This window comes from Mytilus galloprovincialis, chromosome 2 (genome assembly GCF_965363235.1).
Source record: "Mytilus galloprovincialis chromosome 2, xbMytGall1.hap1.1, whole genome shotgun sequence".
Taxonomy (NCBI): Eukaryota; Metazoa; Mollusca; class Bivalvia; order Mytilida; family Mytilidae; genus Mytilus; species Mytilus galloprovincialis.
The window spans coordinates 51691140-51752087 of NC_134839.1; the positions used below are offsets into that span (position 1 = coordinate 51691140).

General features: G+C 32.3%; 1 long non-coding RNA gene across 1 annotated transcript; it reads left to right on the forward strand.

Moving 5' to 3' along the window:
* Positions 1-33495: 33495 nt before the first annotated feature.
* LOC143062287 (uncharacterized) lies at positions 33496-55996 on the forward strand. Its single transcript, XR_012974662.1, has 6 exons — positions 33496-33552; positions 37663-37716; positions 40388-40448; positions 48137-48299; positions 55165-55476; positions 55930-55996. It is a non-coding gene; the product is annotated as an uncharacterized LOC143062287 (long non-coding RNA).
* Positions 55997-60948: the final 4952 nt, after the last annotated feature.

A 60948-nucleotide genomic window follows, 5' to 3' on the forward strand; every position in this document is an offset into this window, starting at 1 on the left:
CGATTAAAAAGCAAAGAGTTCAGAAAGGAATTGCACCATTTATTTTTGTACCTTAATGTAAATAGTTTTTTTTTATTTGATATTTTACACTTTATGTTTGTAAAATCTTTGCCTGTCTGAATGGTCAAGTTTTTATGTTATTATTTAACAGAGTTTCCAATGTTGATGTTTTAATGTGTTTGTTCAATTGTACATATTAATCACTGGATTTTTAACCGGATTTTTGTGACAAAAATGTCGGTTATTGATTTGGGGATGTACGGCGGGCGGGCGGTCGGGCGGGCGGGCGGCAATCAAATGTTGTCCGTGCATTAACTCATGAACCGTTCAACCAAAGCTTTTAAAATTTTAATATGTTGTTACTGACAACTAAATGAAGGTCAAGTTCAATAATGGCGATTTTGACTTTTACCGTTCAGGAGTTATGGTTCTTGAAAGATTGAAAAATGGAGTTTCCAGTCGTTTTCGTGCATTTACGCATGAACTGTTCTACCTAAGCTTCCCAAATTTTAATATGTTGTTACTGATGACAAAATGGAGGTCAAGTTCAATAATGGCGATTTTAACTTTTACCGTTCAGGAGTTATGGTTCTTGAAAGATTGAAAAATGGAGTTTCCAGTCGTGTCCGTGCATTTACGCATGAACTGTTCTACCTAAGCTTCCCAAATTTTAATATGTTGTTACTGATGACAAAATGGAGGTCAAGTTCAATAATGACGATTTTGACTTTAACCGTTCAGGAGTTATGGTTCTTGAAAGATTGAAAAATGGTGTTTCCAGTCGTGTCCATGCATTTACGCATGAACTGTTTTACCAAAGCTTCCCAAATTTTAATATGTTGTTACTGATGACAAAATAGAAGTCAAGTTCAATAATGACGATTTTGACTTTTACCGTTCAGGAGTTATGGTTCTTGAAAGATTGAAAAATGGTGTTTCCAGTCGTGTCCGTGCATTTTCTCATGAACCATTCAACCAAAGCTTTTGAAATTTTTACATGTTGTTACTGATGGCAAATTAGAGGTCAAGTTCAATAATGATGATTTTGACTTTTACCGTTCAGGAGTTGTGGTTCTTGAAAGATTGTGAAATGGCGTTTCCATTCACGTTGTTGCATTTACTCATGAACCATTCAATCTAAGCTTTTCAAATTTTAAGATGTTGATACTGATGACAAAATGGAGGTCAAATTTGATATTGACGATTTTCACTTTCACCATTCATCAGTAATGGTTCTTGTGATATTGCCAGGACACAAATAAATATTAATAAATCCGGTTTGCTGTCGTTGTGACAGCCTCTTGTTTGGTTTACTCCAGGTTTGCCCACTTTTAATTCTACCAGTTATCTGTTAGTTAAGAAAACAAAAAACAAAAGGTTTAATTAGTATACAATTGTATAGTCTGTTCCAACTTAGGTATATAGTTTGTGAGTGTTTTCTAGATATTCAGGTTGTTTTTTTTTTTAATAGAAAAATAATTTTAAAAAATCAAATATTTGTTCTTAGTAATTTAATATCAATTCAATCAATTAATTCAACATACATATACAGCAAATAACTAAAAAATGATATTCAGTTATAAAAGTGTCTTTGTGTTCATTAGTTTCTGAATGATTTTCATGATAGAAATATATATATACACTGAGTTCTCTTTTATTGCAAACTTTATTTAATAAATTAAGGAAATCCATTAAGCACAAAAAAAGTAATAAGGGCAATATAGAATGAAATTCAAAACAGTGTGGCTGTGGCCATTGATTGACACATTAAATTCATCCATTGACTGGGACAATTTACGTGAACGTTTGTCTGTAACGACCACTGTTCACGACGTACCTACGATAGACATTTAAACTGTGGGGTCACCAAAGGTTTCTTAACGCCTTTAATTATAAAATAATTCGAAAAAATAATCAGGAATAACTTTTATATTTTGATTTATATAATTGATATAAATCAAAACATCGTGTTATTTCTGATTATTTTTTTTCGAATTACTTTATTAAGGTGTTGAGAACCTTTGGTGACCCCATAGTTTAAGTGTCTTTAAAAAGTACATAGTGAGCAGTGATCGTTACATACAAACGTTCACCTAAATTGTCCCAGTCAATGGATGAATTTAATGTGTCAATCAATGGCCACAGCCACACTGTTTTGAATTTCATTCTATGTAAAATGATGAGAAATACAATCTTTTATATATACATCAAAAGTAACAAAACATTTAATATATTTACAGTCACAATTAACAATAATTCACTTCATTGTTCAGTTCAAATGGAGAAGATGGAATATTGCGTCAGAGTAATCTACCACGTTGATGGGTCCTTGTTGGTATCTGTATATGAGTCTGGTGTCTATTACTCTGTATGGTCGTCTTTAAGGTGGGCGGGTTCCTCCTGCTGCATATTGGATAATGTTGCATTCTGTTAGTGCCTCTGTCCTCTTCAGTAGCTCAATGATCTAATAGATGTTTGGGTGGGCGTGTTTGAGTCGCTTCTTATGTTTGTTGTGCCATCCTTCCATGTGATTTGTGCATGGTGCGGGGTCCTTCTGTGTAATAGTGGTTCCATAGAAATCGGTAGTTTCAACCCAAAACTCTGTCACGTAATCTGTAAATGAAGTTGTAGCGGGTATGTTTTCAGTTTCTCCAATGTCTTCTAAAGTGTTTAGCCAAACATCGTCAACAAGGTGGGGCGGAACAAGAGGTACCAGTAGTACTGTGGCTCGTTGTATCAGTTAAGTAATGTCTTCATTTTCTTTATAATAGGACTGTAGTCCATATTTCTGTGCCTTTCGCCATATACACTGGGTGAAGTGAAAGAAGCAGCCTTTCACGGTTACCCCTGGACATACTGTCTGTGTTGCGTTGTTGGTTACCGTCTCGTAGTCAATAGATAGTGTTTCTGCTTGAAGTTGTAACTGGTGTTGTTGATCAATGGCTACTGAACAGTTGCATTTATATTCTAGTTGTTAAATTTAATTGGATAATTTTATATTTTACTAAATTTTGAAAAGTGTATTGTATTGAAATTAAAAAAAAATAAGTTGAATAAATCCCATTTGTTTTTAATAAAATACATTATCCTTCCAAAAAATATATATAAAATATAGAAAATTTGTGCACATTTTCCTTGATTTAGTAGCAGAATATAATATTCTTTTTTAATTTTACAGGTAAAATAAAAGGTAAAAAATACGACTATAATTCAGAAATAAACTATAATTGTTAAAACAACAATTCCCTCTCTGTTTACATATACATGTAATTAAAAGTGGGCAAACCAGGATGACACCATTTTTGTTTTATTTAATTTGTTTTGACAAGTTACCTGACGCTCTAGAGGAACGATTTTATGAAAATATTGGCCCTACTAAGTTCAGTCCCTCTATGTAAATACGTGTACTAGAATGTAAAATATCATATTACTAAAACATATGTATTTGTATCTTTTGTGTCTCTGGTTAGATCAGTGCCAACGTACCTCCGATGATTTCAAACCACATATTTACGATTAAAATACATATGTTGAAATGTACCAATATTACGCAATTCTAGGTAAAAAAAAAACATTGTTTTCCTTTTTTCAACCTATTAAATTAAATGATAACTAAAGGAAAGAAGAAAAAAGTACTCAGATAAAATTAGCCATATGAAATGGACTTATTATTAAAATCTATGTGATATCAAGGTAAACGATTATTTAAATAGCAATTTTCTTTAGTTTTAACAAGGATTTATATAGTACTATACAAATCCTTGGTTTGAATATTAATAAATTATTGTTCATTTTATATTCAATGCTTTATGTCTGTGCTGTCTTTGTCAATCTGAATGTCTAAGTTTTTTATATGCGTATATGTTATTATTTTACAGACTTAGTTTGCTAGGTGATTTTGTCATGTCTAGTTTGTTTTTAAGGGGGTTCGCGGGTCTAAATCATTTATATAGGATTTCTCTATATTTTTCTATAAATGAACTTTATCTTATAGTTAATAGAAAAAATAAGAAAAAATGGGGTCACCGTTCATTTGCGCTCACAATCTGCCTTCAAAAGAAGCATACATCTTTGTAAAAGTGTTTTTTTTTCTGTTGAACTAATAGGAGAAATAAAGGTAATATCGAAATAAAAAAAGAAATTTTATTACAGAAATCGCTCAAATTTTACAATTATTTAGTTTAAGTACAGCATATATCGAAATTACTTGAAAAATATATGTCATGGATGAATTAAAAGAGATATTTCATTTGTAAAGCCAAAAAATGGCATTTTTCCATCAAAGGGGGATAATTTGGAAATTTTTCAATTATGTTTACATTTTAAAAGTCATCTAGGGCCAACACGAATTAATTGTTTTGAATGTTTTTTGTACCATATGATAAAGTAACAACTTCAAAAGGTAATAAATAAAATTTGTATAGAAAAACAAATGTTTAATTTTTTTCTGAAATTTTTATACCCTCGAGCCTCCTTAATAGCTATTATTGAATGTCTTTCCAACTTCAAATATGTTTGAGAAGTTACCTGGCGTTTTAAAGAAACGAGTTCGGACAATATTGCACAATTAAGTTTAGTGCATTCATGTAAATACGCTTATTCTATTATTTGATTTTTTACTACTTAAGTTTTTGTTTGTTATTGAATGGTCTTTGAAACTTATAATTACGCTTTGTATTCTATGTAAATAGCTTTTTAATTAGATGTTTAATCTATAATGAAATATCATATTACTATGTCTTTGTAACTTTTGTTAGATCATGGTCAACGTTCCTCTAATGTTTTTTTTATAAGACATGGTTACGATAAAAGAAAATCCGAACTGTACAAATATTACGCATTTTGATATAAAACAATGAGTTAACGATTATCATTTGAAGTTGATATGTCATAATGGTCACAAGACATCGCTTTAAGTATTTAAATTATTTTTGTTATCAAAATTTTAAAACTAAATGATAACTCAAAGGAAAGAAAAAGGAATTACTCATAAAAAGTTAGCCATATGACATGCATGGATTTGACTTAAGGTCAAGGAACAGTAAATTGGCTATGTCACAGATTTTTCTAAAATGTTGCACACAACCTTGGTTCGTTAAACTAATTGAAATGCACTTATCTCTTTTATTATCTGAAATCTTACTGATTGAATTCTTTCAAATTAGGTGAACATTACATGATATCAAATAATCATATGGTCCTCGACTCTTTGTTTGTTTGTCTAATGATTAAACTGTTCATTAGCTGGTAGTAAAAAACGTCAAAAATATATGTTTAACATTAGGCATCGCGATGACGTTACGATTATTTCGACGTTTTGTGTTGTTTTTTTGTTTACATTAAACACCACTTTGAATGATATGTACCGTAAAAACGATGTCGGTGCCCCATCATTATTAAATTATAAAAAATGTAAATGTATGTATCAACAACATATAGATTTTTAAAATCTATGTAGTAGAAATCTGAAATTTTGTGATTTTAAGACGAACCAGAGTTGTATGTTGAATTTTACCAACATCTGTAACATGGCCATTTTTCTGAAACTTGACTTTAAGTGTCATCAGGGTTAGAGATAATTTGAATAATATTCTTTTATGAAAAATATTAACAAATTTATTTTTTTCAGAATTTGGTGTGAGCAAGTTATCTCCTATCACTCGATCGATTACAATGGAAAATAGCTTGGGGTGTTCAAACATCTAAGTTCTTTTAATGTTCAACATATATGATCTTTCAAAATATTTCTAGTAATGAAAACGTATCTAACGCTTAAAAAAACAAAGAGTTCAGAAAAGAATTGCACAAATAAGTTTTGTTCTTTTTTTGTAAATACGACAGGTGTCTAGATTTGAAAAAGTATCTGACGATTAAAAAATAAAGAGTTCTGAAAGGATTTGCACCATTTTAAAGTTTTGTCCCTCTATGTAAATAGTTTTTTTCTATTTGATATTTTACACTTTTTGTTTGTACAATCTTTGCCAATCTGTAGGGCTAAGTTTTTTTAATTGAATATATTAGTATTTTACAGACTTAGTTTCCAAAGTTGATGTTTTCATATACAAGTCTAATATAAATAATGATCTGTGAAATGTATTTCCAATTTTCAATAGTTTTAGAAATTTCCCGATGCTTGAAAAGAAACGAGTTCGATAAATTATTGCATACTTGAGGTTTGTCCCTTCGTGTAAAAACTTGTTCATTTGACATTTAAAACTTTATTTTAGTATTTTCTTTGCCACTTATAGCAACGCTTTATATTCTATATTACCAATACTTTTTAATGAAACGTTTATTTTATTGTATCGTACATGTCGCACATTCCTGTGTACTTTTATCTTTTGAGTCTTTGGTTTGAGCATTGGCAACGTATTTCAACACATTTGAAATCTGCATCTGGTGCAGGAAAATTGATACCGTTAATGTTATTGAAACAATATTTTTAATATAAAAACAGAAAATGTTGATCTGAACAAATATTACGATGTCCAGCTAGAACGATGGGTCAACAATTACTTTGCGACGTTGATGTGTCAAGACGAACTGAATGTAGCATATGTTTTCTTCCCTTAAATTTTAAAATTAAATGATAACTTTTAGTAAAAGAACAAGACAGGTCTCACAGAAAATTAGCAATATGCACGTGACATTGATTTATTTTAAGCGTTATGCAAGTTTGAAGATAACTAAATAGTATGTTTCTGATAGAAAAGAAAATAACGTGATTTAGGTTTCTCTTATTATATGATTTAATTAATTTTCTTAGTTACTATTTTTATGTTTATCAAATGTTTTTGGTATTGTACCATAGCAAATTACTTTGTATTGTTCTCTATTGTGTCTTTGGTTAGATTGTGGTCAACGTACCTTTCATCATTTGAAAATGCATGTTTAAGATAAACACTGAACCATGCAAATACTAGGCATTTCAAGGTAAAACAACGAGCCAACGATTATTGTTTGAAATTGATATGTCAAGAAAAGTTGCATATTATTTTACATGTAGAGGCGGTTTTTTTCTTTTTTTAAAAGACTAAAAAATTTAAATTACTCAAAGTTAAATAGATAGGAAATTCTCAGATAAAATTAAACATATTACGACGATTTAACATAAATATCATCAAGTTTATCATCAATTATTTGAATATCAATTGTCTCACAGTTTGAATAATTTCAAAATATTTTCTTGTGTTAGTCTTTTTGCAAGTTGTCATCATTGAAATGTCCTAATTAAGTTTGGATTGTTTTGAGGAGTTAATTGACGCTTTATAGAGAAGATTTTGGAAAATTAGTTCATAACTAGGTCTTGTCCCTTGGTGTAAATATGTTTATTTTTTATTTTTTTATTTATTTTTCACACAGTTTTAATTTGTGTTGTCGTTGCTCCTAATATTAACGAGTTATATTATTTGTGTTAATGTATCTTGAGTGTTTTGATTGATCATGCTCCATGTATTTCCGATCATTTGAAATTGCCTTTTTAAGATAAAAAAAAATGTTCAATTTTATGCAATTTTAGGTAACAATGAGTCATGGTTTAGTTTTTTTTTTAATTAAATGGCAAAACGCATGTATAATAAGTTTGTGATTTTCAAATTATTGTCTTGATAATTAGTCTAAATATAAGAACAACGAGAGGATTAGATAAAGTTTTGCCGTGTGATATGTATTTTAACAGTCATCAATTTAAAAGCTTAAATTTCTATTTCCTATATTCTGATTGTTTACAAACTATTCATTTATACAAATTTTCAATAGCTAGCTTTTTCTCCATCTTTCGACAATGTTTTGGACGTTCAATGTCTTGTTTTATCATAATCTTTCCAAGTGTAAATAATTTTTTAAAGCTTATGTCGGTTTGACGAATATATGTCGGTTAAATACCTGCGAATATAAATACGCTTCATAAACTTGCAGTGAGATGAGAGGTTTTTTTTTTTTGCTCCGTGTTGAAGGCCTCACTGTGACTTTTAAATGAAGATCAGCAATTAAAGCGCTGTTCCGTTGCTTTTGTATATTCCTTTTTGTTGCTGTGCATGTACTTTTTTTTTTCATGGAAGGATACCCCATATCCTTTGTGTTTTTATTATGTTTTAATTTGAACTCTTTTGTTTTGTATTGTGTTTGCTATAATTATTTACGCTTTAAATTCTAATTTTGCATATTTTTTTTATAAAATATTTATTGTATTGTATTATAGCTCTTATATATGCTGTGATTCTTTGGTTTTATCATGGTCAAAGTTTTAGTTTTAAATAATTATTTGCGATGACTAAAAAACATAATGTATTAATTGGAGCACCAATAAAAAGAAAAAATAGATAGTTTATCTAAAATTATTTTTAGAATATTTTACCGAACGATTTGGCGATCTTTTTTTCCATAGCTAAAAAAATGCACATTCTTATTGTGATATCTATATTCCACTCGTATCACATTTAATGGGAGTATATTATAATCAAGTGATAAAACAACCGTTGAAAAGCAGGGTACGGTTTGACCCCAATTTTATGCGGCCCATTGTATTTGAGTTATCTTTTAAATATGCAGTACTAGTATATCATTTGCGCCAAAAGTAAATGCTGCGTTTGTGCTGATTAACATGCTGATAGAACATGTAGAATGTAATGAAAACGTTCTAAAAAGTCAATATTGAAATGAAGCCAAATTGATAAATTGAACCTAAATAATGTTTATAACATCTGTGCACTAAATCTGCTGCATGTGTAATTATTGATACTTATTCATATTAATAAGACCACATATTCTATCATCTTTTTAAAGAGAAATGTTGAAATTTAAACTTTTACTCTGTGAAAACTTGCTGATTTAATTTTAATTATGTTTTTGTTAAATAGCAAAGTGACACATTTTCAAATAATCTCTTGTTAACATGTAAAAAAATAAAATCACGAGTACAGATTTTTTTGGTCATAATTTTGGGATAACGTTTTTTCGAAATTGTAAACATGCATTGCAAATTTTAACTGTTTAAAAATACAAAAGAATGGATGCTGGTTTTTTCTTGAAATTCAGCTTGTATCACGTGGTATAATTTTAAATTAACATTATGCATTTACCTCGACCATTGGATATGAAAATAATGATTTTCAAGAAAAACTTTTTACAAAAAAGTTGGTGCAAAATTTTGAGATTTTTAATAAAATATCAGTTTCAATGTAGGTAATTCAGATTTGTAATGCCATATAAATTTTTCTTTAATAATGTTACTTTTAATGGGTTTTTTTCTTGCACTTATAACTGTAACTTACATAGTATTTAGAAACTAAATAAAAACTCATTAAAATATCAGAGTTATATTTTGTTTTACACCAGACACGCGTTCTGTCTGTATTTGACTCATTGGTGGCGTTCGAATCAGAACAGCTAGACGGCCATATATCGAATACGAAGTTGTTATGGATTTATACTGAAAAAAATCGAATAATTTGTACAGCAGAGATTGTTACAAAAACGTTAAACACAAATATCGGACTTTTAGTCAAAGCAAATTAAAAAAGAGGAAGTCCATTAAAAAAACTAATAAAATCAAAAACGGTTAATCAATGGAACAAGTGAAACACAACATGCCATATTTCTGACTTGGTACATGCATTTTCAAAAGAAAATGGTGTGTTTAACCTTTTTGTTGTACCTAGCGAAACCTCTCATGTGTCTATGACAGCTACTTGTAGTTAAGTTATATTTACAAAAGTAGCTGAGCACAATAAATACGAATGGAGAAAAAAATCGACAAAACTTATGCCTGTGGGCAGAAACAAAACTTACTGGTTCTCAAATTTTAGGAGCAGATAGAGTTTAACCCCCAAAAAACTACCGTATCATAAATATTGCATGTTAATACTTATATGCTGACTACTGACTTGGTACAAAACTAGCAGCGGCTTTTATCCAGTAACTGTAAAATTTCCATGCACAGGTTTTTTTTTGGGGGGATGTATGTTTTCTAGATATTACAAACAATATTTTTGACAGAAAGTAACAAAGTAGCAAACAATGATAATGTCATGTATCAAGTCAGGAACATGGCAGTTGTTATCTAATAGTTCGATTTTATAGATGTTGCATTGTCGTTTGTTTTTGTTGCACTTCAGTGTTTCTGTTGTATCGTTGTTTTCCTCTTATAGTTGACGTGTTTCCCTCGGTTTTAGTTCGTAACGCGGATTTGTTTTCTCTCAATCGATTTATGACTTTTTGAACAGCGGTATACTACTGTTGCCTTTATCATCTCCCATCATATTAAAATAAGAAGTGGAAAGAAGGCGAAATTACAAACAGATAAACAAAAACAATTAAACAGACACAACAAAAACACGAAATCTACCAAATAATGTGGTTCATCTCAAGTTTTCCGACAGGCTAAGCAAAAAGTGGCCTCATTTTGCTCATAGTAAGCACTATATATATGTATCTTTGATAATACTCATTTGGTAATGTAACAATCCAAGAAAAGACGACAGGATTGTGTTAAGCATAATTGGAAATATCCGTTTCCATTGGTGAACATATAATATGATATATTTCATATCATTTAACCAGCTGGTGATTGCGTCCATACAACTTGACCTATTAAAATCTTGGGTTAAAAGCTTCATTTTTACTATTAATTCTCTATGAAGGAAATCATGATCAGATTCGCATGTTCCCTCATTTGAATCAACTTCAAGATTCATGATCCATGTGCAGGCGCTTTTGGAGTGTGCTTGTAATATACCAATTAGTAATTCATTAGTTATTTAATAGGTTATATCTACTACACAATATTAAATGAGCCATTCAAACTTCTTATTGGTGACAAAACACGACACATTAACTTTCATGATTATTATGGTGAACTATGTTCTTCCGCAAACTTAGATTGTAAAATAGCAAAACTCATATTCATTTAAAAGACTTTTTTATCTACATAAGACATCATGTGTTTCTCATAAAAATCAAATTGGGTTGACCCATCCTTTTTATTATATTTATTGTTAAGCATGTTTAAACTACATTTTAGAAAATTATTTATTATTTTATCCATTTGAATTAAAACCCTCATCTACCTTAATCCTTTCTTGTAGACAAATAAAAGAAAATGCAATTGAACCTAGTAATTTATGTGTTTATATTTTACAATTTCACACAAATAACATATAAGTAAACATAAATATTTTCTTATATCTATCTATTCATCATTAACGAATAAATAGCTAACGGGTAAGGCAGGTAAGCTTTTATTTGTTTAAAAAAAGTAAATTATTAAGGTATATTTCCTTTTTCCTGGTAACATGGCATGGTTTGCAATGTCAATTGAACACATCTATACTTATATCATAATGAAAGAGTGTATACACAATCCCATGTACACGTGCAAAAAATATCATATGCATATACACATTTGTATGTGTTGTCACGTTCAGTACATTCAACCCAATTTCATTTTAAAACAAAAAGATTCATACATCTTGCACAATTTACTGCTCTTTTACTAGTTTTTCTGGCATGAATAGTTAAATAATTACACATAACTTAAGGAAAATATTAGGCCTTGAAAATAAAGCTATTAAGCCAGTAAAAATACGGTTTTGGTAACATTGTATGCAATCTGTACCAAAAACACTAAAGTTTTACTTTCAAGTTTGCTATGAGTTTCATGTTCTGTTTGGTATCTTGGTATAACATCCTAATAGTCTTTTTTATGTTTCTGATTTGAACTTAATCAATACTGAAACATATTTACCAGCAAATTAATAAATACATCTACCTACGACCGATTGACCTTATGTTTTTGTGTAATTCTTTTGTGTGTACCTTTCTGGTTATATGTCGCCAGTTTTAGTCCGATTTAAAATTGTCTATTCCAACGTGATGTTTTCCGCTTTTTCTGCTGAAGGTATATCGGGTAACTTACATTTAATCCATCAAAAACGATAAGTTTAAATTATTCGCTTATACAAGGACGAAAAACTGAAAGATAAATGTTTAATGACAGGGTTGATTTATATGTTATACATGATGTCAAAAATACCCTCAGATTTCTAATATGATGATTATGGAGTTCTCTCTCTCTCTCTCTTTCTCCCTCTATAAGAACGAACGTTATGGTTAACTAATAAACAACATTGATAGTGAATTTGATTTTATGAGAATGATTACTAGGAAAAGTACATAATAGCTAAACTTAAAATCAGACAATAACTATATGCCTTAAGATTTTCACCTTTGTTTTCTCGAAAACAGTCTTTCATTAAACTAATGGATGGATATTTTCTCTGTAATTTAAAGATCATAAAATCGCCTAGATCTCCGCGCAAGCATTCGTGTTATCGTAGATTTCGGACTTTTTCAGTACAGTTTAAGGAACACGTAGTATCACTGTGCATAGCTAGTTCTATCATCATGAATCCGATATATTCATTACCACCAGACTGGAAGTCCTTCCACTTGCACCCATCAATTATTCCGCCAAACTGTGGCATATATCTTTTACATTTTTCCACTGTTTTCCATGTTGTACAGTATGGTAATGCTATATTTGTGCTGGATAATATGTGATGAATCCGTTGCACATTTCATCAGAAGTTCCTTCGCCAAAGAAAATAGTTTAGTTTGACGATAGAGAAGAATATATGCACGTAGTTCTAATTTAATCCCGAGGATTAATCCTAAGTGGAGGATCAAATCGATAATGAAAGTCCGTTTATTTTTTTTAAATTTGATCAGTTTATTTTGAAGTATCTGTTAATAGTATGTTTCAAATTTAAATAACACGAAACTGACTTTTTTCTTGAAGTTAATACATAAACAGACAAACATAGATGGCTTTTGATTATTAGAGTCATTGTGGATGCTGTCTCGTTGATCACACACATCTACTACTTGTAAATCTTTTTTTATACTTTGTTGCCACTCAGATCAACTTATTTGTATATCAAGACAACAGAACGTATATAGGTCAATCTTCTCACCAAACTTCAATTTTTTGTAATATTACTTATTATACTTATAACATTATTTGAGACACACGCACACTTATATGAATTATGTATCCGTATAAGGATGGAAACTCAAAGGTCAATTTCGGAACAAAAATTAATACTCTTCAATGGTGTGCTTTTTTTTTTACTTTTTTTCTAACGTCACTGATGAGTCTTATGAAGACAACACGTGCGTCTGGTGATTAAAACATTTTATCCGTAAACCTATCATGAGTTTGTTTTTCTCAGTATTTACTTTGTTATGATGTGTGTTGTGTGCAATTGGTTGTCTGTTGGCATTTTTCTCTTTAAGTCAAGGTGTTATCCGTTTTTATTTCGAATAATGGTTTGAATACCCATTCGATATCTATTGCCTCTCTTTTACTAATTTGAATGATTTAAAATTGAGAATGGAAATGAGGAATGTGTCAAGGAGACAACAACCCGACCATAGAGAAGACAACAACAGAAGGTCACTAACAGGTCTTCAATGCAGCGAGAAATTCCCGCACCCGCAGGCGTCCTTCAGCTGGCCCCTAAACAAATATATATACTAGTTCAGTGTTAACACTACAAACCATTAAAAGTCTGAAATGGCCTATATCTGTACTCGACTGTACTGAATTTTACTCGACCAGTCTGAATTCGTCTGAGATTTACTTGATAATACTCGACTGTAGTCTGAACCATACTTAACAGTATGAATGTGTACTTGACCAGTACTTAGCCGTTTTATACGAGTCTGAACTGTACTCGACCAAGTCTGAACCGTACTCGACCTAGTCTCAACCATACTCGACCTAGTCTGAACCATACTCGACCAAGTCTTAACCAAACTAGACCTATTCTTTGTATCTATTAACTGAATTTTATCAATTTAGGATTTTTTTTTTAATAAAAATGAAATTTAAACAACAACTTGAAATTAAAAATGTATTCAATACAGTTTTGAAATTAAAATTCCACAATAATCAATCATAATATAACTGCAACTCAATATTAGTCAACACTTACATAATAATATATATCAACTTTTAAAATATAAATAAAACAAGCTGATCAAATAATCTAAAAAAAATGAATTGTGACTAATATTTTCAATATTATTCTAATTTTATGAATATTTCGGAAGTATTTTATGGTAATTGGACTATTTTCACCATTAACTTAAGCCTAGTATAGATTTATGTTGTCAGTTGACTTAATGCAGTGAATGGTTTTTTTTATTAAGATATGCATAAAATAGTATATAAAACAACTTAATGAATTTAAAAAAAATGAGAGCTTAATTGTTTTGTTTTATTAAACCAAGAATTTAATATAATCATTATAATAGAATTTCCCTAGCAATCCTTGATAACCTTTTTAAAAAAGGAAATGTATTCCAAAGTAACAGTAAAAAAAATTTTTAATTAATTTAAGTATTTTTTTGTCAAATTAACATGGCATACATAAAGCACTTTAATATGTTCTAATTAACTCAGTACATGTGTGTTTTACAGGTAAAAAGAAAGCCCTATTTTCTTAAATTCGTGTATTACTTATCTAGTACATACATGTATATTTGAAAGGCCTTGTTATTTAATTTAAACAGGATGTTGCAATTTTGAATCAATGTTATTTAGAATTTAATACCTCTGACCAGGTGTGATCTTATTTATGAGTTTGCCCCAAGCAGAGGTTATACTTTATATTTCACCACTAATCAGAAAAATAATTTTATTCATTTATTTAATTTTATCCCTTTTTTTATATAAGTTATATATAATATATTTTTTTTATCCTAAATATAATCAGAGATATATTTCTTATATAAGGTTAAAATCTTTTATAAATTTTGTTGGCTGTTGTTATATGGTAAACGGACAGAAAGTCACAGGACAAAAAGTCACAGGACAGAAAGTCACAAATTTGATAGGACAAAAAGTCACAGGACAAAAAGTCACAAATAATGTTTTGACAATTGTTGGAATATAATAGAGAAATATCTTGAAATATTTACTTTTTAATACATATATTCATATTAAAGTTAATGGAATTTATCATTTTACTTGAAAAATGAAGATTTATTTTATTTTAATCATGCAAAGGACATATTTCTTGGCACCATGAAGCCATTTGAGAGCCATTCTACTTTGACATTTTGTTTTCTTACCAATTATTTGATCATCTTTGAAATTTTTTGATAAATTTTGCTTACAAAGTTGGTTAATATACAATACATCAAGAAAAATACAAAAATATTTTTGTAAAAATAAGCATTTTTTATTCAAAGAAAATAATCAGAAAAAATGAATTGTGACTTTTTGTCCTGTGACCTTTTGTCCGTGACTTTTTGTCTGTGACTTTTTGTCCTGTGACTTTCTGTCCTACATTCTTGTTATATATGTCAGTTAAATTTATTTAAACAGTTAAAAAAAGTAGAGGGTTTTTGGTCTAGTATGGTTCAGACTGGTCGAGTATTGTTCAGACCTTTGGTTAAGTATGGTTTAGACTGGAAAAATAGGTCGAGTACATGTCAAGAATGGGTTAAGACTGTTTCAGACTGGTCGAGTAATAGTTCAGACTATTTTCAACAGAAAAAATAAGGGTCAAGTACGATTCAGTACAGTCAAGTATGGTTCAGACTGGGGTCGAGTAATGTCAAGTAAAAGTCGGACCAATTCAGACTGGTCGAGTAAAAATCAGTACAGTCGAGTACAGATATAGGCCATTTCAGACTTTAATGGTTTGTAGTGTAATGAACGCCATACTAAACTCCAAATTGTACTCAAGAAACTAAAATTAAAAATAATACAAGACTAACAAAGGCCAGAGGCTCCTGACTTTGGACAGGCGCAAAAATGCGGCGGGGTTAAACATGTTTATGAGATTTCAACCCTCCCCCTATACCTCTAGCCAATGCAGAAAAGTAAACGCAAAAAAATATGCACATTAAAATTCAGTTCAAGAGAAGTCCGAGTCTGATGTTGGAAGATGTAACCAACGAAAATAAACAAAATGACAATAATACATAAATAACATCAGACTACTAGCAGTTAACTGACATGATTTGAATTTATATGGGCAAAATTAAACTATGTTACTCTCTAACAATCATAAAATTAGCTGTTTTTATCTTCATGGTGCCCTGTTCTTGAAGATAATAGTACCATGTTCGTGAAAAGATCAAACAAAAAAATCCGATCCCGACAGTTGAATTATCAATTTTAAAGTCCGAGCCTCGTCCACGAGTTACTATGTAAGAATCTGTTTCTCTAATTTCCGAAAATCCCCTTTGAGTGCTGTTCACATTGCACGAAGTTGTCAATTTCATTAACACCTGTTATAACATATTTTGATTCATCCAGTTAGCTAAAAAGGTTATGACCCTTAAAATTATCCAATGATCTTCTAAGATCACCGGCAACCACACGTTGATTTTTTTATACAATGGGTTCAGAAAGGGATAAAATCAAGAGTTCATATATATATAAAAAAAACAGAATAGCGTGTCAATGACGCCCTTGTTGCACATATTTTATCTTTACAAAATATAAGGGTAATATAATAACTAATGTTCTTTTAAACAACTAAAAAATATATTAGAAAAATCAGACACATATAATACATACATACATACATATCGAAACAACATCTGATAAACAAATTTAATAATACTTTTAGATATTTGGATGATATTTTGGCTCTCAATAATGACAACTTCAGTATGTATATTAATGAAATTTATCCTGTTGAACTTACTTTAAATAAAGCTAATACTAACAATGACCACTGCCCTTTTCTCGATCTTGATATCTATATCACTAATGGAAAGCTTAATACTAAAATTTATGATAAAAGGGATGATTTTTCATTTCCTATCGTTAATTATCCGTTTTTAGATGGTGACGTTCCCTTGTCACCATCTTACGGTGTTTATATATCTCAACTTGTACGATTCGCTCGTTTATGTAACAATGTTTTAGATTTTAACGAAAGAAATTTATGTATTACTGAAAAATTATTACACCAGGGTTTTCGATATCACAAACTAGTCAAAACATTTACTAAATTTTATCATCGGTATAAAGACATCATTCGTAAATATAGCTCAACATGCAGACTTCTAATACGTTCAGGTATTTCACATCCAATTTTTTATGGAAATATTCTTCATAAAGCACAAAGGTGTCAGTATTCACCTCAGAAACTTACAAAACCTTTGAATAGACTTATTAAGAAGGGATATAATTACGATACTGTTGTCAAGTCATTAAAGATTGCATATTTTGGCGTTAATATTGAGTCACTGATAAGGTCTTTGCATCGGAACTAAACACATTTATTCTAAAAAAAGTTGTTGGCATGACACGGGTTATGTTCTTCTCATATATGTTATGATGGTATGATACTAAACCCCTAACGGGAAGGATTGTGCCTGATGTTCATATGATGAAATCATAATCTTTCAGTCAGTTTAATTGAAGTCTGGAGCTGGCATCTCAGTTAACTGCTAGTAGTCTGTTGTTATTTATGTATTATTGTCATTTTGTTTATTTTCTTTGGTTACATCTTCTGACATCAGACTCGGACTTCTCTTGAACTGAATTTTAATGTGCGTATTGTTATGCGTTTACTTTTCTACATTGGTTAGAGGTATAGGGGGAGGGTTGAGATCTCACAAACATGTTTAATCCCGCCGCATTTTTGCGCCTGTCCCAAGTCAGGAGCCTCTGGCCTTTGTTAGTCTTGTATTATTTTAATTTTAGTTTCTTGTGTACAATTTGGAAATTAGTATGGCGTTCATTATCACTGGACTAGTATATATTTGTTTCGGGGCCAGCTGAAGGACGCCTCCGGGTGCGAGAATTTCTCGCTACATTGAAGACCTGTTGGTGACCCTCTGCTGTTGTTTTTTATTTGGTCGGGTTGTTGTCTCTTTGACACATTCCCCATTTCCATTCTCAATTTTATACATATATTATATGTCTCTGGAAAATTAAGGCTTAAGAGCAAATGAAATTCGATTTCGTTATAATTAATATTTCCAAGGGGCAAAACTTGTAACAAATATTAGATTAGCATTTATATTCCTATAAATCAGGCAAAAATTGTACACATTAGAGTGTTCATGAGGCAATATTTTTATATGATTAATATTTCAAAAAGAGGTAACTCTTTTAGAAATAATTGATCGGCATTGATTTTCGAACTTGTCTAAAACATGCCTAACATTAACCTTTGCTATAATTTTTGTAGGAATCTGGCAATTACATTGTACTGTACACGTGACAGCGCGAACATGACCGAACGGACGGTCAGACGCCAATAATTTCTATGTTCCCCGCAATTTGTTGCTAAAGGGACCAAAATAATATGGTAAAATTGCAAATGAGAGAACTCTTAACCAAACACCAGATGATTCAGAAAAGAACAACTATATGTCACCGTCTGGTCTTCAGCAAAGTTCATACTTATAGATATGACATGCCTATCAGAAGTCTCATAAAGTAGTTGTTTTGTGCCATATCTGAATGTATTTTTCTGTAATTTGTAGAATTTGATTATGAAGTTGGATATATTTTGATAATTGATTGAGTTTATTCTAATAGGTTCTTGACGACGTAGCTCTACACATACTGTCTAGACACTTTTCTATTATTGAAGACATTAAAGTGACATCTACAAGTATATAAGGATTTTTTCATTTGGGTTCTGTCAAATTGGACTACCGTTTTATTAAATATTGATGAAGATTATTTTTCCATTTTTAAAAATATGAAGATAAAAACATTGTTCGTCAATTTTTGTAGGTAAACGTACCTTGCTCATTACAACCAACAAACAGTAGTATATGGTGTGTTATATCTTTATTATCAATGATCGGATTTGTTCCTACAAAATAGACCGTGTAATTTCTGGGTAGGCTATTTTACATGCAATAGTATGATGTCTGTTATGATGGTAAACTGGTTGCTGGAAGCCGAACTGATGTTCAGAAAGTTGCTAGAATTATAATGGATATAAAAGATATGTTGTATTCTTTCATATATTCTATATATAGTATGCTCATGTATGACGGACGCCAATTTGATTTGGTTTACTGTTAATACAGAATCGGTGTAAACAAATGTGAAGCATATAGTAGTTATTATATTCTTTATTTTGTCATCAGCAACAGCGGAGAATGAAACATTTACAATGTACAGACTTCGAAATTTAAATGTTGTATTGGAGTATAGACAAAAGAAAGGATAAATGTTTCGTACTGTTCCAATATGTAGTTTTCACTGTTTATTGAAATACTTTAAAATGTATGATAAAAGTTGTAAGTAACTAAGCAACAGGTTGTTAAATTTACACATTGCGTAGGGTTTACACAGAGAAAAACATCATAATTAGAGCAACAGATATACCGAATGATAGAATTTACTGATAACATATGAGAAAGATAGCTTTTTTGATATTTTTTCACAAAAAAAAGAAATAAGGTTACTCGCGATCGTATCTAACAGTTCCTACGTAAGTTATTTTTGTGTACTCGTGGGGTGTTATATTTTAATATGGTTTTCATTATTCTATAATTTTATAACACAGGCACGTTGCTTTTATTTGCATCTCTTTTTTTATTGATTTCCTTTTTTTTACACTAACAGACAAAGGAGTATTCACAGGAAAGATTTGCCAAAAACTATTACTTAAAGTATAAGATTGAGTAACATAACATGCCAATTTTGCATGCATAGTATGTTGTTTTTCAGCGGCTACATGTTTGTTAATGTGTAAATATGATATTTACATATATATATAAAAAAGTAATATAAGAACAAAATTTCCCGTCTGATCTAAGTCCAAAAGTTTCTGATATCTTGAAACGAATTTTTTTTCATGTTTTTTGTTAGGACGCCTTCCAATGCATTTGAATGAATAAATCCTCCAACAAAAGGGCCGTTAAAAGCGTCATTGCTATTTATACTAGTCTGAAATGTAATTTGATGAATTGGTCTTTCATGTTTAAAGAATTTATATAAAAATCCATTTTGTAATCGGGTAAATGTATAGATGTCAATCAATCTGTGAGTACTTTTGTTGTAACCTTATTTAATATATATAATTCAAAAATCATAGCTCGTTCACACCTTTGTTGTCAATCTGTAGATCTATAGAAAAAAATGGTAAATGACTCCTAGTTCATCCATTTTCATTAAAGGACTACCCGGAAGATGTATAAATACGCAGCAACGTCTGGTCTGATTGTTTAATTAGTGAAAGTAAAGTGCCGCGTTCTTTGTCCTATTTGTGAATGTATGTTACCTTTAAATATATCTATGCTACATGTATATGTAGTCCATCAGCTGGTAGGGTAAAATTTCAGTTCTGTGTTACACCACAGGGTACCGCAATGTTTTTGCACAAGTCTAAAGAGTAATGTCTGAAGAATATTTTAAGAGGTGTTATATTTTTGAAAAAGTGTCTAAAAGGGGGTAAAAGGGGTCTTATTTCAGAGTATATAAAAAAACTTGTTTAACACATATGTACAGAAATATGAAAAAATAACCAAGTATCCGGTACTATTTTTCATATTAAATCGAACAAATCATATCTTATTAATACGGAGGCTAATTTTTATTTAATTTTTAAATCGTAGAGGACCAAGAAAAAGAGGGGAGGGTAATTTCTAAAATTATTTTTAATGAAACAAAGAATACATAAAAGTTTTCTTGATAAAAAGGTATATTTTTTACATTGAAACATAGATCTTCAAGTAAAAAAAAAAAGCAGTTGAAAACATTCTAAGGTAAGAATTAAAGGGAAAAAAACGTGGAATCAATGACAAACACAAACATAAGCATTATACATCACAGTCATTAAATAACACATATAGTACTAAAAAAGAACTGTCAGGGTTTCTTGATCTATATTAAAGTTCTATTAACAACATAATCACCACATTCTACGGTCATGAAGAAGGTCAATCCATAGAATCAACATCAGTTTCGTCAACTGCATTTACCGAATTATCATCATCATCATCATTTTCATCCTCTTTGTCGTCATCGTCAGCAATTTCAACAATTTGATTACCCTTTTTGCTACAAGCCTTCGTACATTTACAGTCATCAGTACATGATAAACCTTGTCGAACACATGAACATCTTTTGGTTGAATAACCAGCTTTACATGAATAGCTTATCAGTATCAATAAAACTTCTAACGCTGGCGGTTGGTCTAGCCAATTGATACTGATCAAATCGTTCTTAGCAATCCAACCATGGTTGTTTGGCGACAGAACAGTGCGGTGTGTTAGGGCAGATTTCAAAACCTTTGCCTGAAAGTTGGCTCGTTTCATGTGCTTTAACATTGTATCTTTTGTTGGGGGCAGTCGATGACAATGAATGTTTTTTGCTTTGCAAAAAGTTCTGAATCTTAATTCATTGAAGTAATCTATTTCGTAGCCATTATATATATATCACACAAAAACCTCTCGAGTGTTTTTGACAGCTCTTCGCCTACCTCTTCAAAAGTTTCACCAAGACGGGATAGACCTTCTCAAAACCCCACAGAACGTGTTAAAACGCCGAGTGCTTTAATTTTTCCTTTACCAGACAAAGCACTATATATTTAATGAATCACAACCAGTAAAGGCGTGAAATCCTGGCAGTGCTCTACAAACGTTCTCCCCCAATTTTGCACACATTGATTGCACATTTAATAAGCTGCCTTTGGAAGACGTACCTGTCAGAATAATAATATTAGAACTGATGCAAATCTAAAAATAGCAGGCCAATACTTCAACATCAATGTCAAAAGATTTTATAACAATTGAATCGTATCCTTTGTCAGCTGCGTGTTTTGCATGAAGAAACATTTTTGTGTCGGCTTCTTCCGGTTTGCTTAGAAACTCAGTGCATTCTACACTTATCACTGTTTCATTTTCAATATATATTTGGGGGCACATACTTCCATGTTATACAAATAAAATAATACCTTCATGTGTAAATTTATAGGGTTGTTTACTCCATATTGACACAAAGAAATCAACAAGAGCAACTTTGTTTCTACCAAACGACAAAAATGTCTTCCATTGCCGAGGACACAAATGTGATGGCCTAGAAACTATGATAATGATTTGCCCTCTAAAGGACCAGCGATCCCGTTCTAAACTTTTTATTGATATTTTGGGATACTGATCAGTGACAACATCAAAGCGGGGAGCTCTTTTTTTAAACTCAAAGGATGGTTTGTAAATCAATAATTGTCAAATCAGAAAAAAAAAACTTGGTATCCTTGTAATTGATTGAATGACTGACTTGCCATCAAACATCCAATTCCTTTCCTCAGGAATGGTTTGCACTTGTTTAACGCCCTTTTCTAAAAGACCAACCAGGACAGATTTGTTCATCTTAACAGGTGTACCATCAACGTTTGCAAGAGACCATGTACTAAGAGGACTTAGTTCAAACTGGACTACCTCTCACATATCCTACTGTCTTGTATGGGCTATGACAAGCATGCGACCAACAAGATTTCAATCTGGTTTCAATTGTTTGTTATTCTTATCATCCATCAGCTGCTTACCTTTTATTTCCGTCGTTGAAAATGTAAGCAATGATTGTCTTAAATTGGTTTGAAGACATCAGTTAACTTTTGAATAAGCCGTTCAGTAATGAAATTTTGTAATGCCAACTTTCCCTTACAATACGCTTTTAGACAGTCGCACCGGCATTGATTCCGAAGAAGCGATACCCGAGGTCAAGCCAGATAACTGCTCAGATGAATTTTTCCAGTGTTGCAGTGTCTGCACCAATTTTAAAACGTCAGTTTCATCTCGAAACATTCGAGTGTTCCCAAGTTCTTTTTGTGCCGATGTTTCAGGGTTAACTACTTCTGCCAAATCTAAACATTTTGATAATTTGAAGCTCTTTCGTGTACACTTAACAAACCAACGTTTAATAGAACCTTTATTTAAACTGAAACAGACAATGCCACCTTTTGTTTTGGTATCTATGTTCAACGTCTAGATTCCATAAGAGCTTCTCTGAACACAAAAACCACCAGATGACAAATATACATGGGCATCTAGATGGGTATTTTGGCAGATTTTGCATATAAAGCAAATAGACTGATATATATATTGAGAATAGTTTTTACGGTCATACACAAAAAACATGGTAACATTTGTTCATCACTTGCCAAATGAAGTTCTCAATTACCTTCTGTTGTTACTTTTGTAGACAACAATAAAAGTTCCATCATTTATATGAAAGAATTCCAGAAATTTTTTATTGGTCCCTCACTTTCATTGCAGTATACAGTAAATGCCTCAAATAGTTTACCAACATAAGGTTAAATCAGCAAGGTTTTAAAGTTTTCAGCTGTTATATTTCGTCTGATTTGAGCTAATATTTACAAAACTTATAAAACAAGAGTAAATCCATGGAAAAATGAACCAATATATATAAGTAAAAAGGAAATATAATGACAACGAAACACTATCAAATCAGGAACAATGTATACATTACGAAAAGCAAATAAATAGTTACCAGACGGTATGTCAAATCGACATACTTTTGTGCTAAAGAAAGTGAAAAATCTGAACAAATTCCCCAACTGACTAATTCAACTTTGATCAAAGCGATGTTTGTCGGTTGAATGAATGACTTGAAAATCTTAACTCGATAGCTAAAACACAAAATATAATCAAGCACACCTTTGTTGATTTCGAGAGAGTGCACCCTTTTCAGAACGCAAAAGTTTAACCTTAATTTGTCATTTTTTCATAAATGTTTCGTAACACAGTTACTTTATAAAATACCTTGTCTAAAACAAAATGTTTTCAGTTGCAAATTGAAAAGCTTAAAGTACTTAGGTGCGCACTGAGTTATGAATATATTGTCGACTGAATCGAAGACGGTAATGTGATGATATCCGGTATTTCACGACTATTTGCACGTACATATGTTTTATTGAATAATTCATATGTTAGACGATATATAAATACTGCAAATAGTTTAAACATCGCATACTGATCAATTCTTAAGTTGAATTCACAAATACGGGTAATTGGGGTACGAATTTATTTATGAAATGAGAAAATGTGCCTTAATTTTAACCCCAAAAAATCGGATTGTTTGCAATGTAAATAAACATTTTTTTAAAACAAAAAATCTTCAGTATTACATTAAATATGATAGTTTTATATCTGTTTTGGTTATTTATACCATTACTTTATTTTTTTTGAATCGCTTTATATTAAAAAAATTAATAAAAATTACTTAGTCGTGATTGCCAAATGAGGGGATCATTGTAAGGGACATTTTAAAACCTCTTTTTGACACTTTTTCTTTAGTATAACACCTTGTATTTTATCAATGAGATAATGAAGTTGAATTCTATCCAAATAAATCGCGGTACCCTGGTGTGTAACACAAACTCCTTTACTAGAGCGCTTTTGAAAACTAGCTGATGGACTAATGACTTCATCTTTCCCTTCCATGTTTTTAACATGCCATTAATTTCATATGACAATCCAAAAATAATTTCCGTTCATCTTCTGAATGATGTCCTTTGCAGAATCTGTCTATTGAATGCATTGTTGATGTGTTTCTTTTCATTTTTGTTTTGTATGAAATATTGCCACTGGACGTTAAGCCTACAACTATCAATATATAATTTATTCCCAATTACATTTGCAATACACAAACGTGAAAATGGATATGATATGATATTGACATAGGTGAATGCAAGTGTTCATCATGCCAGAATTGAGATTTTGTTTTTGCACGGCTTTCAAGGGTGCCAGGAAAAGATTTATACCAAACGAATGACTAAGCAGACATGATTTCCTTTTAAGATTAATACACTGTTTAACTTAAAAAAAACATAGATATTCAAACACCTTTATTTGTTATTTCATAAGATGAGATGCATCAACAGTAAATTTACTCCTTCTTATCATCCATACTTTTAATAAACATTAAAAAAAATCTTCAAAGCTGACTATTTATTTCATTTGTGTTAATGTATTTTATCATTTTTATTCTATTTTTTTAAATTGTTTGTTTTTGGTAATAACATTCGATAAAATTGAGAATGGAAATTGGGACTGTTTCAAAGAGCCAACAACCCGAACATTAAACAGACAACAGCAGAATGTCACCAATATGTCTTCAATGCAGCGAGGAACTCCCGCACCCGGAGGCGTCCTTCAGCTGGCCCCTATACAAATATTTATACTAGTTCAGTGATAATGGACGTCATACTAAACTCGAAATTATGCACAAGAAACTAAAATTAAAAATTTGTTTGCATGATTTTAACTTCTCTTGTTGTTACCTTTGAACTTGAATGGTTTTATAAGTATCGATTATTTATCTAACTAAGAGCCTATGTCACACACGTTACTTCATTGCGAATATCTAAGAGTGAATAGTTTTACTTAAATTAGTAAATTATTTAAATTAGTTTGTAAAGTTGCGTCAGAGTACAAACATGCAGTTTCGTTAGTCTGCAACAAATCGGGAAAATCAGCCATTCTAAAAGGTAACTGTGAACATAAACACGATTCCACTGCTAGAAAACTTGGCGGAATATTATCCGCGTAGCATTCAAGAAAAAAAAAGAAAAGATATACCTGCTACCGTAGTTGGTGAGCAGAGTACTTAGACTAAGGGAGGGGGTACTTGTTCTTAATAATAATTGAGTACATTAATAAATGACTAACTAGCAGATGACACAACATTATTTTGTAAAGATAAAAACGATTTAATATCTGCAATGAATATAATAGAAATTTTAGGCTCGTTTTCAGGTTTACTAGTAAATAGAAATAAAACAGAAGGATTATGGATTGGGAAATTGAAATCATGTAAAGATAAAATTGCGGGGATTAATTGGGGAGATAAACCTATTAAAGTATTAGGGATGTTTTTTGGACATGATAAAGAAGCATACAAAAAATTGGGATTGTAAAATAGAGAAAATGATGAAAATGTTCAAGACATGGGGAAAAAAGAATCTTTCAATTTTAGGGAAAATACTAATTATTAAAACATTAATTTTGCCTTTGTTTACATTCTTGGGAAGTATTTGCTTAACTCCTGTAAATTATCTTAAAGAACTAGAAACACAAAGCTTTAAATATATTTGGGATGGGAAACCTGATAACACTTCCTTATGAAAAAGGAGGCTTACAAATGGTCGATTTTAAAAGTTATTTTATATCGCTTAAGGCATCATGGGTATATAGACTTGTTAATGGTAAATTTGCCAACTGGAAGCTTATACCTTTTAAATATCTAAAAGTGTCTAATAATATTTTAACTATATTTAATATGAATTTAAATGATATAAAATGATATAAAACATTTAGAATATTTTAAATATGTTCCAGAATTTTATAGAGAAGTAGTAAAGTCCTGAACTTTGACTGGGGTGGGCAAACAAAACAACCAGTAACATATGTTGAAGTAAGAAAACAAACAATATGGGGGAATAAATTTATTGCATTTCATAATAAACCAATTATATTTGAAAACTGGATTAAGAGTGATATAATTAACTTAAATGACATTCTAGATAACACTATGTCAGTATCAGAACATTACGTTTTGAACAAACTAAAGTGTAAGGTAAACTGGATTGCTGAATTTCATAAATTGAAACAATCCATTCCACAAAATTGGATTGACATAGTTAAATAAGAAAATTCTGTCCAAAGTAAAGTAAATGTCCAGAGAAATAAGATCACATTGAAAGATCGTTATTTTGAGACTACATTTTTTTCAAATAAAATGTTATAGGACTCTCTAGTGAATAGTAAAAAAGAACCGTCAGTAGGGATAAAAAGGTGGCTGAAAATTATACCAATGCAGGAAGCTCCAAATATGAATTCATTATATAACTTTATCTTCAAATACTTAACTGAAAATAAATTAAAAATATACAGAAGGAAACTACTACAGTTTATTGTACCAACCAAAAAGCTTTAATTACAAAGGAAAATATCTAATAATAGTTTGTGTAATCTTTGTAACATAGAAGAAGACTATGGTCACTATTTTTTCAATTGTTCTTTTTTGACAAGATTTTGGCAACAAATATACGACCTCTTAAAAATAAGTAATTTTGATTTTTCAATTAAATTACAACACCTGGTATTTGGATACAAAATTACAGACAACAAGTATTACTCAATAAATGTTTTGATTACAATTATTAGCTTTTCAATATATAAGTCGTATTATGCATCTGAGCAGAAAACAAAAAACATAGACGTCTACAGAATTTTTGTTAATGAATACACAAAGAGAGTAGATACCAATATTAATGGACATAAGACAATAAGTTTAATGTTACTTACAATAAAAAGAAACCTAATCAATGAATAATTTTTCTAGTATTGTTAATATAATGTTTTGTAAACAAAATGTATGTCAATTAATTTAATCAGCTGATTATTCCCTGGGTAGTCAGTGGATTGTAACAGGGTACGTCAAGAGAAGCTTGGAATCTTGATTGTTTATGTAACAAGCAATATTTGATGAATACAGTTAGTATGTAGTTCAATAATTATTATTACCTTATTTAACCTCAGTTTACATGGGTTTAAATGGCGGGCAAATGTAATCAAAAACTGCGCACAAACGTAGTGATTTTTTCGCGCAAATGTTTTAATAATGTGCGCAAACATAATGCACCAACATATTGATAGTCATTCCATCAATTGTCTTTACATATTATTTAAAAAAGAAATGAAACAATATAAGGGATTCGTTTTGAACATTGAACTTTCAATAATAATTAATTACTTTTCTGAGAAATATGTTTGACTAAATCTTGTTCACCTATTGTATTCAAAGTTAAGTCGACGCACCAGTAAGCAGAGAAAACTATAACACATGTGATCGTTAGAAAGGCACATTTAATAATGATAGTTAGGCGGTAAACAATAAAGGGAAATAACCCATCAATAATCATATATGTATATGACACATGGAGTAAGGGAGATAATACTAATCAATACATGTTACAATCAATACAATACATTGGCGCAACTTCTTTTCTCCTTTAAAGTCTCTCTCTCTCTCTAAACATGTCATATGTTCACAACTGATAATTAATAATCTCTGTTATCGTAAGAACATATATGAAAATAAATGTGATCAATATGCATAAACTAAACACATAACTATCAATAAGAAACAAAGAATTCTGACATTCTGAAACACCAGTAGCCATCTCGCGCTACAACAAGGTACCGATCTCTTTGAACTTTCGGTATAATGGTAAACCAAATCCCCCATAGAAATATACAGAATTAATAATTTTTGCACCAAAACATCAATTGAAGCATCTTTCAGATTTTCGTCTGACATTTGATGGAACAGTGTTAAGCGACGTTTCTGGTGTGAAAAATCTTGGAATGTACTTAGATAAAACCATTAGTATGGTACATCAAGCCAGTGCAATCACTAAGGCTTGTTTTTACCAAATTCTGGACAGCCGGACCAGAGGACTGAAAATTCCACTGGTCCAGCTCCAAATCTACTGGTCCTTATAAATTCATTTGACAAACACTGTATATAGATATAAATAATAGATGTTTACTTTTAGGCTTTCTTTCACATATGTTAGACAAAAAAATCTGCTTACCCTTCCGGAACACCTGAGATCACCCCTAGGTTCTTGGTGGGGTTCGTGTTGTTTATTCTTTAGTTTTCTATGTTGTGTCGTGTGTACTAGAATTTTTGTTTGTCTGTTTGTCTTTTTCATTTTTAGCCATGGCGTTGTCAGTTTATCTTATATTTATGAGTTTGACTGTCCCTTTGGTCTCTTTCGTCCCTCTTTTAGACAAAAAAAAAGAGAGAGTCTTGATCCTGATTTTGATAAAGACTTTGATATTCTCAAAGATTCATCAAAATAAGTGTCAAGGACAGAAAAAATATCAACATTGTCTTCGACAAAATGACAATTCTCACGACGACCATAGGGTGCCTGACTGGGTCGTCTAGAGCACTGGCCGATACAAAAATACATTTCTTATCTATATAGCTAGGTCTGTCACTGCAAATGTTTGTTATAAAGTTCATTACTTTGCGATCGACTATTTAATTTAACCATTCGCGATCTTTTTCTAATGATATTTTATATTAAAGTTTCCTTTTGTCAATTTCATAAACTTTATTTCGTTCTACCTTCTGAATGTCGCTTATTTTAATTTGTGCAGCGGTTCAACTTCTTCCAAATATTTCCACATAATTATTGAGTTGTTGTGAAGGACGCGCAACCGAAATAATAATTGTAATACTTAGTACCCAAGTACCGTGTAATTGATTTCGCAAGTATTTTTTTTTGTAAACGACTGCGATGCAATCAGTGATTCTTACCGACAAATTTCTACTGGTCCGCCGGACCACCAGCTAACAAAATCTACTGTTCCAACGCAAATTCTACTGGTCTCGGACCACCGGACAAGCGCTAATTTCGACCCCTCACTCCTACATCCTCCAAATGACGTTCGAAAAAGCTACGATGAGAGGCGTTTTGACAAGGCTGCACCTACACTCTGGAACAATTTGCCATCGTCTTTACCAGGTTTAATTGGTGTTTTGACGAATGGTTCAACTTGATATGTAGAGCGGTGAAGAGTCCGTCAAGAACGCTACGTGAAACAATGATCAATTCGTTGGGTGGAGCAAGAGGATCACAACGCAGAACAACTAATAAACCGTCCTTGGCGATTGATGCAACATTCAAGTAACGTTTGACGTCTTTGATGTTTTTAATTGTTTTTGAGGGCCGAGCGGCTTGTTTTAAATGAGCGTGAGTGTGCCTAAGATCAGGACATTCTGATTGAATATTAATCCAGGCCGACCTGGTGGTGAAAGGTAGGCGAAATTCGTCATTGACAACGTTTTGAATGCTACGACAGAATCTTCGGTACGCATTATAAAGCAACAAATCTGACAGTTAGGCTGTGTACATACCGGAGCGTTTCTGCTTTCAAAGTCGGATGGAATATGTGCACGACCGGATAAATGATGGACGCTGACCTGGTATCGGCTTACAACGGAAAGAAATGATGTGACACGCGAACTTGCCAAAAATTCACCACGACATAGTTTTTCAAAGCCGTGTACGCATGGTTTACTGTCTGTCAACACAGTAGCTTGCATTTTCGATTGAATAATAAAGGAACTGAAATGTTTGACACTAGCAATGGAAAGCGATTCGATTTCACACGGTAGCCACACCACTTGATGTTTACGCAACTTAGCACTGAAAAATCCTGCTACGGACACTTTACCGTCGCGGTTTATGTATAGGGTCGCTTCGATATCGCGTTAAGTGACAGATCCGTCTGTGACTATCCACAGTTGATCACTGCATTTAGGTAGCGTGATGGCTTTACGGGAGCTCAGAGACTTTTGGGCAAACTTGAAATGTTCTCTTAGCATGTCGGACCAAATAATTTTGTCAGCTGATTTCATACCACTTATTTTCTCTTCTAATGGGGCTATTGAGTTGGAACAATTCGGTATAACTCGGCTAAATAACCGGCGAGTATATGATCGTCCAAATCGTTCACTACTGGTGCATCTAATTGTAACTCGATTCCGTCTCTCGAAAGTGTGAAATGACATTCACCAACTATATTTAACGGGGTAACACCGTTAGCTTGTAGAGCGGAATGGTTGCTTTTTGATTGTTACGCCAAAGAAGCTTTTATTATACTCACCTCAGCACCCGTATCTAGTGTTAGCTCAGTCGGGAAATGTTTATAATATGCCTTTAAGTAAGTATAATCAGGTTTTCCAAAGAAGGCGGTGATTCTTCGTCGGCTTCAGGTAAATTCTCCGTGGTGATGAATATTGCCACCGGCATGAAGCAATTTGTCTTCAATAAAACTAGCCAATCGATGAAATAAGTCCACAGGACGCTCATTCGGTTCAAAAAAGATGCTGTTAAACTCAAGAAAGTGTCCACCAGTAGACTGAAATCCGTAGTGTAGACGTATTGACTGCCAAATAGAATTAATTAATTTGCTATTTGACCAAGCATAAGTTCCAAATGCGTGGTTTTTTTTGGGGCTTCTGTTCGTCGGTTATCTTCGACAACCTCCTCGCCATCGTCAGCAATGACTCGCAAAGGATTGGCGTTGGTTTTCTTCAGCCATGTAAATCCATCTACAAGGAACGCTGCGAAGTTTTTATCAAGGGACAAGGTATATTGTACGTTTTGTCTCCATGCTTCGAACGATGTTATTGTTTCAATTTTTGAAAGTGTCCATTATTTTGGAGCACGTGTGCCTACCATTTTGTAAAGATAAGTTAAGTCCAACAATAAAAAATGGTGTCGTGTAAGTCAAAATAAATGACAAATTTTCCTGCTCACCTTTTACTTCTATAGTGGAATAATGTTCAGATTCTTGAATTATTTGAGATGTGGGTTTCTTAAACCACTGTCGCCACGCCAGTAAGCAGAGAAAACTATAAAACATGTGATCGTTAGAAAGGCACATTTATTAATAATTTTGAGGCGGTAAACAATAAAGGGAAATAGCCCATCAATATTCATACATGTATATGACACAATGAGTAAGGGAGATAATACAAATCAATACATGTTACAATCAATACAATACATTGGCGACGAGTATGATTTAAAGAAATGAATGCTACTAGTACAATTGAAGATCTCAAACTGTTTTCGAAAGGTAGAAAGGGAATGCATTATATTTGTTGGGTGGAATACACGAACCGCTGTATGAGATATATTCTTCAGCCTTTATAGGGTCCCAGATTATTGTTATTTAATGACAGATAATGCTGTGAAATAAACCACTTATAATAACATCTGCGTATGCATTTGGTACATGTCACATATATATTATTAAAACAGATGTTACAGATACATAAGGCATATTTAAATTCAAAAGTTGAAACAAACTGACAACGTCACGGCAAAAGAAAAAAAACGTTAAAAAGACAAACCATAGAAGACAAAGCACAACATGGCAAATTAAAGGCTGAGACTCATGATCAGGAACCCCATTAAAAAACTGGGGATGTTCACAGGTGATCCGCAAGATTAAGCAGCAACTTCTTAGATTGTTGCACTTGTCGTGATGCTTAAGTAGGTACAAACCCGATGGCGAGTTTAATTCAGTATGTTACATTCGTGATAGTTTTTACTTCACCACTTAATCGGATCTTGATAACTTTATAAATAAAATTCGTCACAATCATAATGCATGCATTTACAGATCTAAGTGACAATTGAATGATCTACGATCGAAAGGACCGTCGAGTTTATAGAATAACAATTATAATAGAATTTTAATATAAGGAACTGATGATATAAATAAGACTACGCTGGATGACACAAGTAATAGCTGTAGCGGAATAAGTCTCATCCGTTATAAAATAGATCACTGATGAGGTGGTGCGTTTTTTCCCCAGATATTGTTATTAAAACAAATTTTGCCAAAAATATCATTCTGTCTAGGAATAGTTATTGGTCATACAATGTATGTTCACGAGACAGCAAGAAACCAGAACAGCTAAACAGATTTTTTTATCGGGTTTATATTGTATAAGGACAAAGTAACCAGCTGGTTTTTGTTACCCAACTAACATTTAATTAAGATCAACTCTGTTTAAGGGTATATTCTTCTGACGTTTCAGTCTCGTTGAAATACCGTTCTGGAATTATTTCCAAAACATTTAAAACAAGTGGAAAATTTCAATGAATTCTTTAAATGTTATAATCAAACTTACATCTGTGAAAATATTGTGTATGTTCAATGAGTAGTTTTTAAAAATCAATTTAGAAAATGGGTGAGGAATACACAAATTTATTTTACCAGAATCATTTTCATCCCATAATTTTTTTTTTCTTTTCAAATGTCTTAGATATGTGTGTTTTCAATCATTAACAAGAAAAAAGTGGACATAGTATGCATTTTGTTCTTAAAACTGCGAAAAATAAAAAAATCACAAAATTGACAGTATGGTTAATTTGACTAAAAAAAAGCACAAAAATATGATAAAAGTTTCTAATATTTACACCTGCCTTATATTGTTTTTTAATTAAATGTATTCATATTGATCCACTTCATCTGTGTTGAAAGTATGAAAACAGTTTTAATTGTGAAATTGTGATTTTTTTCACGATAATTGCCCAAAAATAGGTACAAATTGATGATTAATGGAAAAACATCAACATTAGGTACTTTCAAAAGGCCGTAGCAAAATCAGAAGTGCTCCACCATATATTTTTTTTCTTCATCAATTAATTTGTTCGAGTCATATAAACCCAAAAATCAGGTTAAAAAAATGTTTAATTCTAGAAATGTAAGGCTCCTCAGAGGTGTACATCCTTAACACAGTATTTTATAGATAAACTGATATTGATTCTTGTCATTTATACAAATAGTCTCTCAATAAATCTTACCTGACATGAAATCTTGAACTATGTTTCTTATCAGCACTCATGTATTTTGTTTGAATTTTATAAATTATAATGTCATTTTATAGTAACTGTGTATCATTACCGGATATATATAGAGGTGGAAAAACAAATTCAGGTACATCCAAATTCTTTTAATATACATTTTATTCTTCGACTCGCTGACAAGATAAGTGTTTTGATACAGATTCTTAATAATGTTTTTACTATTTAAGACTGATTTATGAAGACCCTTAATTGACTTACACTATATTCGAAAAGTAAGAATATGACAGGGTGGTACCTATTCAAAGGAGCTTGTGACGCATTAAACTTGTTAAACACATTTATCCTATAACTAATCATTTGACGTTATCAAAGTTATATTTATCTTATTTAACCTTGAACAATACTGCATTTCGAAATAAACTATTGTTTTCATAGAGACATTCATGTAGATAATTCGGATAAATTGTACGGCACATATTTAGTTATATACTGAACATTTCAAAATATATTTTTCCATCTCCTTTAAAAGAATATATGTAATAGAATTTGGTCTAGTCGTGTCTGCTTTACAATTGAAGAAATGTTATAAAAGTACATGGGCTAATGTCTTAGAGATGACACATGGAATATAAACATTGATGTTCATGGGTAAAGCATATGGAATTGTTGGCTTATACGTCAGTGGCGAATCATGAAATGTTTTAATTGAGGAGGGGGCACTGAGTGCATAAGAGAGGTACCACTCTAGTCATGCTCATGTACAGTAAATATCTATATAACAAACCAAATGTTTACCAAGAAAGGGGGCGCGGACATCCTGTCCCATCTCCTACCCATAAATACGCATCTGTACATGTATGTAATGCAAGTAAAATATCTCAGTAAAAATTGTCTTGTTTGTCAAATATGTTAAGTATAAATGTTAATCACTTTAAAGGTGAATTGTCTGCAATAAAAAAGAGACGAAAGATACCAGAAGGACAGTCAAACTCATAGATCAAAAATAAACTAACAACGGCATGGCTATCCACAAGTGTTATCATATTGATATATCCCGAAAATTAGCTTCATTTATCAAATTTAGGAAGATATTGATCTTTATTGTACTGTAAACATAGTTCTCTCGAAGGAGAAACAAAGGATAAACTCTCTTGCATGAGTTAGAAATTTTGATCACGACAAATTTTATCGTTTTAAAAATATATATAAATTGTAATTTAGACCGACAAATATAATTTTTGCCCCAAAAAAGTATTTCACATGTTTTAAGAATTTGAATTTGATAAGTCTTTAGATTTTTTAAACCAAACATGGTCTCTTTATGTATGCCGTAACTTATATTCAAGGTTTAAAGGACAGTAAGGATATGTAATTAAATGAAAATAAAAAGGACATTTATACATTTACAACAGTGATATATAACATAGATTTTATAGAATGTGTACTGATAAGAACCGTTTTGTAAACGTGCTAGTCAGATAAATCGTTATGAGGTAATAAGTGTTAGGAATACTAACGGACTTGTTTTAACTAAACGGAGACATTAACGGGTATGTCCGTTATAATTTAACGTGGTATTCACAAACGTTTCCGTTAACATTGTGATAACGGGTGCGCTATGAACGGGTGCGTTAGTATGCAAATTAGACGTAATTGAAGTGTCGGGTGTTTTCATTAGTTTATTTATTAACAAAATGGGCATTACAGTAAAAATATAGATTTTTTTTCATTTTTATCATTATAATGTAAACGAACGATGTTTAAATATTTCTTGTAACTAAATTTGGTACAAACAAACATTAAAGCTGCACTGCGTCTTAGGGGTGTTATTTCTTCATTTAACAGTAAAATTTAGTACATTTTTATTATTTGATAGACTAGTGGTAGTAGCAAGCGCACTACACGCGAGAAACGTAGCGGTTCGATTCTGGCAACAATTCAGGGAAGATTCAAAATTAATATTGCAGGGAAAATAATCGTCTTTCCACGATATTTTTACAACTAAGTAAAAAAATCTCGTTATTTTATCGATCCCTATCGATCGCCTCAGTCAAATCAAGCAGTATAAGATCTATCGTTGATATATATATTCTCGATCTGAGTACAAATCACATATCTGCCACTGAACATTAAGCAAACAACAAATAATTAATCAAATTGCGTTATAGCAGTTTTTGTAAAATAATTGTTTTCTCTTTTTGAATCACATTAGGGTTATGTCTTTTGGAGTGACATGATAAAACCGATGTTAATGATGTATAAACAAATGTGAATGATGATTAGAGTTAATGATGCGCTTGAAAATTTATGCAAATTATGTTTCTAGTGACAAGGTAACCTGAAATACGTATTCTTATTTAATTCTGTAAATGAAAAATAGCACAACACCTTCTGCAACGACAACTCCAAATATTTAACACGTCTCTTGTGGGTTCGCGTTGTTTATTCTTTAGTTTTCTATGTTGTGTCATGTGTACTATTGTTTTTCTGTTTGTCTTTTTCATTTTTAGCCATGGCGTTGTCAGTTTGTTTTAGATTTATAAGTTTGACTGTCCCTTTGGTATCTTTCGTCCCCCTGTTTTTGTGATTTATTCAAGTTTACATCACTTTATGACACAATTCAATATATATATATATGTTGTATGATGTATTAAGTAGTTGCGGTTCGTTACTCAGAACAGACTTTTTTATTATTGAAAAATGATAATAAACAAACTTTTTTTCAATAACATACTAGATCAAATAAATTAAAGTTGGTTTCCATGCATTACACCAAGATGCTTTAAAACACGCGTCAAACATTCCTTGTATAGTTTCCATCCGTCAGGTGCAACAAACGCCATGTGATATGCGTATAACAAAATACTCATAGTATGTCATCTATTTTAATACCACACTGTACATCGTTAATTTGTTGGGTTAAGTAATTTATAAAAACGTCAAAAAGGCTCGGGAAAATCAAACAGCCTTGTTTAAGTCCGGCGTCAACATTTAACCATGAAGTGAACTACCAAAAAGGGGGATATACGATAGATATTAAAAAAGAATTAGTTGAATTTCAAATAAGCTCATCATATATACCAGGATTAAATTTTGTATTTACGCCAGACGCGCATGTCGTCTACAAAATACTCAAAAGTGACTCTCGAATCCAAAAAAGTTAAAAGGTCAAAATTTATCTCTCGGGAGTACCCGAGTATATAGTTAATCTGTGCTATGGATATAACAGAAATTAGATATGCCAATGGGATGCTAAGTTTTCACAGAATTTATTCAGAAGAGACCTTCGACTACAATAGTGTAGTGTATTGTGTAAGAAAACAAAGATTGTGCTATATTGTTTTGTCGGTCATCTCAGCTTTGTCTTTGAACGACTGAACCAAATGTTTTGGTAAATTAGATTCCTACTATTTCACTTTCAAAATTCTAAGCTTCACCAGAGGTTATGGAAATCAGAACAATATGAAAGAATAAAATTGCAAAACATTTAATTTCAATCTGAATTATTTAAGTTTAAATTTTGCTTTTCAATACATCTTAGGATAATAAAGGACTTCTTATATCTCTATACATTTTATACATAGTTCACTTATACTAATATTTTATAGTAACTGCGAACTTTTCACATGTTAAATGCCTACCATAGCTTTTTAATCTGATTAAGGTAGACTGCATGGTTGTCTTTTTTTTTATCATCCCTTCTTTTTACTTTTTTGGTTTAAATAGTTTACCACGTATTATTCAACTAGAACTAGGGAGAAAAGATTCAGTGTGCCTCATATCTTGACTAACATCTAGAAATTGACAATGAGTGTCGGTTGAAAACAAAACTTTACGACAAAAGAGATGATTTCAGGTTCCCAATTGTGAACTTTTTATTTCTATGTAACAACGTTCCTGCAGCGTCTGCATATGGAGTATTTATCTTCCAATTGATACGATATTCCGGGGCTTGTATTTCATATCATGACTGCCTCGATAGAGAGTTGCTGCTCACAAGGAAGAAAGAGTTTGTTAATGGGTTATTTTTTATAAGGACAAAATAACCAGCTGGTTTTTGTTTCGCAACTAACATTTACTTAAGATCAAACCTGTTTAACTCGGTATTTTATAGATAAACTGATATTGATTTTTGTCCTATTTTCTCAATAAATCTTTCCTGTCATGAAATATTTAACTATTTCTTATCAGCACTCATATATTTTGATTGAATATTATTAATTATAATGTCATTTTATAGTCACTGTGTATCAGTCCCGGATATAGTCAGAAAAGGTCGAAAACACAAATTCAGGTACGGTCAAATTCCTTTATATGATATTCATTATATTCTTCGACTTGATGACAAGGAAAGTTTTCTGATACTGATTCTTAGTAATTTAGTTACTATTTAAGAATGATTTATGAAGACCCTTAATGGGCTTTGGATTTATTCGAAACGCCAGAATATGACAGGGTGGTACCTGTTCAAAGGAGCATAAGACGAGTTAAACTTGTAAAGATACATGTATTCTATAACTATTCATTTCATTTTTCAAAGTTATATTTATCATATATAAGCTTGAACAATACTGTATTTCGAAATAAACTATTGTTCTTATAAAGTATGAAATTGAGAATGGAAATGGAGAATGTGTCAAAGAGACACAATACCGATTAAAGAGCAGAAAACATCCAATGGCCACCATTGGGTCTTCAATACAGCGAGAACATCTCGAACTCGAAGACCTTAATTTAAATAAAGCGGATACATTGTATGGAGAATAATTATGTCCTGTTTATTATAAAAGATCAATCGCCTTTAAAAGAATTTACGTAATAGAATTTTGTCTACTCTTGTTAATTAGATCGCCTGCTTTGGATTTTAAGAAAGTTTACAAAAGTACATGGGTAAATGTCTTAGAGATGATACAGTGAATATACACATTGATATTTATGGGTAAAGCTCATAGTGTCCAATAAAGAAATTATTAATTGGGGGAAACGGCGGGGGGGGGGGGGGGAGGGGTAACTGACTAAATAAGAGGATGCCACTTTCCAGCCTACAGTGATTCTTTATATGACCAACCAAAATGTGCCCACGCATGGGTGCCCGAACACCCCCTAAATCAGCATATGTACGTGTATGAAATGGAAGTAAAATCTCTGAGTCAAAACTGTCTCGTTGGTCAAATATTTAAATAAAATTGAGAATGGAATTGGGGAATGTGTCAAAGAGACAACAACCCGACCATAGAAAAAACAACAGCAGAAGGTCACCAACAGGTCTTCAATGTAGTGAGAAATTCCCGCACACGGAGGCGTCCTTCAGCTGGCCCCATAACAAATATATACTAGTTCAGTGATAATGAACGCCATACTAATTTCCAGTATACAATATATGAATTCAAAGATGAATTTTCTTCAAAAACATATCCACAAGCTTAAGGAGGCTCGCGGGTATAAGATTTTCAGAAAAAAATTTATCATAAATTTTTCATTACAAATTCTATTTATTACCTAAAGTAGTTATTACTTTGTCATATGGTACAAAAATTATTCCAAAAAATCAACTCGTGTTGGTCCCAGGTCACTTTTAAAATGTAGATATCATCATAAAAAGCTCCAAGTTATCTCCCTTTGGTGCAAAAATGCCATTTTGTGGCATTAAAATTAAATTATTTTTTTTAACACATCGGTGACCTATATCTTTTATTGATGTTTTCGAATAAGCTGTACATAAACTAAATAATTGTAAAAGCGATTTCTGTAATTTAGTTCTTTTTTTATTTCGATATTACCGCTATTTCTCCTATTAGTTCAACAGAAAAAAAGGACATTAACAAAAATGTATGCTTTTAAAGTCAGATTGTGAGCGTAAATGAACGGTGACCCCATTTTTTTTATTTCATTTTTCTATTAAGTATAAGATAAAGTTAAAGTTCATTAATAAAAAAATATAGAGAAATCCTATATTAAATTAAAAAAATTTATTAAGACCCGCGAGCCCCCTTAAGCGTTATCATTTGTATTTATCACAAAGATTAACTTCATTCATCATAATACTTGTTAAATTTAAGGGACCAGAAAATGATCTCTATTTTAAACATATTTTAATGGAGGAGGAACAAATGATAAACTCTTTTTAAAGAGTTGAAAATTTTTAATCACGAAATAAATATAAACAACGTAATATATTGAAAACAACGTTCAAACCTAAGATTGCGTTGGATACAAACCGCAATTTTTATACGTGTGCATGTAACAAATTTCGTTGTAGAGGGGTCTAAATACAGCACAAACAACATTTTCCAAAAGACCAAACAGTGAAAAAATATGTTTTAACAAAACGCATTTGACTAACAGGACGAACAACTGCTGTTCTTAAACCCTGTTGACTGCCATTGATGATTCCCAAATTAATTGATCACAAGATGTAACAATTAGTATTAAATTACTTAGTATTAAATTAATATAGAGATCCATTGTGTTACATCTTGTAATCGGATATTAGTCAAGCAGAGGTCGAAATGATCGAGAAATGATCGATTAAATATTTGTATTCCGACCAAACTCGATCTGTACACGATCCTTTCCCGATCAATGCTACCGCTACTCGACGAATTCTCGATATCTTCTCGAGTGACTGGCTTCTCGATCCTTACTCGAATGCTTTTGACATGTCAAAAACTCTCGGGTAGAAAGTCAGATCGATGATGACCAAGGTAGAACACCCAGAACATTCTTGTCAATTGATTCAGACCAGTCTCCCGATCGCTTAATTTGTCTTGATCGAGATTTATCGAGTTTGTTTGATCGGCAGTGTGAACCTAGCTTTACTTTTAAATCGTCTTTCATTTTTAACCCAATATGATGAGTATTTTTAAAAGTCGAACATTAGTTGTATGAAAACCAGCACACGATTGTATGTAATGTGTTTTGATTATAATACATGAAATATAATTGCTTTAATCATAAACTTGCAGATGTAGCTTCACAACTGTAGACAGGAATTCAACAGTTATGTGGTTCCAACTATTGATGCTGGTAAGTCACCGAAGGTTTATCATTACAATTTAAAACTTTATTCGTTATTTGTACGAATACATCTTTGCGTTTGTATAAGTGTTCTCACATGACTGATAACTAGTGTTTTAGTAACTGTTTTGGTCTAAAACACAAAGAAGTATTCAACAACAAATACACTTTGTCAAAACGTTAACACTATTATATGCGAAAGCAATTGAAATGGAAATTTCCTTTAAATTTGCAGCTTTTTAAATGTGAGAGTCATTGACAAATATTTCAAAATATTCCAAAAAGTGTCTTACTTTTGCACATTTTAATGAATACTTGAATCGATAGATATAGGCAACAATAGTTTACATTGTTTAAAACTCATAGATAACAGACAAAACGAATCGTAGAAACTCCAAACGCAGCGGTTGAAAACATTATTCAAACTGTATTTACTTGGTGTTTTTATTTAACGACATTATATATTTATTCACTAAACATGCTTGTTACATTGTTACTTCAAGAAACCAAGCTTTTCTTGATGTATCCTGTAACATTCTACTGATTACCTAGGTTAGTAATTAGCTGCTGGTATATATGTATAAATTATATGTACAAATATCTTGAAATGCAATTGTACAACATTTTAATGCATTATGTTTATAATCTATTCAATCGCATATACTTCTTTTAGTGACTTCAGTAATGGATTAAATCTCATTGTTATGATTTCGTTATATCTTGTAAAATATAGTTGGCTAATACTAATAAAATTAACGGTACCAATTTTCTTGCACCAGATGCGCATTTCGACAATACATGTCTCTTCAGTGATGCTCGTGGCCAAAATATTTGAAATCCAAAGCTTATATAAAAGATGAAGAGCTATAATTCAAAAGGTCCAAAAAGTGTAGCCAAATCCGTGAAAGGAATCAGAGCTTTGCACGAGGGAGATACATTCCTTAATTTATATTAATTTCTAATATTTTGAAACAGTAAATTTTAATAACACAAACAATCCGTATTTTCATGCCAGTACCGAAGTACTGGCTACTGGGCTGGTGATACCCTCGGGGACTAATAGTCCACCAGCAGAGGCATCGACCCAGTGGTAGTAATAAAATTAACGGTACCAATTTTCTTGCACCAGATGCGCATTTCGACAATACATGTCTCTTCAGTGATGCTCGTGGCCAAAATATTTGAAATCCAAAGCTTATATAAAAGATGAAGAGCTATAATTCAAAAGGTCCAAAAAGTGTAGCCAAATCCGTGAAAGGAATCAGAGCTTTGCACGAGGGAGATACATTCCTTAATTTATATTAATTTCTAATATTTTGAAACAGTAAATTTTAATAACACAAACAATCCGTATTTTCATGCCAGTACCGAAGTACTGGCTACTGGGCTGGTGATACCCTCGGGGACTAATAGTCCACCAGCAGAGGCATCGACCCAGTGGTAGTAATAAAATTAACGGTACCAATTTTCTTGCACCAGATGCGCATTTCGACAATACATGTCTCTTCAGTGATGCTCGTGGCCAAAATATTTGAAATCCAAAGCTTATATAAAAGATGAAGAGCTATAATTCAAAAGGTCCAAAAAGTGTAGCCAAATCCGTGAAAGGAATCAGAGCTTTGCACGAGGGAGATACATTCCTTAATTTATATTAATTTCTAATATTTTGAAACAGTAAATTTTAATAACACAAACAATCCGTATTTTCATGCCAGTACCGAAGTACTGGCTACTGGGCTGGTGATACCCTCGGGGACTAATAGTCCACCAGCAGAGGCATCGACCCAGTGGTAGTAATAAAATTAACGGTACCAATTTTCTTGCACCAGATGCGCATTTCGACAATACATGTCTCTTCAGTGATGCTCGTGGCCAAAATATTTGAAATCCAAAGCTTATATAAAAGATGAAGAGCTATAATTCAAAAGGTCCAAAAAGTGTAGCCAAATCCGTGAAAGGAATCAGAGCTTTGCACGAGGGAGATACATTCCTTAATTTATATTAATTTCTAATATTTTGAAACAGTAAATTTTAATAACACAAACAATCCGTATTTTCATGCCAGTACCGAAGTACTGGCTACTGGGCTGGTGATACCCTCGGGGACTAATAGTCCACCAGCAGAGGCATCGACCCAGTGGTAGTAATAAAATTAACGGTACCAATTTTCTTGCACCAGATGCGCATTTCGACAATACATGTCTCTTCAGTGATGCTCGTGGCCAAAATATTTGAAATCCAAAGCTTATATAAAAGATGAAGAGCTATAATTCAAAAGGTCCAAAAAGTGTAGCCAAATCCGTGAAAGGAATCAGAGCTTTGCACGAGGGAGATACATTCCTTAATTTATATTAATTTCTAATATTTTGAAACAGTAAATTTTAATAACACAAACAATCCGTATTTTCATGCCAGTACCGAAGTACTGGCTACTGGGCTGGTGATACCCTCGGGGACTAATAGTCCACCAGCAGAGGCATCGACCCAGTGGTAGTAATAAAATTAACAGTACCAATTTTCTTGCACCAGATGCGCATTTCGACAATACATGTCTCTTCAGTGATGCTCGTGGCCAAAATATTTGAAATCCAAAGCTTATATAAAAGATGAAGAGCTATAATTCAAAAGGTCCAAAAAGTGTAGCCAAATCCGTGAAAGGAATCAGAGCTTTGCACGAGGGAGATACATTCCTTAATTTATATTAATTTCTAATATTTTGAAACAGTAAATTTTAATAACACAAACAATCCGTATTTTCATGCCAGTACCGAAGTACTGGCTACTGGGCTGGTGATACCCTCGGGGACTAATAGTCCACCAGCAGAGGCATCGACCCAGTGGTAGTAATAAAATTAACGGTACCAATTTTCTTGCACCAGATGCGCATTTCGACAATACATGTCTCTTCAGTGATGCTCGTGGCCAAAATATTTGAAATCCAAAGCTTATATAAAAGATAAAGAGCTATAATTCAAAAGGTCCAAAAAGTGTAGCCAAATCCGTGAAAGGAATCAGAGCTTTGCACGAGGGAGTTACATTCCTTAATTTATATTAATTTCTAATATTTTGAAACAGTAAATTTTAATAACACAAACAATCCGTATTTTCATGCCAGTACCGAAGTACTGGCTACTGGGCTGGTGATACCCTCGGGGACTAATAGTCCACCAGCAGAAACATCGACCCAGTGGTAGTAATAAAATTAACGGTACCAATTTTCATGCACCAGATGCGCATTTCGACAATACATGTCTCTTCAGTGATGCTCGTGGCCAAAATATTTGAAATCCAAAGCTTATATAAAAGATGAAGAGCTATAATTCAAAAGGTCCAAAAAGTGTAGCCAAATCCGTGAAAGGAATCAGAGCTTTGCACGAGGGAGATACATTCCTTAATTTATATTAATTTCTAATATTTTGAAACAGTAAATTTTAATAACACAAACAATCCGTATTTTCATGCCAGTACCGAAGTACTGGCTACTGGGCTGGTGATACCCTCGGGGACTAATAGTCCACCAGCAGAGGCATCGACCCAGTGGTAGTAATAAAATTAACGGTACCAATTTTCTTGCACCAGATGCGCATTTCGACAATACATGTCTCTTCAGTGATGCTCGTGGCCAAAATATTTGAAATCCAAAGCTTATATAAAAGATGAAGAGCTATAATTCAAAAGGTCCAAAAAGTGTAGCCAAATCCGTGAAAGGAATCAGAGCTTTGCACGAGGGAGATACATTCCTTAATTTATATTAATTTCTAATATTTTGAAACAGTAAATTTTAATAACACAAACAATCCGTATTTTCATGCCAGTACCGAAGTACTGGCTACTGGGCTGGTGATACCCTCGGGGACTAATAGTCCACCAGCAGAGGCATCGACCCAGTGGTAGTAATAAAATTAACGGTACCAATTTTCTTGCACCAGATGCGCATTTCGACAATACATGTCTCTTCAGTGATGCTCGTGGCCAAAATATTTGAAATCCAAAGCTTATATAAAAGATAAAGAGCTATAATTCAAAAGGTCCAAAAAGTGTAGCCAAATCCGTGAAAGGAATCAGAGCTTTGCACGAGGGAGTTACATTCCTTAATTTATATTAATTTCTAATATTTTGAAACAGTAAATTTTAATAACACAAACAATCCGTATTTTCATGCCAGTACCGAAGTACTGGCTACTGGGCTGGTGATACCCTCGGGGACTAATAGTCCACCAGCAGAAACATCGACCCAGTGGTAGTAATAAAATTAACGGTACCAATTTTCTTGCACCAGATGCGCATTTCGACAATACATGTCTCTTCAGTGATGCTCGTGGCCAAAATATTTGAAATCCAAAGCTTATATAAAAGATGAAGAGCTATAATTCAAAAGGTCCAAAAAGTGTAGCCAAATCCGTGAAAGGAATCAGAGCTTTGCACGAGGGAGATACATTCCTTAATTTATATTAATTTCTAATATTTTGAAACAGTAAATTTTAATAACACAAACAATCCGTATTTTCATGCCAGTACCGAAGTACTGGCTACTGGGCTGGTGATACCCTCGGGGACTAATAGTCCACCAGCAGAAACATCGACCCAGTGGTAGTAATAAAATTAACGGTACCAATTTTCTTGCACCAGATGCGCATTTCGACAATACATGTCTCTTCAGTGATGCTCGTGGCCAAAATATTTGAAATCCAAAGCTTATATAAAAGATGAAGAGCTATAATTCAAAAGGTCCAAAAAGTGTAGCCAAATCCGTGAAAGGAATCAGAGCTTTGCACGAGGGAGATACATTCCTTAATTTATATTAATTTCTAATATTTTGAAACAGTAAATTTTAATAACACAAACAATCCGTATTTTCATGCCAGTACCGAAGTACTGGCTACTGGGCTGGTGATACCCTCGGGGACTAATAGTCCACCAGCAGAGGCATCGACCCAGTGGTAGTAATAAAATTAACAGTACCAATTTTCTTGCACCAGATGCGCATTTCGACAATACATGTCTCTTCAGTGATGCTCGTGGCCAAAATATTTGAAATCCAAAGCTTATATAAAAGATGAAGAGCTATAATTCAAAAGGTCCAAAAAGTGTAGCCAAATCCGTGAAAGGAATCAGAGCTTTGCACGAGGGAGATACATTCCTTAATTTATATTAATTTCTAATATTTTGAAACAGTAAATTTTAATAACACAAACAATCCGTATTTTCATGCCAGTACCGAAGTACTGGCTACTGGGCTGGTGATACCCTCGGGGACTAATAGTCCACCAGCAGAGGCATCGACCCAGTGGTAGTAATAAAATTAACGGTACCAATTTTCTTGCACCAGATGCGCATTTCGACAATACATGTCTCTTCAGTGATGCTCGTGGCCAAAATATTTGAAATCCAAAGCTTATATAAAAGATGAAGAGCTATAATTCAAAAGGTCCAAAAAGTGTAGCCAAATCCGTGAAAGGAATCAGAGCTTTGCACGAGGGAGATACATTCCTTAATTTATATTAATTTCTAATATTTTGAAACAGTAAATTTTAATAACACAAACAATCCGTATTTTCATGCCAGTACCGAAGTACTGGCTACTGGGCTGGTGATACCCTCGGGGACTAATAGTCCACCAGCAGAGGCATCGACCCAGTGGTAGTAATAAAATTAACGGTACCAATTTTCTTGCACCAGATGCGCATTTCGACAATACATGTCTCTTCAGTGATGCTCGTGGCCAAAATATTTGAAATCCAAAGCTTATATAAAAGATGAAGAGCTATAATTCAAAAGGTCCAAAAAGTGTAGCCAAATCCGTGAAAGGAATCAGAGCTTTGCACGAGGGAGATACATTCCTTAATTTATATTAATTTCTAATATTTTGAAACAGTAAATTTTAATAACACAAACAATCCGTATTTTCATGCCAGTACCGAAGTACTGGCTACTGGGCTGGTGATACCCTCGGGGACTAATAGTCCACCAGCAGAGGCATCGACCCAGTGGTAGTAATAAAATTAACGGTACCAATTTTCTTGCACCAGATGCGCATTTCGACAATACATGTCTCTTCAGTGATGCTCGTGGCCAAAATATTTGAAATCCAAAGCTTATATAAAAGATGAAGAGCTATAATTCAAAAGGTCCAAAAAGTGTAGCCAAATCCGTGAAAGGAATCAGAGCTTTGCACGAGGGAGATACATTCCTTAATTTATATTAATTTCTAATATTTTGAAACAGTAAATTTTAATAACACAAACAATCCGTGTTTTCATGCCAGTACCGAAGTACTGGCTACTGGGCTGGTGATACCCTCGGGGACTAATAGTCCACCAGCAGAGGCATCGACCCAGTGGTAGTAATAAAATTAACGGTACCAATTGTCTTGCACCAGATGCGCATTTCGACAATACATGTCTCTTCAGTGATGCTCGTGGCCAAAATATTTGAAATCCAAAGCTTATATAAAAGATGAAGAGCTATAATTCAAAAGGTCCAAAAAGTGTAGCCAAATCCGTGAAAGGAATCAGAGCTTTGCACGAGGGAGATACATTCCTTAATTTATATTAATTTCTAATATTTTGAAACAGTAAATTTTAATAACACAAACAATCCGTATTTTCATGCCAGTACCGAAGTACTGGCTACTGGGCTGGTGATACCCTCGGGGACTAATAATCCACCAGCAGAGGCATCGACCCAGTGGTAGTAATAAAATTAACGGTACCAATTTTCTTGCACCAGATGCGCATTTCGACAATACATGTCTCTTCAGTGATGCTCGTGGCCAAAATATTTGAAATCCAAAGCTTATATAAAAGATGAAGAGCTATAATTCAAAAGGTCCAAAAAGTGTAGCCAAATCCGTGAAAGGAATCAGAGCTTTGCACGAGGGAGTTCTCATTAATTTGTAAAATACGCATCAATTACACAACGCACGTTGAGGGTTCAGTTTTTATCTTAACAAACTGACTTATATAATATGTTTGTTGAAAAGCTTGAAGCCTCAATGTAATTTCCTTTCCAGATCAGTTTCTGTCTGGGAATATATACAATACTTTCAATTGAACTTTCAGATTTTAACATCTGAGGCCAGGTTTTTGGGATGTTTTTTTTTTAATATGTATTTCTCCTATCCAATTATTCTTGCAATCTAGATTTTGCCATATGACACCATTATCATCTTTGATATCATTCACAAATATCAAGTAACTCTTAATCCAATTTTTAAAAATAATGGTTTTGTTTTCAAAATTACATGTTTACTTATTTCTGTGACGTTGATATAAGTTTTTTTTTTTCGTCTGTCCACCACCTGATATTACCCAACATTTAAATACTTATCTTATAAAATTCAGGGATGTGTTTGATATATTCTAGATTTTTTTTCTTCAAAATTCATCTTAATAATCAACCAATTAATACCAAACACACTGAGATATTTTAAAGGAATCAACATCCAGTTTGAAATATCACTACTAATGAATTTACTTACCAAAGATGCTTTCGGAGACATGAAGTAACTCTGTATGTATTTAATTGTTGAGCTAATCATTTTATCAACGGCGATTATTTCGATTATGTATTTGCGTATTTTGTTTGTTGTTTGTGTTTTTTTCTCTCCATATTTTCATTTTTAAAAGAATGGTGACATACATTAGTTTATTAGATAAAACGATTCCGTCGTACTAAAATGCTTGCTTTATTTTTAGGTACATTTATGTGTATCATTTCCGCTGAAATGCCCTGAACCTGCGCAATGGACACTGCGTGCCAATAGTCACTGTGCAGATCCGTCAAAATACTTTTGTCTAAAGAATGATCTAATCAAGGGATATTCTGAAAACTGTACAAGATCAGATTTTCAACAACCAGGTAATCAATTTTAGCGTATATCGATACTGTCTTTACTACACTACAATAATAACAAACACAAAGCAATGCATTTAGCCGTGCAGACTAACATAGCCGGCGTTTAATGTTTATTTTTATATTATAAATACATATATAAAATACAAATACATTCCAAATGAGGTACACAGAAAGAATAAACGTCTAAAACAAGTTTACTTTGAATCAACAATAGCCCATATCTCTATCTATGTATGTATGTATATATCCATCTTTAACGTAACCTCGACGCCCAGGAAAAACCACCAATACTTTACTCAAGAAAATTGATATGGAAACCTGTGTTCGGAGCAAGTGCAAGGCACGAATTGATGCCAAACTTCATAAAAAAAACAACAAAATAATATATAATATCAAATATTATGAAATATTGATGTTTGTGTATGAATACAGGACCAACTGCCCCTTGCATAGATGTGATCTGACTAATTATAGAAGCAAGAAACCTCGCCGAAACGTGTATTTCTCCTTTACCTATTTTGTGTTTAATTATAATTAATGTATCTAACAATTTGGAAAGTCGCCTTTGGAAAGTCACCAACAATACGGTTAGGTCCACGTTTAATGGTCGCACATTTTCTTTGAATTTTGAAACTGATATAACTTGAAAAACAAACAGTATTACTTATTTACTCACGTGAAACAAACCAGGATGTGGTATTCAGTACGTAGGAGAAACTGGACGATATTTATCTAAACGCACTCAACAACATCTGTATCGTTTTAAAAGACCCAATAAATTCAAAAGTATCATTTACCAACACCTTAAGAAGCACAACCATCCTTTTAAATATTTAGCAGTTCAACCTTTAGAATTAAAATTTGCTGTTACAAAATATTAGAAATTATTATAAATTAAGGAATGTATCTCCCTCATGCAAAGCTCTGATTCCTTTCACGAATTTGGTTATACTTTTTAGACTTTTTGGATTATAGCTCTTCAACTTTTATATATGCTTTGGATTTCAAATATTTTGGCCACGAGCATCACTGAAGAGACATGAATTGTCGAAATGCGCATCTGGTGCAACAAAATTGGTACCGTTGATTTTATTAGAAGTAGTAAATAAGCAGCCTGGTGAATCTCATTCAAAGTTTGTACGATCACGGAAAATAATTGAATTAAATTGGATTAAAAAATTACAGACAGTCTACCCTCTCGGTCTTAATGTTAATATCACGGGAATTGGTAATATATCTAGAACCGATTCCGTTAACATTTTGGATATAGTTTCTAAAACTGTTCGTAAAACATGTAAAAACCGTTCTCACGGTCGTAGGACAAATCGCAATCAAAGAAAATTTCGGACCAATCATACCAATATTTCGGACCAAATTTCTTTTTTAAAAAACAAGGCAGACATTATCTGTTAACAAAACTCTGTTCATTACCGGTTAATAAGTTAAATAAAATTTTGGACGATTGCAACACAATTTCATATAGCAGTCCTAAGTATGAAATTGTTCAAATTATTATGGCATATTGTTATTCTAAACTATTTCCCAAAATTGATCGCCCTGAAGATCATAAAAAACATTTTATTAAAATAAAGTATGTCAATAAAGGTTTTGATTTTGTAAATATTGCCGGTATATTTAACGACCATTCTGTTAAAGAACAAATTCCTGGATATTTTGACAATACTGAGCTACCTCTTATTTGTTATATTTACAAGAAATCTACCTGGAAATTTGTGTTTAATTATAGTCAACTGTGTAAAGATGTTAATATCAGTGAAAAAAAATCTACTTCATGTAATTGTAGCACCTCCGAATATATTTATGGACCCATTTCCCATGTTATAACAGGAGATCTTAACATCGTTCAAGACCGAGAGTTAAAATCATTCCTCAGTAAAGGACCTAAATATCGTCCCCCGTCAATTATTAATTGGAATGAGTGTCGTAATATCAGCCACGACTCACTCCATACTTACTGTATGAAATGGATAAAACGGGAAAAAGCTGACAAAAAATCTTTGGACTCTTTTTTTAATTCAGTAATGAAGATAGTTGATATACGTATTCAACATTTTAAAGAACATTTTACTATTAACAATAACCACAAAAAACTATTTCTCGTATCAAACATAAACTAAAAGAACTAGCCAAGAAATTTGTTTTTGTCCCGGCCGATAAAGCTGCTAATAATATTATTATTGTTTAACGTACATTTTACATTGAGGTTCTGAAAAACGAAATCACCAATTCACCAACATTCCAACTGACTCCATTTTCAGAAAACGACATCTGTAACAAACATAAACTTTTAGCTACCGCTTTACAAGCAGAGCCAAATACAATAAAAGTCCCAACTATGTACTGGCTTCCGAAGCTACACAAAACACCTTACAAATATAGATTTATTTCGTCTTCAAGCCATTGTTCCACTACTAAATTGTCTATTCTTCTTACCAGCACACTTGGTACAATTAAAAACCTGATAATAAATTGTTCAAATAAGGCCTTCGAAAATAGTGGAATTAATTACTTTTGGAGTGTCAAGAACTCGTTGGAAGTACTTGATAAATTGCATGCTTATATTGGTGATTTTAAATCTGTTCAAAGTTTTGATTTTTCTACCCTGTATACCACATTGCCTCACATTCTCATTAAGAAAAAATTCACACACCTAATTAAATGAGCATTTAAAAAGTCAGAATGTGAATATATATGTTCAAACTCTTTTAGGTCATTTTTTAGTAGCAATAAACAAAAAAACTATGTCAATTGGACATGCTTTGATACTATATATGCCCTTGAATTTTTACTAGATAACATTTTTGTTCGCTTTGGGGATTCCGTATATCGTCAGATTATCGGAATTCCAATGGGGACTAACAGTGCACCACTTATTGCGGACCTGTTTTTGTATTGCTATGAGTTACAATTTATGACAAAAAAAAGCAAAGACCCATCGAAACAACATCTTATAAACAAATTTAATAATACTTTTAGATATTTGGATGATATTTTGGCTCTCAATAATGACGACTTCAGTATGTATATTAAAGAAATTTATCCTGTTGTACTTACTTTAAATAAAGCTAATACTAACAATGACCACTGCCCTTTCCTCGATCTTGATATCTATATCACTAACGGAAAGCTGAATACTAAAATTTATGATAAAAGAGATGATTTTTCATTTCCTATCGTTAATTATCCATTTTTAGATGGTGACGTTCCCTTGTCACCATCTTACGGTGTTTATATATCTCAACTTGTACGATTCGCTCGTGTATGTAACAATGTTTTAGATTTTAACGAGAGAAATTTATTTATTACTGAAAAATTATCACACCAGGGTTTTCGATATCACAAACTAGTCAAAACATTTACTAAATTTTATCATCGGTATAAGGACATCATTCGTAAATATAGCTCAACATGCAGACTTCTTATACGTTCAGGTATTTCACATCCAATTTTTTATGGAAATATTCTTTATCAAGCACAAAGGTGTCAGTATTCATCTCAAAAACTAACAAAACCTTTGAATAGACTTATTAAGAAGGGATATAGTTACGAGACTGTTGTCAGGTCATTAATGATTGCATATTTTGGCGTTAATATTGATTCACTTATAGGGTCTTTGCATCGGAACTAAACACATTAATTCAAAAACCAGTTGTTGGCATGACACGGGTTATGCTATTCTCATATATGTTATGATGGTATGATACTAAACCCCTAACGGGAAGGATTGTGCTTGATGTTCATATGATGAAATCATAATCTTTCAGTCAGTTTAATTGAAGTCTGGAGCTGGCATGTCAGTTAACTGCTAGTAGTCTGTTGTTATTTATGTATTATTGTCATTTCGTTTATTTTCTTTGGTTACATCTTCTGACATCAGACTCGGACTTCTCTTGAACTGAATTTTAATTTGCGTATTGTTATGCGTTTACTTTTCTACATTGGCTAGAGGTATAGGGGGAGGGTTGAGATCTCACAAACATGTTTAACCCCGCCGCATTTTTGCGCCTGTCCCAAGTCAGGAGCCTCTGGCCTTTGTTAGTCTTGTTTTATTTTAATTTTAGTTTCTTGTGTACAATTTGGAAATTAGTATGGCGTTCATTATCACAGAACTAGTATATATTTGTTTAGGGGCCAGTTGAAGGACGCCTCCGGGTGCGGGAATTTCTCGCTACATTGAAGACCTGTTGGTGACCTTCTGCTGTTTTTTTTCTATGGTCGGGTTGTTGTCTCTTTGGCACATTCCTCATTTCCAATCTCAATTCTATTTCCGTGACTGAAACCATGCCTTTGTCAAATTGCCATACTAAACCCAACCATACCACATTTTGGCTAGGTGTCCAATCGCATTTATCTTCTGCTATCGAAAACCAAGAAGCTTCAGTACTTTCTGAACAACTATGCTAGTGTCCTGGGCCTTACTTATCTCGTCAAAACCGCATAAGCCATCGTTTAAATACATGATAATTTTCAAACCTGAATTTCGTAAATATTTAACAATACACCTTACAACTTTGGTGAATATATAACCAGCAGTAGATATACCAAATGGTAAAACCTTGAAGACGTAACATTTTGTTTCACGATTTTTGACCCAAGAAAATCCTACATATGTCTTGTGTGGTTCGAATATCTCTACATGATGGTAGGCCGATCTCAAATTGTAAGTAAAGCAGTAATCTCCCTTCCTAGACATTTGACCGGCTACACTTGCATCTTCGTATTTAAATCTGAATTTATGAAGATGTGGGTTAATGTGTCTACAATCTAAAACTAATCTTAATTTGTTTTTATTGTTAGCTAGCGTCAACGGATTGACCACTTTAGGTTTACATAAAAAAAAGTTATGCATTTTAATTCTATCAACTTTAAAATCTTATTTTCTACGAAATCTGATTTTTCTAACGACGATTTGTTGTTATTAAAAAATACCTCACTTGGCTCTGAGTGAAAAGGTATTTTATATCCATGTTCTATGATATCAATAACTGTCTCATTAGCGCAAATAATATTTCGCCAATAATCAATTGAACTTCTTAATTTACCGATAGTTAAATTACATGAAACTATAGCATTTTCTCTACAAAAATTAACAGATAAATCATTATCAAATAATCTAGTACTTATCTTATCAGACTTTTCTTTCTGAGTTTGCCAACCCTGTTTATAATGGTCTGACCTCCAATGTCCTGATAAACCAAACTCATAACATTTTCCGGGTCGATGCACCACAGGAATGTTAACTGTACTCTGTTGATTAACTGAGCTGAATCGAGTAGACTGTTGAGCGCTGTAAGGAGTTGTACGTGTCTTAAACTTTTTGTCGATCTTCATTTTTCTCGACGCTTTATTTTCTGCTTGTATTATGCGTTTTTCGTCTTCTGAATCATCTGCTAGGCTATTTTATACAACACACCTTACTGTCCCTTTGGTATCTTTCGTCCCTCTTTTATACACGGTATCTGTTCTCCATCCGTTCTCAGACTGATCCGCGAGCTTAATCATTTTTTGTCGATGATTAGGAATGTCCAAACCTTCACAAATGTTCCTCATCGCGCCCTCTGTACTTTCGTTGTTGTCCTGTGTTTCTATTAGAAGACTTCTGGCCTCTTTTGTCTTGTTGGCTATTTCGTGTTGACCTTGAACTGCTCTTCGTTTCACTTTCGCTTGAAAACGTAATTTTCAGTGTTCATCTGTTGTATTTTTGACATCTGAATTTTTGATAGTTGCCTTTGGGTTTCATGTACGGATCTCTGCAAACGTGTCTAAACGACTAATTATTAATCTGTCGATGCTCTGCAGTATCTGGTTTTGGTTCTGGCTCATAGCGTCTTTAATTTTCTGGTCGATGAGCATGTTTATTTCTGCCGGCTCCGACATGTTTAGTGTTGAACGTCTGCGGCTAGAATAATTTTCAATCACAAGAAAATTAAAAACCCGATTTCACCTCATTAACATAAGAATACTTATTGACACAGTCCAAATGATTGGTCCACGTAACCCCGTGTACAACTACACATAACAAAAACCGCCGAATACATACCGTTCTTAAAAAACCTTCTTTTTAGACAACATTTTCCCTCTATACTCCGAAACGCTGGAAAATACATTTATTTTTCTTCATTTGAAGGAAACGTATTGTCAGTATACGTCAAAAGGTTTGATTTGAATGTCCAAAATAAATTACTTTCATATTAATTGAAGCACGTTAAGATTTTGATTACAAAACCGAAACATACACTTTCATCTATAGTGCAAGTGCTATTGAACACTTTCTTATTAAAGAGTGGCGACAGATATCAGGGGAACATTCAAACTCATATGTCGAAAACGAACAGACAATGCCATGGCTAAATAAAAAGAAAAAAAGACAAATAGACAAACAATATAGTACACATAACACCAAATAACAACACGAACCCCAAAAGAAGACAAGAGGTGATCTCAGGTACTCCAGAAGGAAGGTAAGCAGATCCTTCTATACATGTGGCACCCGTCATGTTGCTCATGATATTACAAACCCGGTGATAATTCTATTAAGTATACGTATAAATCACTCTAAACTATAGATTTGAACACAGCTTATTGACAAACTCTTGATTCAAATATGAATAAGTCAAAAGATAATCATAGGTTCTGTAAATTAGACAGTGTTGCGATTGGGCGGTTAGAATCCTAAAACCAAATAAACATTCTCCCGTCATGAGAATGTCTCAAACAGTGTGTGTACTGTGAGCATTGTTGGCGAACAGAAACCGTTTTATAAAATAACAGATATGCACTTCATTGCTGGATCAAATATAACAGCTAGTGAAGAAAGTAATGAAATATATTAATTTAATAATAACAGGTAGAAAAGCAGTTCTTCGTGGAGGAATAGATGCAGAAATATGTTCTGTAGAAAGATATCAACCATTCCCAATCAAGTTTTTCACAAATGCTAGTACCAATTGCATGTTTTTAAAATCCTTTTGCAAAGAAGAAGGACAAGTTGTATATGACCCTGGAAATCGCAACACTGATATTACCTGCAGTTGTGACTACAGACGTGGTTATGCCTTCTTGGTTAAACCAAACACACCATGCTTTTGTAAACCATTACAAGAAGATTGTTCCTGCTTCTTGAAGACATGCTCAAATACCAGTCATATACTAACAGCAGGTAGACTCATTTTTAAAATTTAGAAATGTGCGATTTTGATATATATGAGTAGATATTGTTTTACAATAGTAATGTTATACTTTGACAGTTATTTTTTTTCGAAATATGTTATTGTACCCTCAAATGTGTAAAAAAAGTGGGTCATTTGATACTTATATTACACATGTTGAATTGGGGAACTTATTGTTAAAGAACGTATACATTGCGAGTAAACATGCATTTCATTTTAATTTGAAATATTGAAATATACATGTTTTCCCGAAATATAACATATTTAATAGGAAAGTAAGGGTCGCATATGCGTATTGTTGAAGGATCCTTTTGGCGCAAAATATTATGAATAATTTGATTTATTATCAATAAATGTTTTTTTTTTATACAATGAAATTGACAAATATCACAAAAAGCGAACATGACTTTAAGTAACTGATTAATCTTTCTTTTTGCTTGTAGATTACCAATGTATATTTAAAACAAATAAATCTAGGGAAATACAATGTTCACCTACAACAAAGGAAAAGTAAGTCATATATACTTCTGTGTGATTCATATTTTCTGACACCAGCGGAGTTTTTATTTGTATTCAAATATGATAAAAAAAAACCGGCAATAGTCTACTAAAACTAGCAAGTATTGTATAATTAATTCTTCAGTTGTAGCATAACAAGCCGTAATGGTCCGTTTGATCTAAATATTGCAGTCAGTTTTGAAAACGTTTCCCGCCAAGCATTAAAAAATTGTCTTCTCTGACCGCATTTTCTAGCTCAATAGGAACAACACTTCGCCCGTCGTATTTAAGTTCAATTTACAGTTGTTTTACTAAGGCATTTGTCATTAGTTTGAATAAAGTGGTAGCTATGGTGTTCTGTTTTTGTGTTTGGTTGTATGTGTGTTTGTGTTAGGGAGTGTTACACTTCTTTGAAGTATTTGTCTATAGGGATCGTGTAATGCAGATAAATTAAGTTTTTAGATTTGACAAAATTGTATTCACTATATAAAAGCAACAAATGCTTTTACAAGTAGCAGGATCAATGCTGTTGCAGGTTATATGGTGTTTTGCACGCATTTTGATCACCTGAATCATTGTTTATCTCATATTATATTTATACAGTATTCTGTTCTGTATGGGGCATTGTACTGACAAAGTCTATTACATTGTCTCACTTCACAAAGTATCTTGTGACTTGCATGTCGGTATTGTAAATACAGGATGATAATGATGGAAGTTTTTTACGACCTTGACAAGTTATATTGCCCTTGCACGGTCGGTTCTGGCTTCCGCCTTTTTAGGCATTTAAATTATATTTTTTTGTACCATATGCTATTTTTTTTTTTATAGTAAACCAAATAGAAATAAAAAAAAAATAGATAAAAAAGTAAATACATGTGGGTAACTGAATAATATTTAAATACGATGAACTGTTCTTTTTTATTGGTGTGTAATACCTTTTAAACGTTTCAAATTGATAAAAATACATAAATACATCAATGTCTTTGATATACCAATAACAAAAACTGAAATCTATTGAATTTATATGTTTTTTTAATTATTCAAAATCAAAACAAATAACTATACGTGAATACAAAATTATGAATCTGTTGAAGGGAGACTATACTCGCATGCATAGCTTGAATTGCCTTTTTCGAATCGGAACATAGTACAAATGAATGTCACTCTTGCAAGGAAATAACACATCAATATAATTAATTAACGATCAATAATTGCGCACTCGTGCTCCAACTTCAATGGAGATTCTAAATTATTAATATAACTAGCAGTTGGTAATCTGTATGGTAGTGACGACTAATGAATGCTCACCCATAGTAAAGCATATTTCTTTGATAATTTTTAAAACTAACACAGAAAAATGCTTGAGCTACTTGACTTTCATAGCTAATAATTAACGTTTTACACAATAATATAATATAGTAGTTATTATAGATAATTTGGTTCTCATAGTATAGGACGCAATACAGGAGTATGCTTGCATCAACTTACCCAAATACAGATTTAACTAAAGCCTGAACCTTTTAAAATTGTTTATTTTTTTTTATCCGTACCGGTTTGTAAAATAATCACAACTACCGACTAAATACCCATATTCCTATATCGTCAGTTAAATACGCTACCTATACCGTTAATAAAGCAAACTATTAAGTAATTTAGTTATACCATGGTTTATTTTTAGTAACTGTGTTATTTAAACTTGACCTTCGCAATAGAACAATTCTATTTAAACCTGACCATGACAGCGGAACTATACATTCCTTTAACGTAACCAACTGACAAAAAAAACAGTATCATTTGGGCACGTACAAACATATACATTTTTTAACAGACACTATACCATTTTAAATCCGACTTTCAGTTTTGATATTTGCAAAATCAAGATTGTATACAAGTGAACACAGTCATATTTATTGCATATTCTTATTTAACAATTACAATCGAAATAATCAGAAAACAAAAGCAGAAAACCGCCATATTAATTATTTTGCTTCAAAGTACATGTAACATGTTTAAGCGATTAACATCATATTCCTTTTGACGTGTTTGAATCTATGCAAAAAGTCTAATTTCCCAATATCAAAGGTGATACTGCAGTTGCTAAAACCAAATAAAGGAGGCAAAAAGGCCTGAGATCGATCACGTTCGCCGCCCATCTCAGACAGTCCGGTTTCGCCCGTTTGTAAAACTTTCTGTCAGGTCTGATTTCTACATGTTTGACATAAAGCTCATACAAACGATAAAGATTCTATTCACGCTGATCATTGGTATACTGTTTAATATTCTTGTTCTTTTTTGCCGAAGACAATCTTTAATCAATTAATAGTTGTGCTGTTATGTTCAACAAACTGAATATGTTTTCCTCTTTTATCAGAATCAATCAAAATATGTGATGGATTCATATTGTAATGTTCATCTCTTACTCACGTACATCCCAAATATCTTGTAGTTGAAAATTATCTACTTTTCAATTGATAATGTCACAATCAACAACAACTAAAAGTTAATTTAACAAGTCCTCTTTTTTTTTGATTTTCGTATTTCAATTATCTCAAACCCAACTAGTGCTACAAATGTGTAAAGATACATTTATATTAATCTAGCAATTTATCACTGTTTAAGACAAATGATCAGACGAACAGAGATAAAAATTGCGAGGTATAGGATGTTGTTGTTTAAAGGTAGGGACAAAAAACTATAGTGTATTAAGCTAAACAAAAAAACTATCAAAATGATATGCAATATCCTCAACTTTCATCACCAAATGCGTTTCAGGCAATTTGTTGTCCATTCCTTTGATGTGTTTTATCATTTGATTTTGCCATTTGGTTAGGGACTTTCTGTTTCCTCGGAGTTCAGTATTTTTTTAGTTTACTTTTTACATATGGTGCGGTAAATATATTTATCAGATTTACTTATGTTCCTGAATGTAACGTTCATTAAAGTCTGTACTGTAACCTATATTTGTTTAATAGACATTTGGTCTTGGCAGTGTCAATTAGACCACATTTGCACTGTACACTTTACTTGTTCAAATCGACTATGGTCTTTGGTGGAGAGTTGTCTTATTGTCAATTATTCCACATTTTTTAAAATATATTTTTTATACAGTATATAAGAAAATCATTAGGAATACTCACCTTGAGATATTGATTTTTTTATATGGGAATCAGGCATCTTCAGGAATCCTAAAATTCGATCATTCCTCTCATCCAGCATCTCTGTTACACCTTAAAAGACCAACTGTCTACAGATAAAGTAATTTTGAGGGGCAGAATTCTCCATTTTTCTTCCGAACTTCCACAACAAAGTAGAATTACCATTTGTTTACATTATCTATTGTAAAGTCACAAATATCGGGATTTTTTCCACCTTTCGAGTTTCTATAAAATTCTCTACTGTCTGAAGACATTTTTTGCTCAACTCGTCTTCTTTTTGGTGTTTTTGTAGTACTATCGGATATTAATTCATTTAAACCATCGTTGGATGTGATATTTCCGAAACAAGTAAAATCGATATCCTCTGTTTCACCTTTTACATCGTCATTTAGAGTTGTTATACTATAAAAGCATCGGATTTCCGTACTTCATAGATATTTTTTTTAAAAAGAAGAAATAAAATATCCATTTACCTGAACGAATCCTAAGAATTGTTATAGTCCCTTTATCCAATTCATCAATTTTGATTAAAGTTTTCCTAATAATTTTCATGAGCTGGGGTCTCCTTTCTGTATGGATTGCCATAATTGTGTCATTTTTATGTCCGATTCTTCATCGCATAATATGTGAAAAAATGTCAAATTATTGTGATATCCTCATCTCGGACATGTTGTCGCTTGCAGCCATACTCCTCGGGTAACACTGCCAAACTATTTTTCGCACGGCTTGAGATTCCGTTTTTATAATGAAGTAGGTGGAGTTATACTATGGGACCAAAGGGGATCACAGGACACATTATAAAACATCATTAATGGTAAAATGGCATAAAATTTCATGTATGTAACTTTTTGGTTTAGGTAAACACGGATATTTTATTTTTGTAATGTAGTTTTATTGTGCATTGTAAATCATACCATAGAAAATATTTGGCTGAACTTCACCTGACTGGCGTCTCGGGAGGTTAGCCGGGAATTGTCGGCCCTGCCGAGGTATAATTTATAAACAATAAAACCACTAGTACATTAAAAGTATGACATATCTATAACTTATAATATTGATAACAACATTTGCAAAATGTTATGAGCTAAATTTAATAAAAGGTATACTGTATATTGCTCTAAAAAGAAAGATAAAAAAAATCTTTTAAACCTCACTTGTATGACAGTCCCATCAAATTAGACATTTTTGACTTACAAAAGCGTTTGAAAATAACCCCTCTATCATTATCTACATTACATTTATTTTCTCGTCGACGAGTTTCCAAATTTTTACAAAATTTAGTGTTTGTCCTAATATCTCAATGGTGTATTTGGATATGCCCTTCATATACCACTCTGACAACAAGAAAGCTCCATAGTTTGGGTCCGATTTTGCATAGTACTAATTCCTTGAAGAAAACTGTTGTAGTTAATAAAATTTCCTTTTTGATTGTACAGGAGAAATAAGATTTTAAAGTGTTTGCCTGGTTTTGAAATGTTTTGTTTTTAGCGTTCCAGATGATGTTAATCCAAAAAGCGCTTCAGACGCTTACAATATTTATATAATTGTTAGAGGTTATTTCTTTAGACATACTCACAGATTATGTGCTTAATCATAAGTTACTATCTAAGACAATAACAATCAAAACCAAGGAGTAAACAAAGACTCACAAAACCGAAGGACATTTACATCAGCAGTTATAAATAATAATTAAGAAACAACACGAACTCCTCTAAAACCCGGAAGTGAAATCAGGTGCTGCGGAAGGGTAAGCATTTCCTGCACCGTATACGGCACCAGTTGTGTTATTTCTTTGTGCAGTTCGAT